General features: G+C 38.1%; 5 protein-coding genes across 7 annotated transcripts; 3 read left to right on the forward strand and 2 right to left on the reverse strand.

Moving 5' to 3' along the window:
• Positions 1–1,078: 1,078 nt before the first annotated feature.
• On the forward strand, positions 1,079–26,322 carry LOC122009749. Of its 2 annotated transcripts, none has more exons than XM_042566030.1 (15): positions 1,079–1,300; positions 13,992–14,057; positions 14,145–14,193; positions 14,880–15,019; positions 16,961–17,062; positions 17,146–17,187; positions 17,345–17,448; positions 17,544–17,625; positions 18,970–19,062; positions 24,090–24,154; positions 24,990–25,002; positions 25,103–25,183; positions 25,491–25,599; positions 25,690–25,771; positions 26,004–26,322. In XM_042566030.1, the coding sequence occupies exons 1-15, from the start codon at positions 1,181–1,183 to the stop codon at positions 26,032–26,034; spliced, it is 1,179 nt and encodes a 392-aa protein (XP_042421964.1). In that variant the 5' UTR covers positions 1,079–1,180; the 3' UTR covers positions 26,035–26,322. The 2 variants fall into 2 exon arrangements, with proteins under 2 accessions (XP_042421964.1, XP_042421965.1); XM_042566031.1 differs by having other exon boundaries at positions 1,118–1,300; positions 14,915–15,019.
• A 6,466-nt stretch (positions 26,323–32,788) lies between these two features.
• LOC122009750 (homeobox-leucine zipper protein HOX20-like) lies at positions 32,789–34,334 on the reverse strand. Of its 2 annotated transcripts, none has more exons than XM_042566033.1 (3): positions 33,948–34,334; positions 33,487–33,845; positions 32,789–33,366 (listed from the first exon to the last, which is right to left on the reverse strand). In XM_042566033.1, the coding sequence occupies exons 1-3, from the start codon at positions 33,988–33,990 to the stop codon at positions 32,929–32,931; spliced, it is 840 nt and encodes a 279-aa protein (XP_042421967.1). In that variant the 5' UTR covers positions 33,991–34,334; the 3' UTR covers positions 32,789–32,928. The 2 variants fall into 2 exon arrangements, with proteins under 2 accessions (XP_042421967.1, XP_042421966.1); XM_042566032.1 differs by having other exon boundaries at positions 33,487–33,848.
• A 13,643-nt stretch (positions 34,335–47,977) lies between these two features.
• On the reverse strand, positions 47,978–50,112 carry LOC122009752 (transcription factor bHLH96-like). Its single transcript, XM_042566035.1, has 3 exons — positions 49,019–50,112; positions 48,358–48,759; positions 47,978–48,285 (listed from the first exon to the last, which is right to left on the reverse strand). The coding sequence occupies exons 1-3, from the start codon at positions 49,448–49,450 to the stop codon at positions 48,181–48,183; spliced, it is 939 nt and encodes a 312-aa protein (XP_042421969.1). The 5' UTR covers positions 49,451–50,112; the 3' UTR covers positions 47,978–48,180.
• A 561-nt stretch (positions 50,113–50,673) lies between these two features.
• Positions 50,674–52,332, forward strand: LOC122009751 (E3 ubiquitin-protein ligase ATL31-like). Its single transcript, XM_042566034.1, has one exon. It carries the CDS (start codon positions 50,925–50,927, stop codon positions 52,158–52,160), a length of 1,236 nt encoding a protein of 411 aa, XP_042421968.1. The 5' UTR covers positions 50,674–50,924; the 3' UTR covers positions 52,161–52,332.
• Positions 52,333–68,182: 15,850 nt separating this feature from the next.
• Positions 68,183–69,799, forward strand: LOC122009753 (purine permease 3-like). The gene is made up of 2 exons (XM_042566036.1): positions 68,183–69,030; positions 69,359–69,799. The coding sequence occupies exons 1-2, from the start codon at positions 68,266–68,268 to the stop codon at positions 69,695–69,697; spliced, it is 1,104 nt and encodes a 367-aa protein (XP_042421970.1). The 5' UTR covers positions 68,183–68,265; the 3' UTR covers positions 69,698–69,799.
• The last annotated feature ends 2,290 nt before the right edge of the window (positions 69,800–72,089 follow it).

Here is a 72,089-nt window from a genome sequence, read left to right on the forward strand (position 1 = left end):
CAATTGGACTCAATTCAAGAGCAGATCTGAATGGGGTCCCATTGCCTGTTCTTAACAAACATATCAAGAAAGAATCATAGAGGCAAAGGTTATTATCTCTGCAATGTAAAGTTGATCTGCATCAATGATTCTCATTGTTTTCCATAAACTAACACCTAAATAGAGATCAAATGTCAAGGATCCATTGTCTGTATAGGAACTGTCTTTATCATAGTTGCCATGCAAGAAGGAAGCTCGAATGAGATATTTATAACCCTGAGAAACATTCTTTATGGTGTAGCAATTACGGATACCGTTACGGAAGTTTTGCAGGTTACGAGCCTGAGTTGGCTTAACTGTGATATCAGTTTCACCTAATTCATGATTTGATCCGGTATCTATGAACTCTTCATCAGGAATGAAGAGTTTTTGAAGTAAGCACGTACCCGGCTGACCATCAACCAGAACAGCTGCTGCCAATATACCTAGACAGAGGAAGTACCTCATCATCGCTCTTAAAAAAATCCAAACTTTCTCCAAGGAAATGCAACTCACAAGTCAAACAGCCCCTGAAGATCACTTTGGAGGAAAATATGACAAAGGCGATGCCTGTATCCATCTAAGAAGAAGTGGGAGGTCCATAAGAAGAAAGAGAAGAAACAATGACAGGCAAAAGAGCTATCCGTCACCACCACCGATTTTTCACACTGAACTAAATAGATCACTGTCTCTCTTTAACTTAGCTGTTTAGTAAGCATCGGTGTGGAAAAAAAAACAGAAGGAAATAATTGTTTGCATTGATCGAGCCAACAGCTGCATTGACGACTAAATGGTTTATTTTGGCAGTGGATAGTCGTTCTCTATTATTTTTGTTAAACGGAAAAAGCCTTTTTTTAATTTAAAATGATAATTAGGTACAATGTGGTTATATTGTATTTTTCAAACTGATATTTTTAAAAAAGAGAAAAATATCGGGGATAAAATAAAATATTAGTACATATTTCGGACTTTGAACGGACATTTGCATTCTGCCGGGACCCACGAAAAATAGCCCAAGCCCATTGGCCCTGGTCATCCGAAGATTTACTCGAGCATATATTTCGGGTCGAGCCATCGAAGGTAAGGGGACGAACTATAGATCGTTTCGAGGAGAGAAAGAGAGACCTCTCGATCGGGTGGAAGCGTCGGAGGGAAGAGGAAAATGGAAACCTTGCGAAAGCTGGAAAGGGTGCAGAGCCTTCTGTCTTTGATGGAGGGACGAGGCATCTCCTCCGGTCACGCAGATACTGATCGCTTCCTCGCCGATTTCATTTTCTTCTTGGTTGGTACCTCGACATTTGCCTTCTTCCCTTTTTTAGTTTCGTCCCCTTCGTTTTTTTGCGTGCTTATTTGAGTCTCTATGAGATGAAAAGCCCTACGGTGGTGTTTGCATTTTTTGAATCGCCTGGTTGATCTCTCGCTTTGTAACCAGGGAACGCATGATCCCTTATTAGACAGAAAGGGACTTGCCATTGTATGAATGTAAGCTGAGGCTGTTTAGTGTGCTGGGCTTCAAGCACTTGTGAACGTATTCGTATGATTCTTTTTCCCCCACTTGTACTTATAGAGTGAAGAAAAACTGACACCGGAAAGCTTAGGAGAAGTAGGAGGTAACACAAGGTGCACTCAAAACTCACTACTCTAGGAAATCCACCAAGAGTTTAGAGAGATAACAAGAAGATAAATCTTCTAACAAGCTTAAAAGCTCAAATATATTTTAATCTCAAAAACAATCTCTGCTCCCAACAATACAAAGTAGAACTTTTATTGGCGAGACTTGGAACAACCCTCCAAGATGAGTTAAAATGCAGTAAATGTGGTTTATATTTCCTAAGGCCTTATTAAACCTAACTAGGTTTATATTTCCTAAGTCTTGAGAATAAAAGTGAGTTTAATAATGAAAAAGCATGCAAAGGTATTAAAGGCTCATCAACCTCTTCAAGTTTTCAAGAAGATCATCAAGAATACCAAAAATGTAGATTGACTCTTTCCACTTCCTGAGCAATATGTGTTTTCTCGAGCAATGTATCCTTCTCAAGCAATCTTTTCCGAACAATGTTTGTCCCTAGCAATCTTTCCGAGCAATATTTTCACACTAACAGAGTTCAACAAATGGTCATAACTTCATGTAGAAAAGTTATTTTTGAACACCGTTTTTTTTTGGAAACTAAACATCCATAGCTTTCCAATGATATATGACTTCCCTATAATTTGTTCCCAATAAAAGCAGATTAATCTTTGAAGTTGACACCAATCCGATGGCTTCTGAACTTTTCTGTGTCATTCTCTCTCGATTGAAAAATATTTTCCCTCGAATCAAAATTAGATTCAATATAAGGAGAAAGGTCAGCAACATTAAAAATTGTGAAAACGCCATAACCATTGGGCAACTTAACTTTATAAGCATTATCACCGATCTTTTTGCGGTTGTGTGATAGTCACTTTGAAGATCAGCTTTGGAATTAATCTTGAACCTATGAAGTTGATTGAAAAGATCATCTAGTCGGGGGATAAGAAAGCAATACTTGATAGTGATTTTGTTCCCTGTTCTACTATGAGTGCACATATGCCATGTACCATCTTTCTTCTGCATCACAACTTGAAATTCTTGGAGAAGAGATTGCACTTGGAAAGGGACAACATGATCTTCAACATAAGTAGCATTGAGGCTACGCCGTACCACCAAAGATTCTCCATGATCTTCATAAATAATCTTTCTTTCTTCATCGTATTCATCTTAGATAGGTGCTACCTCATAAGGTTCCTCATCGTCTTCTTTATCAACAAAAGTTATAATACTGTGATTTGGACAATATGCAGCAACATGCCCATTATCACTTGAATCATCATTTCCATGACTATGAAATGGACTAAAACCCATTTCCTAATTTGCATAACCAGCCTTTGAACCATGACCCTCAACATCATGCTTCAAAGGTTCGCCACGTGCAAGACATTACTCGAATTGTTGCACTTGTCTTCTCAAGTCAACCAACTCAATATCATGAAGGTCTCTTTGACGAGTTGCAGGATCATCACCATTTGACCTTTGTCTTCTACGACTAGCCATTGGGAACCAAAGCTCTGATACCAACTTGACACCGGAAAGTGTAGGAGAAATAGGAGGTAACACAAGGTGCACTCAATACTCACCACTTTAGGGAATCCACCAAAGAGTTGAGAGAAATAACTAAGAAGATAAATCTTCTAACAAGCTTAAAAGCTCAAATATATTAATATATTTCAATCTCAAAAACAATCATCTGCTCAACAATACAAATGATGACCCTTTATAGGGGAGACTTGGAACAACCTTCCAAGAAGAGTCAAACTATTTTAAATGCAATTTATATTCCCTAGAGCCTCGAAAATAAAAAGTGTGTTTAATAATGAAACGAAAATGCAAGACAGTAAAAACTTTTTTATCTTGTAAGTACCAAGAAAATATTCAAGAATACCAAACACCGGTTGATCCTTTCCAATTCCCGAGTAGTATGTTAATCTTTGAATTCTTGAGTAGATTTCCAGCTTTTCCCGAGCAATCTGTCTTTCTCGAGAAATCTTTCCTAAGCAATATCTTTCTCAAGCAATATGTCTTTCCCGAGTAATCTTTTTCGAACAATATTTCCAACCTAACATACTTCAACCAAAATGGTCATAACTTCGGAATATTATTTTTCGGTAAATCTATACGGCCAGAATCTGGCCAGCTAGAAAATTAATTAAATATTATTAATAATATTTATATATAGTAAATTACTAATTAGCCCTTAATTAAAGTATTAATTATTCTTATCTTGAAAATTTTAAAATTAGTCGGAAAATTTATTAGGAACTTGAAATCAGTTAGAGAATTTATTGGAAACTGTTAATGACATTTTCCTATAAAAAATTAATAATTAGTTCTTAATTATACTACTTTTTTTCAATGGTTACTTTAATTAGTTTAGAGTTAAAATTGATATTAAAATTGAAAATCACAACATCAATTCTATTCTTCTTCTCTATCAAAAATTATTCTCTTCTTCTTCTCTATCAAAAATTATGGAGATCGAAAACTTCAGAAATAGGGATTCTTTGATGGCAGAATTTTTTGTTCTGATGATGAAAGTTTGTTCGAGAAAAATTCAGAGCATGGACACCAATCCAACTTAGACAAAGTCGACAGTACCCAGATTGTGAAAGGATTTTCGAATAATTTAAATGTTGAAGTCGGACCTTCTCCTGGTATGATATTTGATAGTATTGATAGTATGTTCACAGCTTATCAAGAACACGCCCGACTCAAAGGCTTTAGCATTGCGAAAAGAGCAGCTCACAAGGTTAGTGGAGAAGATAAGTATGTAGTGATTATTTGTGATCGGGGTAGAAAACGACGGTTTGAAATTTCTTCAAAGAGAATAGATTGCCCAGCTAGAATTAATGCAATCAAGCAAGTAAACGGGTGTTGGGTGGTTTCAAAAATATGCATAAACCACAGTCATGATCTTAATCTTGAAATGTCAATTTTAATGCTAAGACATAGGTCTTTGTCAGTGAACATGAAGAGACAATTAGAAGCTAATGACATTGCCGGTCTAAGGCCATGCAAGAATATCAAGCTATTAGAAGTTCAAGCTGGTGGACCTGAGAATTTAGGATGTCTTCCTAAAGATTGCAGAAATTTTATCAAGAAGAGAAGAAGGTTGAGACTTGGTGATGGAGATGCTGAGGCCATTCGCAAGCTCTTTATAACAATGCAATTGAGGGACAGGAACTTCTTTCATTTGATGGATGTTGATGATGAAGGCAGGCTATGCAATGTGTTGTGGGTTCATCCCCGAAGCAAAGCTGCATATGAAGAATATCATGATGTTATAAGCTTCGACACAACTTACCTGGTGAGTAAATATAAGATGCCTTTTGCCACCTTCGTCGGCATCAATCATCATGGTCAGTCCATTTTATTAGGGTGTGCCTTGGTTACACATGAAGATGCAAGATCATTCAAGTGGCTCTTCATGAATTGGCTCGAGGCAATGGGAAACATTCATCCTACTGCTATATTAACGGACCAGTGTGAGAGTATTAAAATAGCCCTAAGGGATGTGATGCCCAACACTATTCATCAATTTTGCTTGTGGCATATTCTGTCGAAAGTGCCCCAGAAGTTCAAGAATGTGGTTGATTTTGACAAGGTAGTTGTTGAGTTCAAAGCAATGGTGTATGACAGCATTACGATTGTACTTTTGAGAGTAAATGGGCTGAATTTGTAAGGAGTCATGGAATGGAAGGAAGTGAATGGCTGAAAGCTCTATACGACGACAGAGAAAGCTGGGTGCCTGATTACTTGAATCACACTTTTTGGGCAGGTATGATTTCTACACAAAGAAGTGAGGGAATGCATGCTTATTTTGATGGTTATGTTCACTCTATGAGTACACTTAAACAATTTGTTGAACAATATGAGATCGCAATAAGTAATACTATTCAGAAGGAGTTTCGTGCAGACCATGAATCAAAGAGCAAAGTAATGAAGTGCATATCACAGTTTGAGTGGGAGAATCAATTTCAAAGGTCATACACAAATTCGATATTCAATTTAGTTCAAAAAGAGATCATGAGGGTATTGTATTGTCATTTTATTCCACCAACTGAAGAGGAATTAATTGAAGCAGTCAATCATGTTGGCATTGAAAAATACAAAGTTCTGGAGAGAAGCATAGTCAACAACTGGTATCATAAGGAGTTTACATACGCTGTTGACTACAGACCGAATGGGAAGTATATAAGTTGCAACTGCAGGAAGTTTGAATTCAAGGGAATTCTTTGTTGTCATATTTTGAAGGTAATGTCTATGAAAGACATTCATACTGTTAATGAAAGATATCTGTTAAGGAGATGGAGGAAAGATGTCCCTAGATGACATTCAAGTATATTTTTCGCTGGAGGTTATCCACATATGACAGACGAGTATAAGAAATTCCAAGAACTTGAATGATGTTTCCAGGAGTGTAGTGATTTATCCATTGGCAGTGCAGAGAAGATGAAGTTCGTTAAACAAAAATTAATTGATTTGAAGGAGTTGTTAAATTGGAATCCAATTGTGGAAGTTGCTAGTTCAGCACACTCAATAGAACAACAGACCTAACTTAACCTGATTTGTCATTCATCAAAACCTGAGTTAGACCGTTAGTACTAACCGCACCAACACAAGCAGTTGGTGGTACACCTGTGTTGGATCCTCGAGTTACCCGCCCCCGTGGTAGACCGAGGACTAATCGATTCGTTTCTGCAAGTGAAACTAATGTAGGAGGAGGTAGGAGAAATATTAGGGGCACAAGAGGTGGGCGTTGTGGAGGCAATGGAGGGAGAGGTAGGAGAAATTTTGCACAAGAGATGTACGTGTTAGACTTGAATCAACCAGTCATTGATACACAAAGTAGCCAAGTCAATTAGTGTATCAATGGATAGAGGGCGTTAAACAAATTTTGATGTAGTATTTCCACAAATGTTAAAAGAAAAATAAATTGTAAAAAATGTTGGTGACCCAAAAATCAAGATGATTTGAATCGAGCAACTGAGCTGATCCATGTAAATTGATCTGAACGGTTATCGAAATAAGAATCATCTGGACCAATGTAGTACACATGATTGTCTAAATTGTGATTTGAAATATATCTTAATAGAACATATTTTTATGTACCAATAGCATTTATGTTAAAATAAAAAAAATCTATACTTAATTTTGTTGACAAAAAAATCCAGCTAATTTGAAACCCCAGCTTAGTACACATGAGAGACAAATTGTATATTAAATTTGGATTTAAAATATATCTTAATCGAATACTAATATCACTTACGTTAAAAATAAAAAATTTATACTTAATTTTGTTGACTAAAAAATCAAGTTGATCTAAATCGAGAAATTGAGCTGATCCCAATGTAGTACACATGCTGGCCAAAATTGTACATTAAATTTGGATTTGAAATATATCTTAATCGAATATATTTTTATGTACTAATATCACTTAAGTTAAAAATTAAAAATCTGTACTTAATTTTGCTGACAAGAAAAAACAAGCTGATCTGATTGCAGCGTAGCACATATAAAGTAAACCCAAAATAAAAACTTGCAGCTTAAATAAAACATGCAATAGATATGCAACTACCCAATTCATCTTGGACAAGAGAAAACATAGATATAGTTTATAAACGAAACATAACAAAATAACAGGCAAATCTTTGTTTTTCCAATGACCAAAACATCAATACAAGATCAGCCCCTTCACCAGTCAATCCTTCTATGGCTTGGTTCACCCAACCACGCCTCGTCCCCATGCATAGATAGAAACAGCCAACGATAATCAAGGGCTGCCATCCCCCCTTTTCCAAATAGAATTTCAAGTTGATGATAAGAGGGCAGTCCATGCATTCTAAAGTGGCGGAATGCTTCAGGCTCATTGGACTAGAGAAGATTCAATTAGTAGAATAATATATAATAAAGGAAACTAACAATAGAGGAAGAATGAAGTTAGTACCTCTTTGAACTTGAACTTCTTGTAATATGATGGTCCGACGAAAATTACATTTTCAGGTAACAAATGGGTGACTCCCTCGCATGCCAAGAACCACTTGAACCTGTCGAAAGTATCTTGATACTTTTCAAGCCTCAACGTAATATCCTCAGCCGTTATAGTCTTGTTGAAAAACTCCAAAATCGACTTCGATGCACCCAAGATGAGTTTCTTAACCACAGCATGGTCTCCTGTATCTTTTCGTTTGCCATTGCAAACCATGTAGAAGAGCAATTGAGACTCTTCATCTTCAGTCCATTGTCTTTGTACAACCATTTTTCTGAGAATGAAAAGTAGAGCATGTGAAAATACGGTTCTAATATTTGAGAGATCTTTACGATCCAAAATGAAGATATAAGGACGGTTCGTATACCCTAATAATGATATAATAAGTGGAAATTTCAAAATAATAATAATGGGTGGAGAAGTTTTTTAAAGCGATAACCATTGACTTAAAAATCATTATATTATATTATAATACATAAGTATATACATATTGTATATGAAAAGCTATAAATATATCATTTTGTTTTTTGATTAGTATTAAATTTATTTTAAAAATTATTCTAATATGATAGTTTTAAGATGAATAATAATAATAATGTGACACCATCTTATAAGACGAGATCTATTCAGCAACCATTGATCACACATCATACATCCTTAGGATCTACCCCTACAAGATCAATAATTTCATAAGCTTGGGCTTCTTTTTGTTGACATAAAAATATCTCTTTTCCATGTCTTGGGCTACAACGCAAAGAGGCATACCTGTTCTTTATACATAAACCTTTGTGAGGGTTTCGCGAAGTTTCACTATCTGTCTCATTTCCCTGAAAAAGTCCCATAATCTTCCGTCATAAAAAGAACTAGCAGGTTTATGAATCATAATCCTAACCTAATGTTATTGATATAACAGGTTCTTCTATCTCGCATGATTGAGCTAAATTAAAAGATAAAAAAATAAAAAGAAGAAAATAGAATTGAACAATCGTACGAGCATTTATATGTTGCATACGGCTACGCAACGGAATTTACTTTATTCTTCTCTTCTATTCTATCGAAGAAATCGAATTTATCTGATTCAAATCGTTGAACTATCCATTTACCACTCTTCCTTTCGTAGGAGTAAAAAAATACTATGATGGTTCTTTTGCTTTAAATAGATATTTTATCTATGATTTAGCAATTTCAAAGTTCCCTTCTGATATGATCAAATAAGGAAAAAAGTTTGTGACGCTAAAAGTACTCCCGACACATAAAATCAACAAATTGGAAATACTCTTTGTTTCATACTACTATCTCGATACAAAATCTTATGTTATGAAAAATAATAAAATAAAATAATGATTTATTTAGATCAAACTCGAAGTGCCATGCTATTATTACATATTATTCATATTCAATATGGCGAAGGCATAGTGTTTCTTTTTTTTCAAATCAAAACTCATTGGCGCTAAGCGTGAGGGAATGCTAGACGTTTAGTAATTTCTCCTCCGACCAAGATGAAAGATGCCATCGAAGTGGCTATTTCCATGCATATTGTATGCACGTCGGGCGTCACAAATTACACAGTATCAAAAATAGCTATTCCTGATATTACCCATCCGTCGGGAGAGTTTATAAATAAATAGAGATCCCTAGTCTGATCTTCTATACTGAGATATACCATGAGACCAATAATAGTATTCGAGATCTCCTCGTTGACCTCTTGTCCTAAAAAAAAATAATCTTTCTCGATAAAGTCGGTTGATTTGGACAAAAAAAAAAAATCCTATCCTTTAGTCCTTTAGGAGCTGTACATGCACCTTTGGATGCAAACGGTTCAAAATCAAAATGAAACTGAGAAAAAAGAATCAATGTGTCGATTCTTACGAACAGAATAGATCTGCTTCTCTTTGTTCTTACGAACAGAATTTTTACCTTATTTTCAATGAAACAAAATAAATATTAACCTTTTCTCATACAGAATCTACTGAAAAGTTAGGTACATAGTATAGTCTTTTCCAATTCCAATACATAAAATAAAGTGACATAGTGTCTAGTTTTTTTATAAAGGGGTATTTCCATGGGTTTGCCTTGGTATCGTGTTCATACTGTTGTATTGAATGATCTTGGTCGATTACTTTTGATCCATAGAACCCGTCGGTGGGATAGAGAATCCGTCGCTATCTCGGCTGTGTTATCGGGGACTCTGGGGAAGTCGGAATAAGAGAGCACTCATCTTGAGGTGGGCTTGCTACTTAGCTGTTTTCAGCAGTTATCCGCTCCGCACTTGGCTACCCAGTGTTTATTATGGGCATGGTAATTGGGACACCAGAGGTGCGTCCTTCCCGCACTTGGCTACCTAACGTTTACCATTGAGCGACGACCCTTCCACTCGGCACCGTCGGATCACTAAGGTCGACTTTCATCCCTGCTCGACGGGTGGGTCTTCCAGTCAAGCTCCCTTCTGCTAGGGGTGATCGCGGATCGGGTTGGTTCGGTTATTGGAGTAAAAAATTATCCGATCCTACTAGATCAGATAATGCAATATCAGGACTCTACATCCAACCCTATATCTTGCGGTTCTTATGTATCAAATATCTGGCGGTTTATCAGTTACTTGGACGTTACGCCGCTCTTTTTGACTTGCACTCGAATCATTAATACATTAATTTTTCTCTGTTGATCTTCAAATCTACACGACCTTCGTGAACATTTCATTAGTATAAGTGAGATATTATTTTGATTAGGAGTGATCACGGATAGGGTTAGTTCAGTTATTAAGGTAAAAAAATATTTGACTCTACTATATCAGATGATACAATATCAGGACCCTACTTCCGGCTCTATATCCGACGGGTTTATTTTTTCGGTTTGCTTTGGGTTGGTATGAGCAGGTTGGTCGGTTTGACGGGTTGACTGCTCACCCCTACCTTCTACCTTTGCACTCGAAGGCCAATCTCCGTCCATGACACCACATCAATATTTTTAGTTTTTAGATGAAAAAAATATTGATTAAAATTTTATATTTAAGATTCATAATATTTTTTTAATTGATAAAATTGTTGAATTATTTAATTTTTAATGAGATATTATTTTGTTTTATTGGATCGTGGTTGCGATCTGGCCGCAATTGGTTACGATCCCTTTCTGGGTTCACCGTCCCATCTAGGTTATATTTTGATGTCGCCCAAAAGCCACCGGTGGTGGGCAAGTAACTAGATTGCTGGGCGCCGAGCGAGGGGGCAGCTTTTGGGTGGCCTCCGGTCGCCCGCTCTGAACCAAATTATAACTTCGGAGGGACGGTGAACCCAGGGAAGGATCGCAACCAATTGCGACCGGATCGCGGCCATGATCCGACCACAATTGGAAGTGGTCCATCCTTTGGTCCACAAAAATGTGGACCAGGAGATCCCAGCGAGAGACCTACTTGGTAACTATTCATCATACATCAAAGAAATTACAATGTCTCTAGTAATAATCGATCTGTGATACTATCTCACCAGACGAAAGACCTACTCGATTGGTAATCATTCATCATACATCATAGAAATTATAATGTCCCTAGTAATAATCGATCCATGACATTATCACACGAGCGACCTACTTGATTCGATAACCATTTATCATAGAAATTACAATGCCCCTAGTAATAATCGATCCATGACACCATCTCACGAGACGAGAGACCTACTTGACTTGATAACCATTTATCATAGAAATTACAATGCCCTAGTAATAATCGATCCATGACACCATCTCACAAGACAAGAGATCTACTCGATTACTATTCATCATATATCATAGAAATTGCAATGACCCTAGTAATAATCGATCCGTGACACCATCTCACAAGATACGTTATATATATATATAAACATGTATTTAATTTTGTATGTTTGATATGCCGTGCGTTTTATTTTTTTTAAAATTAAATTAAAAAGTTATATATATATATATAAACATTTATTTAATTTTGTATGTTGATATGCCATGCATTATATTTTTTTAAAATTAAATTAAAAAGTTATTCCTTCAAATATATGGTATACATAATTAATATCAATAACTAGTCTTCAATTCTAATATATTCTTGGGAAGTATATATTAACTAGAGAATACAAAATGTCATCTTAATTTGGTATACAAAATTAATATGTGCTCTATTCCAATATATTCATGGGAAATATAAATTGACTTCATCTTAATTGTAAATTAATGGTCAAATATTAATCCTATTTAAACGCACTAAACCAAATCATCATCTACCATTATATATATATATAATTTTGTATGTTTGATATGCCGTGCGTTTTATTTTTTTAAAATTAAATTAAAAAGTTATATATATATATATTTATTTATTTAATTTTGTATGTTTGATATGTCGTGCGTTTTATTTTTTTAAAATTAAATTAAAAAGTTAATCCTTCAAATATATGGTATACATAATTAATATCAATAACTAGTCTTCAATTTCAATATATTCTTGGGAAGTATATATTGATTAGAGAATATAAAACGCCATCTTAATTTGGTATACAAAATTAATATGTGCTCTATTCCAATATATTCATGGGAAATATAAATTGACTAGATAATACAAAATGTCATCTTAATTGTAAATTAATGGTCAAATATTAATCCTATCTAAACAAACTAAACTAAATCATCATCTACCATTTGCCTATACGATAATGGCACAAAGAACACCAATCAAGAAAATTCGAAGCAACGAGTGGTTCGTTCCTCCATCGCCTAAGAGCATGGAGACGCTATATCTTAATCTCAAGGAGGAACAAAAGAAGCTAGTGGAGGAAATGAAAGATCTGAAGGACGAGATGAAGGAGTTTCTGATTAGGAGTTGCAAAGAAACCACAGAGGAATATGTCAGGGACATGTTGCTGGAGGATTTTCCTCTGCCGAAGACGTATGAGCTATTTTTAGAATGCGTGAAAGAAGAAGTTGATCGTAAACATGTCTCTGTGATTGTGGTTTCTGATAGCTCTTCTACGCAGTGATTTTATTTGGGTTTACATTATGGTGTTGCTCTGTTGTTTTGCGCTATGAATAAAAATATGTTTTATGCTATAATCCAACCCGTATTATTTATTTCGAAATTGAGTTTTAAGATATATATTAATCTGACTAAAAATCCAAAATTAATATTCGGCTCAAAGTAAACAATCAACCAATCTTATCCAACGATCTTATCCAATGAATTGTTATTTATGAGAAAAATATTGCAAGTACATATTTTTGATTTGCTCAGATAAAATAAGGATCGATTTTATTCAATAATCCGTATTATTAGATGTTATATATTATGGAAATTTGGATTGGCTCCATAAATTATGGAGGTGACCCTATCACACAGAGGAATATCTCATAATCCATATCAAATTTATATAAAATAATAACATTTCAAAAATAAGGATAAAAATAATATTTATTGGCAAGGGTAAGGAAACGATGGAACACGGCAGAATATTGAGGATTAGATTATTGAGAGAATGAACTTTTTAGAATTTGCACCCAAGATAAGTTTCTTAATGATAGCATGGTCTCCCGTGTATTTTGGTTTACCACAACTTCAGTTCATTAAGAATAGAGCATGTGCAATAAAAAAGAACATTTCATATTCTTAAAAATTTTTAAGATTCTTGAAAATTTTTAATGAAAATATGTATTCATAAAGGATTCCTTTAATCAATGCATGTATCTTAGAAATGCATGTCATCTTGGAAATGTAATTAATTATTAATATAGAGAGATAATTTGCATGTCTCTTAGAAATGCATGTCATTTGGAAATGTAATTAATCATTAATATATAGAGATAATTTTTAAAAATTAAATATTAAAATAAGTGGAAAGGGTATAATTGACTTATAAAATATGATATTACTTGCATACCCTTAATAATAACCCTAAAAATTACTAAAAAACTCATTCTAGCTGGCCAGATTCTGGTCATTTAGCACTGTCCATTATTTTTTAGTTCTTTTTTGTTGTTGGAAACTAGACATCAGTGGCTTTCCAGTGATATATGACTTGCCCTGGAATTTGTTCCCAATAAAAGCAGATTGACACAAAAATCTAAAGGCTTCTAGAACTTTTCCATGTCAAATTTTTTGAGAGATTTTATGTTTTCCAGCCACTTGTTTCCTTCTAAATTTTTTTTAAAAAAAATGTAATTAAATTTTCAGTTACTTTCGCCGTCTATAATTTCTAGCGTTGACGTTGTTTTTCTTATTTTGATAACTAGAATTGCAGAATATATTTACCGGAAGAAAACATCTTTCCTTTGATATGGTCAGTTTGGCATCCTAAAAAAAAAGTTGCATTGAATTCTGGTGGGAATAATATGACTGATACACGTTCATGCAAAATATAGTAGTATGTTATGGACATGCTAAAGAGTTGAATGCAGGTAAAGCCATGCGGAATTGTCACCATGGATGTGAAACTCAAAATAATTTCTGAGTTCTTACCAAAGGTTGCATTTGCTTCATTCAAAGATTCAAGTTTTTCATATATTCATTTTCCACTATCCTAAATGAGCTTCACCTTTTCCTTTCTGCAGATTTCACCGAAGATTTGTGATGAAGTTTTTCTCTTTGCTAATGAGGAAGGTATAAAAAGACAAACGCCCGATACATTCAGAAATTTAATGGCTCACCAAATCTGAATTTATTAAAGTTTCTCCTTTGCTTTGATTGGTTGCTTGTTTTTTTAGTGACTCCTGGTCAAAACACCAACTTTGATCAATATCCTTGGAATTATTTTGTTGTGTATGTGCTTAGGTTTTACCTCAATATACCAGATGTTAAGATGGCCTTTTGATAAACTGAAGCATACTAACGTGTCAGATTATTACTGAATTTTTGTGTGATTTTTACTTATTAAATAGAGTGGTTCTATTCAATAAGATTGAGATATGCCTTCTTTTTAGCCTTAAAATTGTTATTTCAATTTTTGATGTCCATAACAAAAGGTGATAAATGTATGTTTAATAGCCTTTTGATGGTGCTTGAAATCCATTTATGATTGAGATGACTTTGATTGAATATGTTGAGTCTTGAGGTTATTTGTTATATCATGCAAGCCTTGATGTTAAATCTTGTTATTTATATCAGTGTTTTTTGGGGATCAAATGGCTAAAATTAGAACATTGAATTTGAACTTTTACTTTTTGAGTTTATGAATACACTAAGAATGACCTTTTACCGGAGGACACATTTTAAATATTGTTGACGTAGCCTTTGGAATCATTTTTAGTTGCAAGAATTTCTCCATCATTTAATATTTGATTGTGCAGATTGCCAACAGATTGATACTGAACTTCCATTGCAGTCTTCTCTTCAAAAAAGTTTGGATACTCAAGAATCAAAATTTGAAGAAACTCCCATGATTGGGCTCGATGCAATGAAACGTGCCAATTCTACCCTAGAGGACTTTGTAAGGCATTTATTTGTAAATTCCTTGATCTTCATCCTACTTTTTATTGTTTATGCTGCTATAACATTTCAATATCTACTTTATAACAAAATTAATGTAGCCCACAAGGGATAACCTGTAAGCGTTGTGAGTGATGGGGGGAAACTATCAACATGAAGAAAAATATATTAGAAGATGAAGAAAAAACAATCATACAAAGATGATGACAAAGCCAAACAACTTTAGGGTTGGCATCTATATACTGAGTTATTTGGAAGGTAAGGGAAAGATTTTTGTTCCATTGTCTAGGAAATCCATTTTAGAGGAAAGGTCAGGAAACTTTATCTTGTTTTTTAGTTGAGGAAAATTTTTAGTTTTGCCAGTTTCTGTTCTCAGTTTCTAGAAAATAGTTAACAACAAAAATGTGAAAATTGATCAAATTATAAATAGAAATTTAAAAATTGCGAGAATTTTTTTTATTTTTGTACAAAAATCATGAGGGATAATTTGATATATATTTTCACATTTTTCTGTGATCTATTTTCTAGAAAATGAAAAAACTGAAAATTTCCCTAAACCATACACAACCATAATATTTGAATATAATTACCTTCTTGAATGCTCTTATTTTCCTCTAAGAAACACAAAAGAACAATAGATCTTGACACATGTCACTTTTATAAAAAAAATAAAAAATTTAAAGATTGTTGGAGATACTTACCTAATTGAAAGCACGCATCTTATCAACTAAACTCCGCCACTACATCTAAAAATTCTAATTAGGAAAAAAAGAGAGAGAATGAGTAGATAGTGCTAGAACTTACACAGCTTGATGATGGCTAGACACACTTGTGAAAATTTTCTGTTTTAATAAACTATAACTAGGCTCACTAGGTTTTTGCCAACTTGAACTCGATACCGATGCAACCAAATTAGTTTGCATTGTTATTTGACACTTCAATCTTGTCAATGGCAAACTTCATTCTCGTCTCAAATTTGATATAATTTCTTTGGGTAGAAGAGATGAACATAAAAGACAAACTGAAACCAATGAAATAAATTATATGTTTTCTATTTATAGAGGCTCCTGAAATTTGTTGACTAGATACATTAATTATTGTGTTTGTGAAACATATCCTCGCCATGCATATCTTTGATGAGTTTAATCCAGTTTGTTTAGTACATATTGTCTTGATTCATTGTGCTGGCTGTAAAATTTAAGTTATTGGTTTGCCTTTCAAACTATTATCATGAAAAGAGGCATTTGAAACATAATCACAAAAAAGGTTGCCTGGTTTGACATGCTATTGGCATTCTGTGAAGACCATGCATCGTCAAATGACAATACAATTTATATTCTTTACCTCTTTGTCTATATAAATAATTGATTTGTCCAATTCATTCCCTGATTGAGCTACATATTGGTGCATTTTTTTCTCTTTTTTTTTGTGTGTATATGTAGTGGGTGTTTTAAGATAAGGTTCACACAGCTTAGAAGTTGACCCAAGTCACTGAGATGTAGTTGAGACTCATGGCTTGCTGCTTACGTATCACCATTTTGAAATTCTTGAGCAACAATATAAATTATCTGGTTGAACTATTCTTTTGATGGCTCATTTGGAATCTCTAATATCAGAGAAGTTGTGTACAAATAGTTTTAAAGATAAACTTACTAATTGATTAGTCAATCCTTGTCCTGGTCTCTATTACAAATAGTTTTAACTTGCAATCTTACCTTAGTCACTAAGAACACTAATGTTATGGACAAATTATATTACAACCTATATAATAAACGCATATCAGTGTATCAATATCATCATCATAGAAATTGCACCTTGTTGGACTCACTGCTGGTATTGAATTAAACTAACACCAGTATCATTCCTATCCTGTTGAAAGTTGAAACATATATAGCCATCCCATGGTTCATGGCATTCTAAATATTTCCTTATAAAATTACAGTGCAGGTCTTATTTCATGTTTCATGGACTAGATGGTAACAATCCAAAGGAGATATTCAAGTACTTACCATTTCTTTCTTTCACGGAGAGCTACATATATCAGGTATACTGAATCCCATGAAAGAAATATGCATTAATTATTTGGAAGGATGAAGTAGATTGCTCTTTTTGTCTATCACTTTGCAGCTAGACACATTGAATGAGAAGGAATTGCAATTACCATCCAAGGTAATTTCACCAGGAACAGACTTCATAGCATCACCAATTTTTCTAAAGATTGTCAACAAGAACATCAAACTTGTTTTCATTGGAGGCGTTGTAGATTAGTTCATAACTCCAACTTCTCACTTCTGACATCAGATTTAACAAATGCTTCACTGTGAAGGTTAAAGGTTGTACACTGGGAAACAGTTTGAGCAACTTTTGCAGAGGCGATCCTTTTGACTCTCTTGTTAGTGTTTTGCAGTTTCATGGGCTTCTAACTGTGAGGTTCAGTACCTTCTATCATGCAGCTTTTGTTGCAGGAGTTTATATTACAAATTTTGATGCTCTTGTGACTAAATTCTCTTTCAATTTTCTTATAGGATAAGAAAAGAGCTTAATTCAGGTCTTGAGTACTGGTCACTTGAAAGAAAACTTTGTCATGCTTTGTCAAGAAACAAAAAGGTTCATCAGTGGCCCTTATTTTTGTCCTTATTTTTGTATGCTATGTTCTGTCCATTAATTGCAGCTCTGATGGTGATCACAAAAAGGAAATAGGATGAGTAGTACAAAAAAGGCAAATAAACTAAGAATGGAAGAGATAAATATCATTTAAATATTTTTATATATTTTTTGAATTTTGAATCGTTGTTTATTTGTTTGAGCAATGTTATTCATTGTTGTATCTACTCTCTTCTTTATCTGCTAGGATTAACAGAGCCTAGCCACAAAAGAAGACTGGAATCTATTACTCATTGAACATATTATGCTATGATTTGTCAGGATATTGTATGAATCCATTGTTTGCATGTTATACTTATGGAAAACTAGCATAATTTGTTAGGCAGAGATGACTATAATAGGAAGCATTTTGGATTCACCCACCAATGGCAGTTTTTCTGCTTGAGCATAATAGCTATACACCAAATCACAGTGAGGTAGAACTATTGCGGAAGTTATTAAAAAAATAATAATGCTATTTCTTCAAGATCTAGAATCCTTGAATTTATTACATAAATGTAAGCCTAAGTCCATAATAGACTAAAAAATATATATTCATAATACTTCTATCTCTGACAGTTTTCATTTTTCCATTTTCAGTATTGACCTTTGTATTTAGTCCTCTTTCTCCTCTTGCTTTCCGTACTTCATTGTCTTTTCTTGTGCCCTACTGCTCTACTATTTTTGTTGTTTTTTCCATTTTCAGTTTTTCCTTCTTATATTTAGTCCTCTTTCTCCTCTTGTTTTCGCTAATTCTCTTCTTTATTGCCTTTTCTTGTGCCCTCCTGACTATGTTAATAGGGTTGTAGTAGTCTTTCATTATCTCTTTTTCATACAGCCATCTCTGTTCATTTAGTTGATCCCTTTATAATCACCATAATAGACTAGTCTTACAAAATTTTACAGATCAAACATTCTAAATTGTCAATTTGATAAGTTTTTAGGCAGGAATACAAATCCTCGTAATTATCTCAAAGCATGAACACTTTAAAGATGAGTTTGTCATTCTTTGAATTAACAGCATAATACTATAAAGTTTGTTATGAGTATGACAAAGGAACTGGCATCGGTTTCAAAAATCAATTTACTTCCATGCTTGTACTTACAATGAGAAGGCTGGATTTATCTTGTTTTATTGCTAATAGACCATGCAATTATAACTTGTAAAAATTTAAGAAACTTGAATCATGCGTGAGATTATAGCTTCAATGACATTATAATTTGAATGACATCTGCCAGTCTCCTTTTTTGTTTGAGTATTCACCAACATCAACCTGACATGTCATGCTTAATATATTTTTCTGCCAGATAGTAGTTGAAGATGTTCTGAAAGCCATTCATCTAAAATCATTTGATTACAGAGTTCTCAATCTGTTACTGTACCAATTAAGGGGTGAACAGGTATACATTATCACAAGCCTACATCTGGTGACATAATTAATCTCGTTGTTTCAAATTTGCATTTTTGGTTTAAATGATTAACATTTTGAATTTTGAATTTGTGTCAATCATTTACTATCACACAAAAGGTTTACATTCATCATTTTTTTATTCTTCCTTTTCCAAATATTCTCACAAGGAGAGGTCGTGTTCTAAATGGCGTTGTAGGCGGCCGCCTAGGCAGCGCTCAGACAGGAGATGGAGGTCATTCGCCCCGCTTTTGTCGGAGGCGGCCTTAAAAGGCGGGGTAAAACAAGTAGGTAAAAAAAAACTTAATTGCCTTCCTCCTTTGCCTCTTTCCGCCTGCAGCCGCTTGGCAACTATTGTAGCCAGCCGTCCGTAGCTTTTGCCGCCAGCCACTTGCGCGGCTGCTCGCCATTGCTGCCTGTCGCAGCTGCCGCTGTTGCTATCAGATAAGGTTTTCAAAAACCTAGATTTCAAAGTTTCCTTCGGAGGCTCGTGCAAGAACTCTAGAACGCCTCGCCGGACCTGTCGCTAGGGCACAAACGCCTCACCAGACCCATGCGAGGGCACAGATGCATAGCCCGGGCCCGACGATAGGCTCGGACGTGTCGCCCGGGCCCGGCGAGGCTTCTGTGCACACGCGGCAGACTGTCCAGCTAGCGTTCGTTGCACGTGCTGTCCATCGCGCATGCTCTCATGGAGCAGAAACCGATTAGGCTTCTTTTTTTGTGTTGTTTTGTTTTTAAACTTAGGATTTAATCAAATATTTAATATTAATAATTTTAATCAACTCCTAGCTATAATTGAAATAATTTAAATAGACTTAATTAAAATTTAACTTACACCGCATACCTTGTCCCCACCTAAGATATTTTTTCAATTTAATTTTTTTTTGTGCTTAATATCATAATCCAACCTTTAAACCGTAAAGGTAAAATCCTAAATGACATACCCACAAGCTAAAAAAAATAATTGAAAAATAAAAAAAAAATCTCAAATGCACTGATCACATATACATAGCTATTAGTCTATTATATATTTAATTTTCTAATATTTAGATTAAATTGTTGCGCTAACTTTTAATTCTTATTTTTTCTGTTATTATTGAAGATTAATGGCGGAAAATGAGAAACAACCGGAGGTGAAATTGAAGAAGAAGAGTAATGATATTGTTTGGATATGGGGTACAGTATTGCAAAGAAAAAAGAGATTGGATCACATGCAAATTATGTAAGAGACTTATCAAGGAGGTGTTTATCGAATGAAGCATCATATTGCAGGTATTGTGAGACAAGTTGAAGCATGTCCTAAAGCATCTAATGAAGACAAAAAAAGAGTAAGAGTTTATTTTGAAAATAACAAGAATAAGAAGTGAGAAAGGGTGGAAGAACTAAAAGAAGAGAGGATGGAAGTAAATATAGGTGTTGATGTAGAGGATGAAGATGGTCTAGTGGAGGGAGATTCTTCTAAAAAACAAGTCAAAGCACCTCGGACCTATTGATAAGTGGACATTTGCAATCGATCCAATAAAGGCAAGATAACAAAACATAAATGATGCATTAAAGTTAAAGTTTACAAACGATGTGCATGAGCACCTTGCAAGATGGATTTATGAGGCGAGGATTCCTTTTCATACAATTGGCAATCAAGGCTTTAGACAATTTATAGAGGCGGTTGGTCAATTCGATCTGGGCTACAAACCTCCAAGTCAATATCTTTCAAGAGAGCCACCTTTGAAATAAGAAGTTGAGAGAACCAAATTATCTCTTAAAAAGCATGAAGAAGAGTGGATGAAAAATGGATCTTCAATTATGACTGATGCATGGACAGATCGCAAGAGGAGAAGCATTATGAATTTATGTGTTAATTGCAAACTAGGTATTTCATTCTTTGGTTCTATTGAAAAATCCTTGGAGGCACACACACTAGGACTTACATCTTTGAGTTTGTGGGAAAATATATCAATGTAATTGATCCTCAACATGTGGTTCAAGTAGCGATAGACAATGCAACAAATAATGACAATATGGCAGCAGCGGAGTTGTTGAAGGTTGCACAACCTCAATTTTTTTGGACTTCTTTGGCAATTCATACAATCAATCTCATGCTTGAAGCAATTAGAAAGTTACTCAAGTTTAACGGAATACTTGAAAGCAAAGGCTCTAACAATATTCATCTATGCACATCATAGAACTTTGGCTATTATGAGGAAATATACCAAGAAGAGGGATATTGTGAGATTTGAGGTGACTAGATTTGCTACTTCGTTTTGGGAAGTCTCAAAGACAAGAAAGATCAATTGAGACTTATGTTTACATCTTAGGAGTGGAGCAACGCAAAAGTAAGGAGTAGTGTGAAGGGGAAAGCGGCGGAGGCAACGGGAACAAGTATCTCTTTTTGGAATGCTGTTTCTTTGGCTTTGAATGTTCTGGCCCCTTTAGTGAAAGTTTTACGCCTTGTTGACGGTGACAAAAAGCCCTCAATAGCCTTTTTATTGGGTGCACTTAAACAAGCAAAGGAAGAGATTAGAAAGACTTTCAAAAATGAAGAAATTGTCATCCCTATTTTAAAGATTATTGATGAGAAGTCTAAAGGTAGACTTGATAGTCCTTTGCGTTATGTCGCTTACTTGTTGAATCCAATTTTTTACTTCAAAGATCCAAGCATACAAAATGACATCAATGTTATAAATGAGTTCTTAAATTGGGTTGAGAGAATTTTTCCCTCTGAATTGGATATACAATCTACCATTTCTAATGAAGAATTGTTAAAGTATACAAATAAATCTGGAAACTTTGGAAGAAAAATGACGGTCACGACATATGAGAAGGTGGATGTGTACCATAACTTTGATCCAGGTTGTATCTCTTTTCTTTATTTCTATTCACTAGCATATATGTCTCTTTTACTTATTTTTGGATTATTTATTTATTTATTTGCTTCTTTAATTTTTTAAGTTGGATTGTGGTCCAATAACGGTGGTGACACTCCAAACTTACAAAAAATGGCAATGCGATTTCTCTGTTTAACAAGTAGTTCATTGGGGTGAAAGAAATTGGAGCTAATTTAAAGGGATAAGTGTATTATTTATTCTTTATTTTTATTATTTTTAATAATTTTCTAATTATTTAGATACATACTAAGAAGAGGAATAGACTCGAGACATCAAGATTGAATGATCTTGTATATGTCAAATTCAACGTCAATCTTATGAAGGAAAAAGTAAAAGAGAAATGGGTGGAGATTTGTTTTTATCCTCTCAAGCTAGTGAAGCTCAAGGTTGGCTTGTTGATGGTCGTGATGAAGATGAGGTCGAGTCGGGTTTGGGACTTACTTGGAGAAAGGTGGCGGAGGTCTCGAGAGTGGATGAAATGCTACAACCAAGGAGGAGCGCAAGGAACATCTCCATTAGAGAACTTAATGAAGATCTAGATACATCGGAGGAGGAGAATGAAGGATATGTTGATTTTGAGTCCGATGATGAGAGGATTATGGATGTAGTTGATGGTGGATGTGTTGATAATTTAGAAGCTTAGTTATGTTTGGCCTAGTCCTTCTTGACTTGTTGTCATGTTGAATTGAAACTTTAAATTTTTTTAATTTAGACTTTTGGTATGAATAATGATATTACTTTTTTATTATTAATATAGTGATGAATTTTTATTAACTATATTGTTAGATTATCTTTATTATAGGAACCCTAAAAAAAACTCAATCGCCTAGGCACCCGCTTAAGCGGCTAAGGCAGTAGGCGGTCACTGACCGCCTCGCCACCGCCTACCACTATTTACAACACTGAGGAGAGGTCTGTTAAAGAGATTGCGTAGTGAGGAGAGCATAAAACTCTACCTCTTAATTAACATTTTTCAGATGAGGATTCTTAAAAATATTCTTTAATTTTAAGAGGTCTCCCATGTAAGCACCTAAGCATTTTGAATTGGATTGAGCTTTTTAACATCGTAATACTGCCTTACAATAATTTGAGATATTCCAAGATATTTAAGTTTGACTGGTGTTTGTCTTTTGCTACAAATTCTGATTAGTTTGGTTGCTTTAGTTGTGAAATAAGTAGATGGGTGTTGAACAGCTCATTACTATTATACTGTCTTCACAATGTTTCAAATTCATTTTATACCTGTCAGTATGTGCAAATCATTTTGTTCCGCTTACTGATCATGACACAAGAGGATCCAAAATCCTCAGTATGTGAGGGATTACTTCCTCCTGAGCTTATCCTTCATCTGCAAGTTTGTTTGCCAATTCGTCCATCGTTTGTGAGATCATCTGTTCTTTATGAGTTCCTTCGCCATCAACAAATTCGTCCACTAGTTTATCCATCATCTGCAAGTTCATTTGCCATTTGTGAGTTTAGACACCATTTACTAGTTTGCCCATGAGTTCATCTGCCATTTCGAGTTTGTTCACAATATGCAAGTTCATTCATCATCTACAAGTTCATCCACAAGCAAGTTATGAGCCCATCCTTCATCCATTCATTGCAAGTTCATTGTTCCAAGATGGGGATGTCCTAGCCCTAGCCCTAGCCCTAGCCCTTGTTACGTAGCCACAATCTCATTCTTTGCCTATTTTGTGCCCTCTTCATGACTCACCCAACACCAGTGACACCTCCTTTTCAGTAAGTGAACTTCCTCCCGCTCCTTTTCTTCTTTCCCCTCGTTCTTGTCTGTTTCTTTACTCTCCTACTTGTCAAAGTGACTAGAACCATTTGCTGACACAAGACGAAATGACAAAAAAATCTTTAATTTCGACTGGGGACTAAAACCCCAGCTCAGAATGGGATTTTAGTCCTTGGTCTTCAAACAATTTAGAGTGAATATTTATTTGACGTAATATGTGTTAATCTGATAATAATAGAATGGGCTATCAATCACCATGGAAAATTTCTCTGTGTTCAAATAGGTCAACTATTCATCAAGAACTCTGTTTTTCATTTATCCATATGAAGATTGATTTGTGATTTTCTTGTTCATTCTTAATTAATATAGTTGTCTATCATTTTTAAGGTCAATGAACTACATATGGAGTTTCTATCAGTTTCAGAGTATTTGGTTGAGTTAGCAGACGACCTGTGAGTATTTGCTGTCAATTGCCTCCACTATTAGCTTAAGCACATTGATTGATGAAATGCTTATAGCTTATATTTTGTCAGGCCATTTTACCCTCATGGCCACATATCAAATTGATTGTGAACACTTGAAAAATGTGCAAAACTGAACAGCAGTTTAATATGATTTTCCAACACCTATGAAGGTGCAAGGAGCTGTTTTCTCATTTTTCTCTCAATTTTGAATTGCCTGAGTATGGCTACAAAATCCTGACAGATTTAAAAGAAGAATAGTTTCTATCTGTTTTCTCATTTTTCTCTCAATTTTGAATTGCCTGAGTATGGCTACAAAATCCTGACAGATTTAAAAGAAGAATAATTTCTATCTGTTAACGGTCCATTAGTTCCTGCAATGGATGTGAAGAAAGTCCACCTTTGCCAAGTCATAGGAAAATTGTCTTTTTAGTTTAACTTACAGTCCATGTCTTTGCCATGTACCATACAGAACATGCCCTTGACTCATAAGCAGTTATGTAAACAACAAAGTGCACCTTTAGGAATATTGTAGGGTTAAGCGTATACTTGTATTTTCTAGACAGCTTTTAGCTGGTATTTGCAATATGCAACAGTCAATACGTATATAATATATCATGAGGTTTGCCCAACTATGGATACCATTGCTGAGATGACTGCAATAGTTTTCCCCAAGTCAGAATCACACTTCCACTAATCGGTTGTCATTCAGTTCACATACACATAATTCATTCTATTGTTATTTACAAACTACTGTTTGTTGATTCATTACTACTATTTTCCCTCTATTTGGCCCACTTTTACTAATGATTATCTGAAAATGTAGGTATGACTATGAGGTGTGTCTATATTTATCAAATTACATTTGGAGCATGTCAGGATCAGATAAATCTAACTCTTGTGAAGTTACCATTGGACAAACATTTCTTGTATATTTAGGATGATGTTATGGAGAACAGCTTCAATGTACTGCGTATGTTTGTCAGGATATATGGAGCTTCAGCAGCACCATGTATGTTGGTGAGTTAGTATTCCTTTTAAATTCACTTCAGTGTCATATGTATATGCAACATGTAATCTTGTAGACTGCGAAGTTACATGACATGGCATTTTGAACGTAGAAAAACTTGCCATCGTCAGAAAGTGCATAGGGGTATCTTACTTTAATTTAAGACTGAACAAAGCTTATGCTTGTTTCTTCGTTTGTTCTGAGGGTACATACCAGGACAATCTGGCATGCACAAGTTGACTGCATTTTAAAAAATCTGGAAGGAATACAAGGTCAAATATGATGTAGTGTCTGAACTGTTCTAATCCTTTTTACTAGGCACAACGTATTACCGATGCGGAAAAGAAATATGAGTGCCTGTCGAGGACTTTGGATCAGGAATTGTCAACAAATTATTGGAGAAGATGTGAAGAAGCTACAAGAGAAGGCAATTTTACTGAGCAAACCAGACTGCCAACAAATGTATTTAACATCGATACTAATTGGTGTAACTTTCACATTTCTTTTTTTCCTTCAGGAGGGTTAACTTCTGGTCATGCATTTGGCACCTGGAATATTCCTCCAGTTATTGTCGATGAGGAATCCTTCAGATTGGAAAGGTATGCAATGCATGGTTATCCCACTCTGATTTGCTTATCCTTGTGTGCATAGGCATGGCTCTTAGTACTCAATATTGAGGTTGCCCCTAAAGCCATTTCTGGAATACTACTATTCTAGTAGCATTTTCTCATCCTTACTTGACAGGGTGATTCTGTTCAAGTACTCGCACCATATTTTATTTCCTGGAAATTGGTTCCAAGTTATTTAGATCAAAATGTTCATTTTTTGCAGGATGAAAGTGGGAATGTGCCAGGATACTTAGGAAGACTCTGCCACCCACAGTACATCTCCAAATGAAATAATTGATCATATAGCTTGCTTGTCCAGAAGTTGCAACTAATATTGGAATCAACTGTATCTGCTCATTTGCACTTGGAATATTCCTGTATTCCCATAAGAAGCTTCTCATAGTTCTTAGCTTGTGGGATTTTAGTTTTGATTGCGTGGGATTTTTGGTAAAAGAAAATGAGTTCCCTAGTAAATTCTATTACCAGTGTAAGTGTTACATGAAAGATGAATTAAGATTCATATAAGATCAAGGATATTATTATTTAGGATCACCTGACCCCTCATGCAAAGGGGTATTGTGCTGGTAAAGTTTCTCGTAATTTAGGTCTAGAGATGACAATTTTTTTCGAACTCGAGTAAGGATTTATTTTTGACCTGAACAATGGAAGGATTACCTTCATACCTGAATACATAATTAAATTATATATAAAAATTATTACTTATTTTTGTTGGTATTTAATTTATTTTTGTTGAATATGATTAAATTAGGAGTAATATGTTTAATTATATATATATATAGAGAGAGAGAGGGGTTCGGAAAAGACTAGATTTAGTCTAAATATTGTGTCTAATGTCCGGTTTAGTCCCAAACATTTTGAAGGGGCTAAATTAGTTCTAATCGTTACTTTTTTATTTTGTCTTTTTTACCAAATCGATCCTTCCGTCATTATTAGGATTAAGTGAGATAGAAAATGTGCACATGACTTTCCCAAGCCACAGATTTCACCATTTGAAATCTAATTCTACTAAATCTTTATTTCCCTAATTTCACTCATGGAGTCATAAATCTTACTTTCTCCCCCCAAATCCTATCAGTGAACTCCAGATTTCTCCAGATTTCACACGTCGAAAAAAAAACCATGGTGGGTTTGAATTGCTGCGCCACATTTAGCCAATAGAGTTCATGCTCCTCCTATGTGGATGAACGTTTCAGTTTTAGGTTCGAATGAGTAAAGATAAATATTTTTTAGAGATATCATAGATTTTATGTTATCTTTTTTAGATCTAGTGATGGTTAAAAGAAATGCATCTGATTTTGTAATCATTTTGACATGGTGGATGCAGCATACTTTTATAAAAAAATTTGCCAACTGATGAATTGATTCATGGTAAAGAAATAATTGCATAAGATTTGTGATATAAAAATTTATTTGTGTCTGTATTTAGAAAGTATGATTACATTAACAATGGGAGAAAAAACTACAGTTTCAATTTGATTGAGAATAATTTAACTTTTTTTGAGTAACCTACATTCTTTACTTTACAAGTCATATTGATCTCATTTATGATATATTGTATGATTATTTTGATGTTGATTATTTTTTCATTTTTCTGTTGTAGAGAAATTGTTAAACATAATTTTGATCTATATCAATTTTCTTTAAATGGTGAGCTTTTTGTTTTAAGATTGTGCATGTTTTTTTTTTAGTGTTTTATTTGAAAAAATTAATGAATTGGTATTTTTTAGTCAGGGGAAAATATATGTTATGTTTGTTTGATGTAATCCTGATATTTATCATAGTTGGAACGAAGCAAATGCCTAGGTTTTAGCGATGCTTACCATATGTTATTTTTCAAGTAGGGAGGAGATCGTAAGAGCTTTTAACACTCATATGAAGGAAAAAATAACATCTGTTTTCTCTACGTCTAGTGTCACAAGAAGTTCAAGTGCATATGTTTTCTCTACATCTAGTGTGAAAGGAAGTTCAAGTGTATCTTGCAGTTCAAGTTCAAGGAGAAAGCTTGAGCAATCAGAAAGAACAGATAAATTAAAAGCTTTGCTGTTAGGTTTAGAAAACAAGAATCGTAATCATGCCTCTAGGGTTGCAAGGATAATTGAGGAGATAAAAAAATTACAATTGAGACATGCTTATCTTGTTTATAAAACTTTATTGGATATGATATAAGGCTAATGTATTGAATCTCTTTCAATTATATCCACTATTATGAACTTGGAATTATTTTAAACAATATGCATGTTCAAAATATTATTAGAATCATCATTGAAAAAACACATCGATCCCAAATATACATCCAATTGACTATGGAATTGACTATCTATACATATAATAGTATCATTAATTTGTATCCAATCCCACAATCCACTACATGATCAAACCATAGATATGTATAGCATTGAAAGTGATGACAAAACACCCAAAACATCATTACATGAAAACAAAATCATTTCTTGCTTGTAAATCCTTGAGAAGAGCTAGGCTTCAAGACAACATTACTGGTAAAGTCACTGATGGTCTCATTCTATGTTGAGCATCTGTGTAAGATCTCAGTCCTGAGACTGTTGTTAAGCTAGTTCTGCGTTTCACAAGAGCAAGTTTCTGAATATTAATTGACTGGTTAACCTATAATTGTCAAGACAGAATAATTAAAAACATGAAAAACTGTTTTGATAATTTATACAACTACTAAAACTAGTATCAAAGAATTAAAGTAACTTACATTTATAGAGAATATTGAGCATGAGCTCCCTTAAATATACACCCCATCTTGATGTGGTCTTCTCACCTATATATAATTACATAGAAGAATATATACAACTAAAACATAAAAAAAAAAAAAGTAATAGATTTGCTTTGATTTGAGATTGCCTATAGTTTTTCCTTTCTGTTTGTCTCTGAGATCCGTTGGAGCTTCATCCAATAAAGCACTGCTTTGTTGTGTGTCGTCTTCTTGAAGTGTTATTACCCATTAGTGGACATCATTATTCCCCTTGCAAACCCTTTGATTATGTCTTGATCCACCGCAAATCCTACATTTGTTGCATCTTTTTGCACCTTTCAATTTATTATCTTGAGCTGCTATATATATATATATATTTGAGAAGTTGCATTTTTTTAGAAGATGTAGGAGGAGATTCATCTGGTTCTCTTCTCTGTAGTTTCACCAGCCTTCCAATTTTTTCTTTGTAAAAGGGTAGTAAGGGTGGGGGCAAGTCACAAGCAGGCCACAAATTTGGTCCATTGACAAGCATTATTGGCAATGCATAACACCTTCAATACATCTCTATCAAGTAATAGTGATGGACATATGCCTCTAGATTGTCTTTTTTGCACCAAGTTGCACATACAGTGTGCTTGCAAGGAATTACTGTCAAATCCCATTTTCTACAACTGTAAGTCCTACTCAATAAGTCAACTGAATATTGATTAAGTTGATCATCTGACCTCGTTATCTGGTAATCCATCTCATCTGATTTCATGGGAGAATAAGCAACAACATCCATACATATCTTCGTCAACATATCTCTAATCTTGGGACAAATTTGGCTCTTCCATTTCTCAACCTTCTCTTTGTTCAACAAAAGATTTCGTATTGACTAAGACATCTCAATGATAGGATTATCCCTGGCAACTAGTATGTAATTATTGAAGCTTTCATACATATTATTCAACAATATATTAGATTTTGGAATGGTGCTAAAATATGACTTTGATCACTGATCTTCAGGCTTCTTTGCCAGCCATTCATATGCATTGTGGTCAATATTCTTGAGCTCTTCTATTCGCTGTCAAAAATCTTCAATCCTAGTTGCTTTTGCCACAACTCATAAAGCAATCTTAACTACTAGACTCTTAAATTCATCATGTTTCATATTGCTATGTAAGTGTCTAACACAAAATCTATGTTATGCATCAGGAAACAAAAGTTTAATTGCAAGAATCAACCCCTTATGCTTATCTGACATAAAGGTTCATGCATGCTGATTAACAAAACCAATGTCAGAATCTAAGAGCTGTAGAAACCATGTCCAACTATCCTTCATCTCATGCTCAACCAATGTATAACATATTGGAAATATATTATTGTTTGGGTCTATCCCTATAGCCAATAACAACTATCTGCCATGTTTTTCTTTTAAGAAGCATCCGTCAATACCAATGATAGGCTGACAAGCATCCTTAAATCCTTGCTTACACGCTTAAAAATAGACATACAATCTTTAGAACCTTGGACCTTGGTCATTCTCTGTCAACTTTAAAATAACCGCGACCCCTTCATCAGATCTTTTCAGCTAAGCACAATAATTCCTTATTCTACTAAATTGCTCCTCGACAGTCCTTGAACCAACTATAGTGTGTTTCTCTTGGCTAAGTAAGCCACTTTCCTCGAAATATTGGCCTTCAGCATCGTACAAACCTCCTTCCTAAACTCCTTGGTTCCCAATTTAGGATTTGTGGTGAATCTTTTCACAAACTTCTTCCCTAACCAAGTTGAGTTTATGGACTTGTTGGTATAATCCCAAAAGCAATTATCATGCATCCCAGATAAAGTTCTCACTTGCCAATAACTATCGTTACTCATCTTGGCAACGTGAATTATCCATGGGCAATCATCTTATTTGCAATTAGCCCACAACCGAATATTATCATTCTTTGTGAACTTGATTGCCCTTCCCTCTTTGATATTATAAGTTTTGCTTGCAAATTTAGCTTCTTTCTTTGAGCTGAAAATCAAACCAAGACTAAATTTTGGGTCTTCAGATTCCTTCTTCGAATCAAATTAGGGATAATTTTTAACTTCATCCTCCTCATCAGAATCATTATGACTCTTCAAACCATCACTATTCGTATAAATGTCGCCTTCCTGTAAACTATGTGACAAGTTTTCTACAATTTTCCTCTCGTCAAAAACATTTTTTCCCTTATGAGATTGTACGTCATGGTCCACAAACTTATCAAACATCCTGCCATCTTCTAAAAAATCATACTCACTATTGTAAAATCATTGTCATCTTCATCATTTGTTCCATCTATCTGACAATGACTAACATTTATGAATCCTCCAAGGTCGTTTCTCAAAGCATCAAAGTGTACTATATAAATTTCAATCTCGTAGTTTCTCTGAATACTACTTTTAATATTCAACACATCTAAATCACTTTCTAAATATCTCCCATTTATAAATCTTCCTCTAACTTTGTGCCAAAACTTAATAGAATCTTTGTCTTTAAACTCAAGATCCTTTGCAAATCCCCATAACTCAATCATTCCAAACTTATCAAGATCAACGAAGTCAAAGTATTCAACACTTCCACCAATGTATTCATCTTGTATACCACTTGATTTCAAACTTCCATTGTAATACAGTTTAATTGTAACACAATCGGATTCTTCAATTGACCCTATGAAAAAAAAATATTCAATAAAAAGTACATAATATAATAAGTATCAAAATAAGTGTGCATTAGTGCAAAAAATAAAAAAATAAATTACCATAATTTGGAGTGATTCCAGCAAGAATTTACTTCTTCTAGCCGTTAGATAGATAGATATAGTCAATTGCTTCCAACTTGGTAACAAACACAATCCAATCAAAAATTTGAAGTAAATTTTATTCCCAATACTCAGTACACAAGTTTTTTTTATCCCCTCTCCAAACACAGACGAAACACCCCAATAAAAATTTTTATTCCTAATTTTAGCCTTGTACAATAGAAAAGCGCATTAATGTTCACTTGAAGTCTCCAAATGATTTCTATTGTATGAAAGACCATCACCATCAAAAATAATACTAACCTTTTGATATTTCTACATCACTCTTTTATGGGAAGTTAGATGTATTTTTATCTGTTTATATATTATATATTTCTAGCTTTGTTGAATATATACTACCTAGAACAATATTAAGTAATGAATTATAGCTTAATAGCGTTACCTAAATTGTAGCTTTGTAATTAGATTAGACAACAAAAGCATGTAATGAAGTTCAATCAGGCAAGTATTCACTTCTCAAGATTCCCCCAATTTCCATCCTCCAAGACTGATCTACGAGAGATGCAATTCTCTGAAGACACCTAGAAATTTTTTTTATCATTGATAGATCACAAATCAAATGCCAAAAAGTAGTCTTATGCAATTATTTCTTTGCCAAGATGTGGACTAATTCATCAATCGGCAAATTTCTTTATAAAAATAAATTATTAAATTATATATCACAAAAGAATGTTGTAACCACCATGTCAAAATGATTATAAAATTAGACACATTTCTTCTAACCATTATTAGGTCCAGAAAAGATAACAAAAAATCTATGATATTTCTAAAAATATTTATCTTTACTTGTTCGAACCCAAGACGGAAAGGTTCATCCACATAGGAGCATGAACTTCATCGGTCGAAGGTGGAACAACGGTTCGAATCCACCATGACTTTCTTTTTGACGTGTGAAGTCTGGAGTTCACTGATAGGCTTTTGGGAGAAAAGAAAGTGAGATTTAGGGTTCCATGAGTGAAATTGGGGAAATGAAGATTTAGTTATGGAATTGGATTTTAGATGATGAAATCGGTGACTTGTGCGAGTCACGTGTACATTTTCTTTCTAACTTAACTCCAAAAATAACGGAAGGACCGATTTGATAAAAAGAAAAATAATAACATTTAGGACTAATTTGACCCTTCAAAATGTTTGAGAATGAACCGGGCATTAGACACAACGTTTAGAACTAAATCGGATCTTTTCTTGAGAGAGGTTTTTTATCTTGGACGATGTCGATGGACGACGCGCGTAGCCACCTCTCACATTCGGAGATGCCTCCTATCATTAGCAGCTCCCAGGCTAGATATCTCTCAGAAGATCTATTTTATCTTCCATGGATATTGAAATTGAAGATACGACATGTGATCCGAATCCAATTTAGTGTTCTGGTTTATTTCCCTTCTAAATGACATGAGACGGTTCTGGGGCGACGGAAACTAACAAGTACAAGTTGTACAACGAGATTAAAACTTTTATTCGAGCTCCAAAATGCTACTTTTAACAAGCAATTTAATTCCAAAATAAAATAGCATAATTACACACTTTTTTTTTTTCAAATCCTCCACTTAATTAACTCTAATTACGATTATTACTCAACTCCAATACAACCAATTGAGACCTGCCGTTTGCTCGTCGGCAAAGAAGCCGGTGCACTCCACCTCCCCATCGAGGAACTCTTCCATCTTCACTTGGTGATTCTGGTAATAGTGAATCCCTCCTACTCCCACCGATCTCGACGTCTTCCAATCCAGATTCAGCAAAGGTTGTTGCGGCGAATCGGGGAAAGAAGTCAAGATGCCGTCCACCCCCGTCGCCGTGTGGGTGGCAGAATCCGACGATGATATCCCGCGCGGGCTGTCTTCGTCGTTGAGCACGCCGTCGTAGAGGACAGCGCTGGAGTCGCTGTCCCATGACCCGTCCTTGCACGCCAACTCTGGAGGAAAAGGTTCCTCTGCTGCCAAAATCGGCTCTTTTTCGGCCACCGAAGCTACTGGATCCTCCGTCACTAACTTGGCTTTCAGATCCTTGATCTGCGTTTGAATCGATTAGACAACGAGTTAAAAAAAAAAAAAATCCCCTTTGGAAATTGGAGTTCAAAATTAAGGTTTTCGTGGAAAGCCCTAAGAAATGACGATCGGGATTTGGGTTACCTTGGCAAGCAAGGACTCTTTGTCGCGGAGGAGGACGTCGCAGTTGAGGCGGAGAGCGTCGTGGCTGGCCTTGAGGACGGCGTAGTCGTGCTCCAGCTGCTTGGTCTTCGACCGCGCCCGGCGGTTCTGGAACCAGACGGCCACCTGTCGTGGTTGAAGGCCGAGCTCCTGTGCCAGCCTCACCTTCCGCTCCGGCTCCAACTTGTTGTCCACCTCAAAGTTTTTCTCCAGCTCTTTCACTTGCTCCACGCTCAGACGCCGCTTCTTGGCCCCGCACTCTCCGCCGACGCCGTACATATCCTCCATACTCTCGTCCTCCTCTTGCTCGTCCATGAACGGCCGGAATCTGCTTCTCTCTTCTACTTCACCAAGCAAGTCCAGGTTAGAGAGCAATTACTTTAAAAAGTTCAACTTTTTCAAAATTTATTATCATGATTTAGCTATAGATCATTGAATTATACCAGTGGGTATCAAATGATCCAAGTAACTAAGCGACCTCTTCATGCCGTCGCAACGTAGTTGATGGTCTGAGAAGATGGTTAGGCAGTTCTCAAGAAGCAAAGAGGGTGATCACCTTAGCTTCAAGAATTCGGTTTGTGGCACTCTTAACGGAAGAAAGGGGAGTAGCTGTGTGGGGAACAGAGGAAGAGGAGAGGGCAGTGGTCTCTTCCATGTTCCCTCTGCTTTCTCTTTCTGATCCATACCCTCTCCTTCAGAGCCCATCAATGGAGAATGATCTCTCTGTGCCCTGAAGCATAAGTACTCATAGATCAGGGAGAGAAGAGGTTGGAGCTGAAAGGTATGGATAAGAGAGAATAGGTAGGAAAATGGCAGAACAGCAGGCTATCGGCTCTATGCCTTTATAAAGCAGAGAGATGTGAAGCCTTTGGTTTGGTTTGGGGTTGGGTTTAGGGTGACATGGGTTAGGAGACTTTGGAGTTGACCATGAAATGAGAAATGAGAAATGAGAAATGAGAAATGAGAAATGAGAAATGAGGAGAGATGAAATGAAGTTCAAAGATATGCATTTCCTATTCCTTTTCTTTTATTACGATACCTCTGATTGGTGCGCATTCCTTTGGTGATAAGAATGCATGCAACTAAACTGTTTATATAATTTTCTACATGTGTATGGACCACTAGATGGACCAAGTCTTTCCTGACTTAGAACTCTAGTTGTTTATAGATGCCAGAAATAAATTACACCATTAGTATTTGATTTTTTTTTCCAAACTATTGAAATTTTAATATTATATGGTATTATTACTCGATATTTGAAAAAAAACTAAATAGCATGTTGTTGACACTTTGTTCCCCGTGACTCGACTATTTTAATAATAATTTTTTAGTTGATATTATATATTCAACTTTTATTAATTAATCTTAACTGATTGGTTTGTTCCCATCGAAGTCCTATTGGATATTAGGATATATCGGGAAGCGTTTACAATAGGCGGTCTATCATATTAACTTTCTTAAGTTAACCGTCTATGAAAAAAATTTATCCGTTAATTTACTGAATTTGAGATATAATCATATGTATGAACACTGAGATGACTATTTTAATATTTTAATCATTAAAAAGCATTGTAATTGACTAATTGTGTATTGTTAACAAAATTTATAATTATATTGCTGCAACCTTGAATACAGGGTACGTAGGATATATTAATAATCCATAGTGATAATTTAATTTTGGGATCATCTTATTATCAAACTTCAGTTTATTATTATTTTAATATATGCTATAATTTTTAAAGTGGCAGCATAGTTTTATATCTAGGGAAATTTAATAAACCAGGTAGTTAAAGTTCCAAATATCCAAATCACATCTAGGTTAAAGGTGACAAATTTATTATAATGAGGCAGATCAGATCAATTTTCAGTGGTCGCATAGCCTCAGAAAAAAACTTCTCTCACTCCCTAGTTACTTAGTAGTCGACTATAAGTTGACCCCACGACTTACCTTCCTTCACACAACCTCAGGATGATTCGTGAGGGATGCTTTGGGTGGGCGCAATCACCTTTTACTACAATGGAATACCCAAATCACATACGTTAGTTTCAAAATTACTAATTCACATACTCGGTTCCCGTTTTACCCCTTGCCCCTTGCGTATTATCATTCCAAATCGATTGGCCGGTCGAGTTAACCAATCACAATAGTAACTCGATCGGCCAATCAAATCGGAATGGTAGCAGCGATCGTGAAGAAGTTCCACCACTCGATTGCTACACTATAGCAATTGATTAGTAACAATAGCTCGATCGACCAATCAATTCTGAATGATTTTGTGGCCGTGAACAAGTTTCACTAATCGATTTCTACCATCATGATACATTTGTGGGCAATCAGTTGGTTTCATTTGAAAGTGACTAATGTACCTAGAGAACTTCGAATCACTCCAAATCAAGACCTTTGTACTCGTCTAAGTCTTCTTAATACATACATCCCCTCAAAGTGATACAGTATATTGAGAATAGTAATTTTTTAACTCGTTCCTGACATTAAAAATTATGTCAAATGCTCATTATAAGTGTTACGATGATGATACTCATTAATTTACACCACAAATGAATTCCTATAACTCCCCTCTGTCAAACAATATTAAATTTTTAATTTTCTGAATGGTGTAGGTCATTAGCTATTTTCATTTGAAATGGCTAATGGACCTAGAGAACTCTGAATCACTCCAAATCAAGACCTTTGTACTCGTCTAAGTTTCCTTATTATATTCATACCCTCAAACATCAATATGATACACTATATTGACAGCATTGATTTTTTTCAACTCGCTCTCGACATGAAAAATTATATCAAATGCTCATTACAAGTTTTACGATGATGATACTCACTAACTGACATCACAAATGAGTTCCTAGGACTCTCCTCCGTTAGAAAATATCAAATTTTGATTTTCTAAATGACGTAGGTCTATCCGCTCGTTTTATCCAAAAGTAGCTAATGGATCTAGAGAACTCTGAATCACTTTAAACCAAGACTTTTGTACTTGTTTAAGGCTTCTGAATATATTCTTACCCTCAAATATCAATGTGACGTACTATATTAAAAACTGTAATTTTCCAAATCGTTATCCGCATGAAAAATTATATCAAATGTTTATTATAAGTGTTACGACGATGATACTCACTAACTGATACCACAAATGAGTTCCTACCATCTGTCAGACAATATCAAAATTTTGATTTACTGAATGACATAGGTTCATCATCCAATTTTGTCTAAAAGTGGTTGATCATGTTACCAATCAATTTCGTCTAACAGAAACTTGACTAACCAATCGATTTAGAACGGTAATGCGGAAAGCATTTGGAGTAAAATGAGAGCTCGGTATATGATTTGGTAATTTTAAAACTAACGTATGTGATTTTTTTTAGGTATTCTGGAACTTTGTTCAGTAAATTGGTACTATATCTATGAAAGGAAAATTTTCATAATGCCCTTCATAATTTTGTTGCCTTTTCAAAATTACCATTTAAAATTTTACTATTGTCAAAATACCCTCGGGGTTCCCTTTTGTATCCTTAACACAACCGCTTTCACAATCACCATTTAACCTAGAGAATGGAAGTCTATATTGAAAAGTCTAAAGTATTTCTAAAGGCAACCAACCAAACCTTGAGGACCGTTTTGAAACTTTTGCTTTACACAATTTGTTGTCATATCATATTAGTCCAGCGTTTAATTGGTTATCAACACCATCATATCACGTTTATTAAAATTCCTCAGTGTTTTTTTTTTCCAGGACCTATCTTCTCCCTATTATATGAGTTTTTAAGTTGACTTTAGATGCCGTCTTTCTAAGGGACGATTAAAGGCAGTCTTTGATCTTACGCATACCATAAACATTTCTGGGGCACAGCCCACCATGTGCGACTTTGACTAAGAGATTTGATGGCCATCTTATTACAAAAGCATGATGAGTTGTGCTTGATAGGATTTATTGCATTGTTTTTTCAAACACGAGGGAGCATGCATGCACACACAACTTCTCAACTCACACAATCTCTTCCCCGACAGCTTATTGAACGACAACCTCTTATTAGAAGATATCTCTGGTTTTTAAGTTACATGATTGTGTTGGTTTATGGTTCCACGTTTCCACTGTTAACTTCAAATAGATCACTGCCGAAAGGAGCATGTGCATGCATGAAGCGTTAAATCGAGGATTTATATTGTGTGCTGCCCCACCTCTCATTGTATTATGGTGGCAGGTTCCTATCATCCTATGCTTTCCCACTGCGAGCCCATGTCTTCATGCATGGCTCCAAGGAGGGATAATTAAGGATCAAAGTTGCGTGGAATAATGTACAGAATTAATTAATACATTGTGTTGCAGCTAGAATCCTAGTTTTGGATGCCATCAACCATACAATTAGTAGTGATGTTGGCATTAGCCATAGTGGTGGGTGTCTTCTTAACTTATTCCTGAGTGTATCTGCTTATATAGCTTATACTTCGAATATGCAAAAGGGAAAAGGCAATAAAAGAAAAGGAAGACAATTGTATAAAGTTTGGCATGCTACATGTAGGATGCATGACTGCTTTTATGTATGTGGAGCCAAAGTGGGACAGATTTATGATGTAGAATAGGACATTAATCTGATTTTGCTCCCAGGAAAGTAATAGTGGAACTCACTAAGTAGAGGTGGCATTACAAATTCCAGGGTCACAAAACTATTCTAGCACATTGCTATGTTTCAGGGTCAGCTTTGTTAGAGTGTATACTAAAAGCCTAGCTTTTGGTATAAATATTTATCAAGAAATAAGAATCACATTGGTCAAATGTCTACATTTATGATAAATGTAGTTGCTCAATTAATTTATATTGTAGATAACATGGTGTGTGGTGTCACACACAGAGGATCATGTTATCGGGAAGGTCAAAGTGTAATTAGGTGTTAGTTTATCTTGACTGTATAATTACACTAGTACACTCAGAGTGTATTGAGTAGGACCATTTGAGGTCGTTTCTTTTATACTGACTTTATAAAGAAACAAAGACCTCGGTTATTATGGAAGTGTGTGCTCTTAATCCTAATATAATAACAAGCACATATATTTGATATTTATTTCTTTAATTTATCAATGGGTGAGATTTAGTTCGATAAATCAATAAGCCCGATAAGTTGGGAAATGATATAACTTATAGTGTGTGTTGTTGATTATAAAAGGAAACTATGTCCTAGAGATACTAGGTTGATAATGTCCTCAAGAGGAGCTCATAAGGATTGTCATGTTAAACCCTGCAGGTGGACTTAGTCCGACATGATAATAAGGTTGAGTGGTACTACTCTTGGACTAAGATATTAATTAAATGAGTTATCAGTAACTCACTTAATTAGTGGGCATTCGATATCTTAAACACAGGGAGACTAACACACTCATAATAAGAAGGAGCCCAAAAATGTAATTTGGGATTGGTGCGGTAGTTCAATAATAGTTCTCTAGTGGAATGAATTATTATTGATAAAATTAAGTTGTGTGTTCGGGGCGAACACGGGATGCTTAATTTTATCGGGAGACCAAAACCAATTCCTCCTCTCGGTCCCTATCGTAGCCTCTTATTTATAGAGTACTATACCCACCTATACCCACCTTCATAGCCATGAGAAAGGGGTCGGCCAAGCCTTGGTTCATGGGTGGCCGGCCCTAGCTTGAACCCAAGCTTAGGTGGCCGGCCCCCATTAAATTAAAAAGAATTTTAATTTTAATTTTTATTATGTGGAAGATATAATTTATTACAGAGAATTAAAATTAAAATATCTCTCTTTAAAAAGATCTACAAAAAGATTAAAAGAAAGAGATTAGATCTCTTTCCTTATTTGTAGATTGGAAAGATATTTTATTTTTTCTCTCTGAAAAATTATTCACATGTTGAAAATTAAAATTATAGAAATTTCTTTTTATCAACCATGAAGGGATTTTAAAAGGAAATTTTATTTTTTAAAATTTTCAAAGACAAAAAAGGAAGTTTTAATTGTTGATTAAAATTATCCTATTTGCTCTACATGAGGTGGCCGGCCACATACAATTAATTAGGAAAATTTATTTAATTTTTTCTTAATTAATTGTTGTCAAGGAAAGTTAAGGAAATTTTATTATAAATAAATTTCCTTATTTGCCAAAGCCAAGGAATATAAAAGAAGGGGTAGGGGTGCCTTCATGGTAAACAACCTCTATTATTTTTCTCCCTCTTTTCTTTGGTGTGGTGGCCGGCCCTTCCCTTTCTCTCTTCTCCTCTTGTTGGCCGAAACCTATCTTCTTGGTGGAGCTTTTGTTTGTGGCCGGATCAAGGAAGGAGAAGAAGGAGAGAAAGCAAGTCTCATCTCTAGCATCCCTTGGAGCATTGGTGGTGGCCGAAATTATTCATCCTTGAAGAAAATTATTGTGGTCGGCCATCCTCTTCCTTTCTTCCTCTTTTGTGGTGGCCGAAACTTATCTCTTGCTTGGAGTTCTTGTGGTGGCCGGATACTACTTGGAGAAGAAGAAGAAGGAGAGAAAGCTTGTATCCCTTGGAGCTTGGTTGGTGTTTTGTTCTTCGTCCTTGGTGAAGCTTCTTTGTGTTGGCCGAACCTAGCTAGGAGAAGAAGAAGGTGCTTGGTGGTTTCTCATCTCGGAAGATCGTTGCCCACACAACGTCCGAGGTTAGAAGAGGAATACGGTAGAAGATCAAGAGGTTTTTCTACAAGGTATAACTAGTAATTTTTCTTTCCGCATCATACTAGTTATTTATGGAAATAATACCAAATACAAAAGGCTTACGATTCTAGAATTTCGAATATGTTTTTCGATGTTGTGTTCTTTTATTTTTTCTTTTCCTTGTGATTTGATTGTTCTTTTCGGTTAACCTAAAGTTATTTTAGAAAATTAAATATTAGCTTTCTATAAAAGGTTTTGTCTAGTCGGTGGTGGTTGCTCTCATATCCAAGAAGGCCGTGTGCCTCGCCACGTCAGTACTGGGAACCAATTATGGAAATTAATATTTAATGGAATTAATAACTTAAGGTGATTTGGGTCGAACGTGTTAAGTTCCGCAGGAGATCCAAGTCAAAACCTAAAAGAACAAATAGATTAAGTTTTGGATCAAACGTGTTAAGTTCCGCAGGCGATCCAAAATTTAATTTAAAAGAACACATGGTAGCTAGGAAAAAGGTTCAGATTACAAAATTTTTGTACAGTGGAACCTCTAGGTTTTCCGAGTAGCAACCAACAAACTTCTATATCAAATTTTAGGATTTTTAATGTTTTTGAAGTTACAAATCCATGTTACATCTTATACTAAATTTTCATCGCAAGTTGCAAGTTGATTTGTAAGTCAGCTAGCGTTATGTTTCAAGACACAAGGTGGTTTGCAAATCATTTTGTGCCTGTGAATTTAAGATTTCTAACATTTTTTTAGTTACAAACTCATATTATGACTTTTGTTAAAGTTAGAAATTAAAAAAAAAAAAAAACTCAGGCTCCTAAAATTGATCATAAGCTAGTCTGTATGGTGTATTATGTTTCAACACGATGACAAATTCGAGGGGATAGTTTTGAGAGACCATTAACTTTTTTGTTATCTAACTCAGACCAAGTCATAATATGAGTTTTTTACTCTTAATCTTAGAACTTGGCATTGTGCTAGTGCAAATGGTTGGAAGTTGATTTGCAACAGCTTGTCACCCAAATTTCAGACGCAATGAACTCTTAGATTTTTGCCGATAGACGCAAGTCATAATATGAGTTTTTACTCTAAAAATATTAAGCTTCTTGAAATTATTAAGCGAAAGTTGATCTGTAAATTAGTTTGCTAGGCAGAGGGATTTTGATAATAGATCAAAAATATAGGAGTAAAATGGTGATTTGATAAATTTTAGGGTATTTCAAAAAATCCAGCAAACTATTGGGGGAAGGCAAAAAAAAATTTTTTTCTAAAAGGAAATTAAAATGTGGCTTGTTCATGTAACCAAAGACGGTCTAAATCAATGGAGGAATAAAATCACACAAGGCCAATTGAAGGTTTCTAATTTCTTGAAGGTTCTTCTTATATTAGAGTGCACAACAAGTCTGTTTAAAAAATTGATCAAATGTTGTTAAGCAGAAGAGAAAACTAAATAGAACACTGTACTTGATAGATACCAGGACAGAGAGAGGATGCACCCAAAATATACATTGACAAGTAGAAGGGAAGAAATGAGAAGCGCAATTGACAACTCTCTCAAGAAACAAATGATTCAATGCTGAAAGGGATGTAATGTGGACAAATTGGTAGCTCCACCATCAATCACAGTCAAGGAATTAATAACAGAGCTTTGCCATTGGTCGATCACAGAGCAGCATATACCATCCACAGGATGCCAAATAAGCCGCTCTCAGAATTTTGTCTTTGTTAGGTGATTAAATCTCCACAACTAGACGCAAATAATTAAATAATAATGTGTATCTACAAATTACAGTGTGTGTATGTGTTTTAACTAAGTTGTGAATTATGAACTTGACTCAATAATGCTATTAATATTTGTTTGAAAGATTGTGATATGTAAGCATATCAAATAGATTGTGAAAGAGAAAGATGAAGAGGATTTTTTTATTCCTTATTTGGTCAGAATTCGATTTATTTCAACAGTAAAATTACTGTATGGCTACGTAATTCCTGAGTGAGGAGTTCACTTTTTTAGCAACAGTAAGTGTGGGCACCAATCAGCCAGTGGGAGTATATGGATTCTTTTCAAAGAAAAAGATATAGGGATTGAAAGGATTGTTGTGATGGCTGCATGTAGACTATATGGACATATATAGATGTTGAATTGTGCTTAAAAAGAATTATTTTGCCTTTTGAACATATGTTTTTTTTCCTTTTTCCCCATTGCACAAAATGAAAAGGAAGTGGAAGCCTTCTAGATGAAAAATAAGAGGAAGTATCAGTTTGCTCAGAGTTCATTATGTTTTTAGTTTGCCCGACGTTTTTCAGAAAAGATTGATTGCCCTTTACAATTTAATGAACTGGAATGGATTGCTCCCTAGGTGCAAATCCTTGTGGATTTTTATGGCTTTACTGCTTACATACAAGTTTCATCAGTTTTCTTCCACATCTATGGAATAATGATACTGTACATTGTGACTGACATCTAGTTATATATAATGAACTTTTTGTTGATTAAGTTAAGCACCAGGTCTTTGCTGAGGAACAAGAAATCTCCCTGAGGACTTGATAAAATTCATATACAGCAGGTCGTTCTGAGAGATTAGATGGAGTTTCAAATAAGTTCAATTAGGATTTTGTTCAATCCTTCATCTACGTTCCAATCATTTATTTGCAAGAACTGATACTTGAAAAGATTGGACACAAGTGATCTGTCCATCATTCAACAGTTCATTCATTGGATATGCAATAGTGCCCCCGAGGTTATGGTGCAGCGACTAGGCCCTCCAAGCGGTTAACAAGATATCTAAGGTTCAAGTTCCAGCTGTGGTGTATTGCAGGGATTTTCCTTTATTGGGGCGACAAACTTAAGAAATAAGATCACTGACCGTTTAATGGGCATCCGCGAGCTCTTCCCGATTTATCCGGTGGCTGGTGGGAAACTTTTGTGGGGCCGGATCTTTTTCTACTTATTTATTCTTTCACCTGACCAAATTCTAGATTGGGCAAAAATATCATATTACTAGGCATATCTAACTTAGAACAACTCTTTTCATCCCTCTGCTGCAAATTTAGTTTGTAGGCATATACAAAACCACAGCAACCACTGCTACAATTTCCATAAAAAGGGAACAATGCAACCACAAATTCTTGAATTCATGTACAAGATGCTTGCATCTGTACATCTATAATGATAAAAGTCTAGTCTCAGTGGAGCAAACTCTTAGCATGTAATGATGTCAAGGGATCGCTGCCAGTCTCCTGTTTCTTGTAAGGTTCTCAATTACTATGGCAAAATCTTAAGTCTGAGTAAATTTACTATTTGGTGTTTGATCCCACCTATGTGTAGTTATCAACAACGTCATCAAGATATCAAGAGTTGAGCTCCTATTCTAGCCAGTAGAAAGACTGGTGGTTGAAGAACCCTAGGCCACGAAGTGCTATTAACAAACCATATCCTATGTAAATTACTTTACCTTTCTATCGAATTGTACTCTGATTTGGTTCCCACTTCATGATAATGTATTTTGCATGTAGTATTATGTTAAAAAGGAGTTACAACTTCTTAATAATACTGTGTTGTGAGAGGATACAAATATCTCATTGTCCATAGTCTCCATCACCAGACAATAACACCAAAAGTCACAAACGTATTAATTGATGCAAACAATTTATAAGAAATTCACTAGGTAATTCTACATCCTGGTATGGTTTATCATTTTATCATCCTATGTTGCTCCAGAAACTTAATTTGAGAAGTTAAAAAAAAAAGAACATTAGTATTTATAATGTTCCAATCAATGAACCGACTGAAACAAAACCCAAGCAGGCAAGCTAGTAGTAATCAATTGCCCTAAAGCTTTTGAATTGCATAGGCCTACGAGATGGCCAAAGGCTTTCCCACTATCCAAAGGTGATCGATTGTGAAAGTGATGCCTCTTTTGAGAGCACCTTTTGGTAGAGCCTACGGCAGCACCTCACCTAGTGGGCTCCTGCACAAAAGGAAGAGCCACAGGAAGAAGACAGAAGGAAAAGTAGTGAGAAGTTGAGCTATTAGTTTTTGGATGTTGTTTACAGCCATGACAAGGATGTGGATATTTAGACTTATCTTTCCTTTCAGAATTTGTGGATATCATGATTCACATAAAATACATATCCTAAAGTCTATTGAGTGCTGAAAACTTTATAAAAGTTATGCAATTGCAAGGCCTGTCAGAAACTTTCATGGTTGTTCTAAATGCAGAATAGATCACCACTGGTTCCTAGATTCCTAGCCTATGAATGACCTTATCAGTTGAAACTCCTAGACTTATGTGGATAAGTACCCACCAGAGGTAGAAACTTTTCAATTGCATATAGTTCCTGACAATTCTGTAGCAGAACTGAAATAAGATCAACAGACAATTCTAAACACAAACAGAGGGAAATTTAGCATTGGATTCATGTCTCCTGAAGATTATTAGACTTGAAATCAAAAGGCTTCAGCAACATCTCCATGAGCACAACCAAATTAGCAAAACATTTGAGTGTCAAAGTGAATCTTCTTACAAATATGCAAATCATTTGAGAAATTCCAAGATGCAGTAACAACTAGATCAGGCTGCTGGTGTTAAGAATGGCACTGCAGAATATTCATCTTAGTTATTGCTTATTTCAGTAAGCAAGTAGGATTCAAGATATTAAAACTCTTGGGATATCTTGGGAAAATAAGAGATAAATCCAGAAGACTTGTTGAGAAAACAGGTAAATCTTAAGGGGGTAAAAATAAATTTTCCTTGGATTTTTTATTTTCAAATTCAATTAATCATTGTGCAAATGCTATCCAATTGGTTAAGATTTTATTGCAAAATAGGAAAATCCTTTGATATTATAAAAATTAAGGGTGACTTTTTAAAATAAATAAATACTTGCTAAATCTGGATTCTCACTTACTCACCGACACCCACTTTTGCACCCGTCCGCTTTCCTTGCTATGCCAACAAAGAAATTGGGTAGGGATGTGGGTTCTGAAAGAAATTGCCCCGGTCTATGAAAAAATCCGTATAGTCAACGGGTCAATGAATCGATAGGACCACCGGTCCAATAGTTATGGGCCGGCCTTGCATTGGGCTGTCTGGAGACGCATGCCCTCTCGTCCCGATGCCCACAGAATTCGTCCATGGACGTAGACAAGAAAGAACAGTGGCATTAGGTTTGAGTTCGTCTCCTACCTTTGGCAAAGTAGACAATCTTGAAGGTACAAGAACAGGCAGAACAGAACGCTATTTATAACCCAAATGTCTTTCCACAGAGAATATAGTCCTTTCCCTGCTCCTAGTTCTTTTTGCTTTTTAATGGGTGGGTGCATACATACGTCTGGAAACTTGATGCAATTGCCCAACTGCTTCGCTTGTTCTTGTCCAGTTGCTGCCTTTCTTATCTTACATTTACCACCTCTTTTGTCTCATTGGTTAACTTTTTTTTTCAACAAGGAACTGCTGATATGTAGACTTTAATTTGTTGTCTATAGTCATAAATTTTAAGAGAATGTTTCTTGGTCTGGATTACACCTCTATCTTACTGTTTTTATCTGGAGGCAAATTCCTTCAGATTTCTGTATACAACAGAATGATACTTGTACTGTATGTATTAAAGGAAAAAAAGAGGAATTTGATCTCGATCATGCCAATATAAAAACTTTAGTGAAAATAGCTTTGAAGCTAGATCCATATCCTTCATTTTTTTACTCTTCTGTAAGTATTGAGGTCCTAAACATTAAGTCCGGTCCTAATAGTTCAAATATCACTTTCACGTTCAGATACTATCCATTTGCTAAACAAGAGAGCGAGGGTGAATTGTGAACAGGATCTTAGCCAAGTTTGCATGCAAATACAGCTTGATAGATGTATTACCACATCCGCAATATAGAAAATAACACTCGACTAATTTGTGTCATATTTCTTTTTGACGTGCTCAATACTGTCAATATCTGTAATCAGTTTTCACTTTGTCACCACTTAATGTAGTTGGCTTCCTGCACCACTTTATCTCCTTGGAAGTAAAAGATGGAGACAGAAGACTCCACACATACTCGTCAGGCTTATTGTTTTGTACCATGTGAGGGGACCATGTCATGTGAATGTGTTGTTGGAGTGCCCGTATTATCTCTAATCTGGCATGTAACTGCACCACTGAGATGTTAACTAATGTAATGCCCACTTAGGAATTTAGAATTTTTGAGAAATCTTTTCCTTTTGATGATGAATAGGCTAGAAATGAACATGACTAAGATGCTGCGAGTATAGAATGACTGTTTTCAGCATCTTCAGAAGCAATTGTTGCAAATATATCTCTCTTTAGCGCTCAACCTCATCCTTCAAATGAGCAATGTCATGTATTTTTTTCTCTTGAGAAAGTGGTATACTTATTTGTATGTTTAACTGTATATAATATAGCAAATAACAACAAATAGAATATTAGCCCCAAATTCAGCTGCACAGCTATTTGTTTCTCAGTCATCAATTTAAAGGTAGGTACTTGCTTTTACAGAAGTAACATTGCATTTTTCAACTGCAAGCAAGACCATGTCCTTCCAAATACCATCTCAAAATATTCAGATTGTGATTCTCCCATATGTATATTCAATATTCTTTTGATCTGATCTTGGAGATTCAATTGCATAAATCAGATTTGGGGTTTTTACTGAACCACCCTGTGAGAGATTCCTTTTGAACTGCCAGCATACTGAGCTGAACACAATATTCTCTGATTCAAGACTTTCAATGTCCTGAAAGTTCAAAATTGATATCTTGAAATGCTAATTATAGCCAAGTCTTCTTCCTATATTATATTATTATCTATATCATACATGCCTTATTAAATCCTTCAAGAATGGCTCTCAGAATTATCTATACTTCCATAATGGTAGCTTATGGACAAAGTCCCTTAAATCTCTGCAGCAGTTTAGAAACATCAGTGGATGGAGAAGTTTTACATCTAGTATAATATTTAAATTGCAAGGAAAAGAGTAGTACTTTTCTGTTTCTACCGAAGGACAGTAATAATATGAAGTAGAAAGACCTTTATCGCATTTGTTATTTGGATTAAGTTGGAACTTGCTACAATTATCCAAAATTTCACACTCTTAGATGACTATAGCACTCAGCTTGTTTATATAGACTCAGTGCCATGAAAGATACCAATGTGTAGGACAAATGCATAGGCTCAAAGTACTTGGCTTACAGACAGGTTCACTGCTACTGAGGGAATCCTTTTCTCCACTCTGCAAGAAAGAATATCATCAAACATACAATATAATATATCAATTATTGGTCCATTAGCCGATAGAATGATGGATTAAAGCGTGGCACAACGATGTGAGGTTCTGAGTTAGGGGCCACTAATAATCTACTCATCTCCTCTGCCATGTCTGGGACAGTAGCGTGGGATCCTGTTAGCAAGACTTCCTGCTCGCTGCCAGACCATGGAGAGGGGCCGATCACAAAGCTTTTCACCTTTAAATCCTTGGATTTGAAGACCAGACAGAGACCCTCTTCCCGAGATGTGGACCAATGATATGCAGATAAGAAGTTCTAAAACACCTATAGCTCAGAATGTTATCCTTTCATGTCTACTTTTAAAGCTCATGGTATCCCAACACCACTGGCCACCCTGTCCATTCTTGTCAGCACCCTGCGATAATCCCAACAAGATACATGGTAGCTTTTTTGCAAAGTGATCAAATTGCTTCCTTCTTGGACTTGCATACTATTCATTTTTTGTCTTTTACCTCTTAGCGTTAGTGAGCTCTTACATCAGGTACAGCAGCAGTTGATGGAAAGCTAGCCAAGCTTCCCTTGGATCGAGCACATTCAGGTTCAGTTTTCATATTTATTCAAAAAAAAAAAACATTTTTGACAATTCGATAGATCTTCCTTGATGTTCTGGATAAACCATAGGCTAAATAGCTACAAATTTGCACAAAGACCAGTTCAGCGAAACAGGGACCCTGAACAAGAATTTGGAGCTAAACTACTAGAGTAAAGATGTTGCCTTCAAAACACAGTTACATGGTGCAGTCAAAGGCAGCCTCCTCTTGAATCTTTCCAATTAGTTGATGGACTGCTGTTGCAATCTTATCCACTGAAGCCAATTGGCATTCTTCTTCCACCTGTAGAATTCACAAGTCCATTAACTGCACGATAACAGTAGTGGTCAAAGAGGCCAGTAGGCCTAACTGTACCTTTAGGCTAAAGGAATAGAAGACTATGTCATCAATGGTGGTGACATTGAGGTGGAGGGTGCTCAGGTGGAGGTTCTGCAATCCTACCACCAACTTCAGCAGCAGCTTCGGTCGCCGCGGTGAGAGGACCTTGAGGTTGGCATGGCTGTCGACCATGGAGACCTCTATGTCAGTCGCAGGTGCCATATTCTCTGCCTTCTTAGTCTCACTGGTTATCTCATCGGCGGCCAACTTTGCCCTTTGAGAAGAGCTGGATGAGTATCGGGAGAAGGTGAAGAGCTCAGCAAAGGGAGCAGGATCAGCTCGTTGCTTGATTCTTTTGCGGGCTTCCAGAGTCTGAACTAGCTTTTCGAGCTCCTTGACGAAGTTTATTGCCCCTCCAATTATGGATGCTTGATCACTCTGTCCATTGAGAATTCAACACGCTAACTGTCAATTAATTCTGTTCAGAGACAGCATGAATGGGCAAGATCTTTAGCCTTGATGGCTAATAAATCAAGAGCAATATGTCACCATCTTGTTTTGTCTACTGATGGATGACAGTAAGAATCTTTCCCATGTTAGAGACCAAGGAACTCAAACTACTTGCAACATGGGAAGTGAAATCTTTAATCTGCATTTGCAGTGAAATTAAGCAGAAAGAGAAGAGGTGGAAGCAAACCTTCTGCACGTACGAGGCCGGCATGAGTGACCTGAGCACGGCAAGGTACTCATTCATCTGCTTCCTCCTATTGCGCTCCACCGCAATGTGAGTCATCCTTTGAATTTCCACCTCCTCCTGGTTCTTCTGACTCCTCCACCGCTGCCTCTTTCTCCGACTTTCTGCCGGCCTCGACCTGACGTCGAAGGCCTCATCGGCAGCCTCCGGCGACGAGGAATTATCGACATTTTGCACCGTTGTGGAGCAAGAGGTGCCCAAAGCCCCATTTTGTCCCCTGACGACTTCCCCAGCAGCATGGCCACTTGCATCGCCTTCTAGATCGTTATCATCTTCTTCTTCCCCATAGCCCCAGAACTCCCCTCCGGTGTCGAACAACTCCCTCATGGTGCAGCCACAGAGGTCTTGCGGGAAGACTACAGCTTCCAGTGCCATGGCTCTGCAGGTAGAGCACTAAGAAAGAGGACTCAAGCCTAACACACAGAAAAACCAAAAGAAACTTTCCTCCATGGAAGCAAGGGAAGTAGCAACTGGTGAAGTAGTAGGCTTTAAAGGCCTCAGTGACAGAAAACAAAACAAGGTCGTCACGTTAGGCGAGGTAGGGAAAAGGGTAGAAACAAATAACAAGGTGGTCGACTGGTCACTTGCGCAAGCTTGGGCGTGCTTGCTGTGTTAATGGCTTGGGACGTAGTGAAAGAGTTAAAAGAGGCAAGCCATGGAAGAGAGATGCTTCTCTTTGATTTGTCTATCACACTTGGAAGGCAGGGCAAAGTGCAGAGCATGGTTTTGAGTGTAGTCTAAAGAGTAGGCCATGTGGTCACGATCTCACTCATTTTGATGATGGCACTGACGGAACTCTCTCCCTCTGTCATATGCAGAATCATCAGTTTGAGCGATGGCATGAGAACATGGAAGATCTAACTAATAAAAGATGAAGTCTCCGCAGTTAATAAATGATACAGGCTTTCTTCCATGAAGGTGATCACGTATTAGTTCATCATGCACACGACCTATGAAGCTGGGCTTCGATCTACAGAGTTTCAGCATGCACACGACAAACCTATTTGAGTAGAAAATGGCTAGGTATTGAAACACTATGGGCCCATAGCTCAACTACTTCGTTTGAATATTATTTTATGACTCAGGCAATCTGCTTCATTCGCTGATCCAACTTGATTTCGACAGATAGCATTGAATTCAAACTTGTTTGTTATTAAAACGCAATTTAATTTGGTTTTCAAAGTCAATTCCCTCACCCCCTAACCATCGGTAGCCACACACGCACTGGCAGCCGTCACTCTTGAAATCTATGTTTAACCTGAGATCTTTTGGATTGGTTAGGAGGAAAGTCAACGAGTTTTGAATTTAGATACCAGGGATTTGTTTACTTGGAACGACGGAGATCATTTCAAACCAAGTCGTTTGATCGAAGAGTAAAGTCGAACGCGGTCGACCAGTACAGTTGGGTCTAAATAGGGAAGGCAACTTTGGGGATCCTCTCCCATTTAGATCCTGCGATTTCGCAATTAATTAAAATGTGAACGCGACGGACGGTTGTTCGTGAGGGAATCAGATTCGAGGGGACCTAGCACGTGCTCCTCACGGTAACCACGTGCCGTCGCATTCATTTTATTGCAACCTGTCGAATTCGTACACGAAAACGCTTCAAGGGTCCAGCCATTCTCGAAGTGCTTGGGAGGTAGATTTTGGGTGAGACACTTGTAGAAGTTGCTTTCGTTGGGGAGGAAAACGGCAGTGGCGGTCAAAGCTGTCCGCCGAGACTCGGCCGCCGCCTGCCTTTCCTTCTTTCCTTCCGCCTTCATGGCCTTCGTTCGCTGCACCGCTTCGTTATAATAACCTCCTCCTCCACTGACACAATCCTTGTCCAAATCGCCCAACGGCTTCCTCCATGGACGCAGAGCGCACCCGTCGTCCCATGGATCGGCAGCCCATCGCAGCCGTCCTTTTCCTCCTCCTCCTCACCCCCCGGTGCGCCTCCGCTCAGTCCCCACCGCAATCGGAAGACCGCCCTGGATACTACAACAATGGCAGGTTCAGTCCGACTATGGCCATCATCATCGTCGCCATGATCAGCGCCTTCTTCATGCTCGGTTTCTTCTCCATCTACCTCCGCTCGTGCGGCGGCGACGAAGAGAGCCTCAGCTTCCGCCGCCGCGGAGCGGCGGCGCGGTCACGGCGGCAGCAGCAGGGTCTGAGCCCGGACGTGATCGAGACGTTCCCCACCATGGTGTACTCGGAGGTGAAGGGGCTGAAGGTGGGGAAGGGCGCGCTGGAGTGCGCGGTTTGTCTTTGCGAGTTTGAGGACGACGAGGAGCTCCGCCTCCTCCCCCACTGCAACCACGTCTTCCACCCCGATTGCATCGGCGCCTGGCTCGCCGCCCACGTCACCTGCCCCGTCTGCCGCGCGAACCTCACCGAGCAAGCGACCGACGCCTCCGCGGATCCCGGCGCGCCGCCAGCGGTCGCCCAGGAAGCCCCTGCAGCCCCAGCGCCAGATCACGTAGCGATCGCCGTCGATCCGGCGGTGGAGGAGGAGGAGGAGGAAAGGAAGGAGGCGGCCATGGAACTGGCGCAGATCGGGAGCCAGCGGCGGGCCGCCCGGTCGCGATCCGGGCGGCGGCCGGCGAGTTTCCCACGGTCTCACTCAACCGGGCACTCGATGATTCGACCGGTGGAGAACGCTGACCGATACACCCTTCGGCTCCCCGAACATATAAGGAAAGAGATTCTCGCCTCCCGGAAGTTCTCCCGATCCGCCAGTTGCATCTCGTTCCCGACCCCCAACGAAGGCAGCTCCCGATCAGGTCGCCGCGGCCGCGGCAAACCGGAAAGGAGCATCCAGCTCGGTAGATCGGGGCGCTGGCCGTCGTTCCTTCTCCGGAATCTGTCGATCAAGATTCCGGCGTGGGCGACGGGTAAGAAAGGGGAGAGCGAGGGCTCCGGATCGGGCTCTGGCTCAGTGAGGAAGGGGGAAATTGACGTTTCTGGCAAGGGAACGGCAGCGTATCCGAGAGCGCTATCGGAAGGCCCGGGAGCCAGTGACGCCTTCGCCTCAACCGCCACCGCCGGGGACATACAGTCGCCCGTCGGCCGCCGCCGCCCAAAGTCGCCAAGGCCGACCTAATTGAGTAACCTTCTGCGTGTTATTCTTTACCATTTTTTTTTTCCATTTTCGTAATTTACTTGGTGAATTTCTTAGATGGATAATTAAACGGCGTGGACGCTGTGTCTCGTGACCATATCAGAAATATGTACATAAAAGTAATAAAAAAAAGCTTAAATTGTATTTTTTTTCCCTTCCTTTTTTAAGGTGAAGTGCGAGCGATTAAGAAAAGAAAAAGGAAAAAAGAAAAAGAAAAGGATTTGTAGACTCGACACGTTCGGAGCATTACTGCTTTTGTTAGTTCATCTAAATTTGGTTAATTGAAGACGCGTCTTCCTTTAAGAATAAAAAAACAGCTATTACATATACATAGTCATAAAAAAAATTTAAAGAAAAAAAACGAAAAAGAATTTAATTAAATTTATCATCATTAAACCTTTGCGTGCTTAGCGACAACCTTTAATAGCTGTCTGAAGGAATCATTAATTGCAAATGAATGGCATATGATAACTTGATGATTCTGGGAACATTCCAATTTGGTTCATTTAATTTTGTCCCTTCATTTTATTCCTTTTGAGTGGATTTTAAAGCCCACCCAATTGTGTGAATAAAATCTATGTAGAAGTCCCCAACCCCCATTCTAGAATGGATATAAAAGGTCCATTTTTTGTTGCCTTCTGTCTTTGTTTGTTCAGAAGGTGAAGTATATTGTTGGTGTGAGTCATGTGATGTGATACAAACAAGGTTTGTGAGGTTGCAATCAATGAAGAATAGGGTTGACCTTGCAAATTAAGTAGGGGGTGAGAGACAAATGGCATGGCTGAGGCTTCAAGGTAGGCAAGTTTTGTTGGATTTGATCATCCTTTTCTATTCCTTATTAAGAAAATGAATAGTCGCCATAATTAAACTAATGCACTTTGATACGGCAAATAAAGTGTGCCTCGGATTGGAGTCGAAGTTAAAAAAGTCGACTAACGTAACAGTCAGAGTCAAGAAGAGGTCAACAATTGAGGTTAGTAGGGTCACCTGTCTTGGTCGATTGGTTTAGTCGATCAGATCGATAGTTCGATCGGATCCTGAGTCTCTCAGAGTTGATGAAACCTCAAGCTATATTAGTCCCATGCAGAGCTGAGTCAGGTGTCTCCGCCAGTGGTTAGCCGATTGGACCGGAAGTTCGATCGGACATACTAGACACACACAAGTATAAAGGTCGAGCATAGGCCGAGTTCTTAAGAGTGAAATCCATCCTTTTTCCGACATGATCGTGCTTGCAAACAAGTGCCCATCAAACTACAAAGACGGCTCGTCGGCCGCTAGTAAAGCATATCAACGACCTATCAACCCAACGACTTAATATTCTCTTTTGCTATTTTGTATAACAGTTTCAGATAAACAAAGGAATATTTTCTATGCATTCATCATAAAGAAAGCTTCTACTCTTCAAATCACAAAAGTAGTGGGTCCATTTTAGAAAAGTGTGCAAAATGATCAGTCTATTTTTAAAAATACCTTGAGATTCGTGCATAGAAAAAAACTATAAAATGGGGTTTTCATCTACAGATGCATATACATTGCATCAGGCGAGGTTACACATTCAGAGTGTAAGATACGATAATTAAATAAAATAAGGATTTATCAAAAAAATAACCTTATAGATTTCTCTAAGAATTTTTAGAAATTTTTCTAGATTTAAAAAAAATCTTTTTATATTTTATGGGGATAAGCAGGATAGAAGGAAAACCTATTTTAGCTATATATGGAAATGTTTGGATTATAAAATAAAGGTTATAATTTCTTTTCCTAACCTAATTTCAGCCGGAACCCAATTCTTTCTCCGTAATCCCTCTCTTTTCCTCCTCGATCTATCACTACCTCCCATCTTTGTGTCTCCTTGTTGACACCAGCCGTCGCTTCTCCCTCTTCGCTCCCTAGCCGTTGGGTCCCTCTGCCTCGGGTTCTCACTTCTACGTCGACCACCAGACATTCTCCATCTAACGCCGTGCAATCGATGTAGAGTGCCCCTGCCCTCGACACAATCAGTGTCGCTGCATACCTCCAATCGTGAGCTATCAATGTCACGTCCACCCTCTTCCCGAGTGCGCAACGCCCGTGAGCCAACATCGGCATGCCCCGACCACCCTTGAGCTCTAACTTCCATCCATGTCGCCTCTCCTTTGCTCCGGCCACTGCAGCCCTATGGTCAGACGTCGGTGGCTATCCACGACCATCAAAGCTGGTTCATAGTCACTAGTTGTCGGACTCATCTGTAGACAACCCAATTCACTGCCAACCATCAGCCAGCTCCACTTCCGCGTCTGCTGGTCTTTCCTTTTTGACCAAAAGGCGGCAATTGGTGGATGATCAAACCTTTGGAGCCGAACCACTGGTTGTTACCACAGTGAATCATTGCTAGAGAAAAAGCCGTGGGTAACAAATCTTACTCCCTAAGATATGTTCATTAAGTTTCTTATGGGAATTTATCATAGAATGTAAAGATGGTTTTGATTAGTGATTGAATGGAAGGGATTAGTCATTCTATTAACACCGTTGATGGTTCGAATGCAATTGAGATTGATTCGGGTTAATTGAATCATTAGGTTGAGTTAAACAATGTTCCTAATCGATTTAAGATTTAGGTCTTTGCTATCCGTTCTACGGTAGATGTAGGTTTTGATTGCATTATTTGTTGTAGGCTTTTGATTCAAGGTAGGAGTTTTGATTGGAAGACATTCAACACGACTTACACATAAGGCGGATATTTCATCATTGACCTCTATAGTTGATTGACCTTAGTACATAACTTATTATTTTGATTAATAACTGTATTTACCTTAACTCTATTTGTATTTTTCCTGAGTTTGATACTTGTTTGTTTGATCTTTGAGTTGATCAGTTTGTATCCATGCAGTCTCATTTTATTTAAACATCTTGTAGTTGTAGACACATGTGGTGTGTATGGTAGGATGATTGACATGTAGCTATTCGTATCATGCAGTGTGCACACGTATATGGTGTGTATAATAAGAAGATACTATGTTATGTGATGTATATCATGTAGTGCATGCATATATATGGTGTGTACCATAGGAAGATGCATATGATTTGTTATGTATATATCACGTAGTGTACATGTGTGTGGTGTGTACAATAGGATGCTTGTCAATATTGCCATGCATATTTTGTTAGTAGTACACAGGCGAGCGGTGTGTGTTGATGATAGTTTATCATGCTAGATGTGATCGAATATCGTTGCATAGAGTTCATATACTCCATGTGGTTGGTTACTATCTATGTAACATTGCACTATTTATTTTCTGTCGACCATGCCTCCCATTTGTGGTAGAGAGTAGACAGTGACTGAGATATGTTTATTGATTGTGATTGTGAAATGTTTGCTACACTATCATTTTGGGTTGCTATACCCTATGCTTCCTATGGGTATCCGTTATAGAATTTCTCCCACAGCCTGTAGCTAGATAACTACATCTTGTTTGTTCACAGGTATCCGTAATAGAGCGTTCTCCCGTAGACAGAGACCTTGACATTTCAGACTATCCACGAGTATCCATAGTAGAGTGTTCTCTCCCACTTCATAACTATATAGCTAGGTGTTTTGGTCATTTATATTTTTTGGTGATGGAATATTGCTTTCACATATGATGATATATTGTTGTTATTTATACTGACACATGCTTAGGCTAACCAATACTCATGATGAACGTTTCTTGACACTATTTATGATATCATTTACAGTTGAGTAGGTTGATAAATATTAAATGCATTCATGTGATATCTTTACATGTCGAGTATTTTCCTTAGAGACTGTATATCTATTTTGAATCTCCTTACACTTAGTCCATGCACTATATTCTATTATCCGCTAGATTTTTTTTGGATTCACTACCCTATTGTATTCTTTTTTTTTCCTCAGGTAGTAGATAGATGATATATAGAGTTGCTTGGAGATCCTGCTCGCTAGTCCCACGTCACTCTGAGAGTTTTCCATGTTATTTTGTATTGAATTTGTTTACACTTTGTTTTTCGAACTTGGTTGTGTAATATGCGTTTTGTGTTTGAATTTTGACCGTGGTTGGCTCTTTATCTTGTTTATGGTACTTGTCAAGTTAAGCCGTGCTGGCATGCTATTTATTCATTTTATATTTGAATGGTTTTTTATATGTTTTTATATTTTTTGCTGTGTATTTATGTTTTTGTTGTGGACTCATATCATGTTATATCGTACATTATCACTAGGGGATACCATTCATTCTGTCGGACAAGTATACCTCTGGGGCATGATACAGAGTCCATTGTTCTTCACTACTATTCCTTGCATTCTTTTTCCCGATATCGCTTGTCTGACTTGAGCGTCAGAGTGTTTGCACGGGGGACCCCTTCCTAGCCTGGTTGTTAATATTTTTTCCCTCTACTTTTTGTTTTTGACACGTAGGAGCGCTTGACGTCACTTTATTTCAGCCCATAGTCTTCTAGCGGCTGACACCGAAGCCACCTATCTAGCGCACCATCTTCTTCGATTTCAGACATGATCAAATTTAGTGCCATTTGTGAGAATCTTACCCCGAATATGAAATGCGAAGATGGAGGAGACTGAACGACTTACTACAGTTACTTTGTCTCAAAAAATATTTGGAGCTCTTAATAACTACCCAAGCATAGAGGCTCGTGCAACAACAAAAAGCAGTAGCCAGAGGTCATTTGCCAAACAACCTGACTGTATCGATGATAGACCCTTATGGTTCTAACTGATTCCTCCTCCTCCAATCGGATTCATACAAGCGCTTGCACAATCGATCAACCTTCCGCTCATGTCCCCATCCCCAATTTCATATCACCAAGTGCTATTCTCCATGCCTTTTGATGATATGGGCTAAGTGGAGAGACCCCAAGGCTCAAATTTTGAAAACATGCCCGCTGGGGACATTCGAAAGGGGAAAGCTCTGATGGCCAGTAGCTCCCCTAAGTGAACCAGTATGTCGTTCTCCTAGGAAATATTAGAGAACAAATTATCAAGCCACTTCCGACCCTTAACGATTAGAGAGTACAAAGGAGTGATTGACCCAGAAGACTATCTACTCAAATTTTAAAATGCCACTATCCTCCATCAGTACATGGATGATGTTAAGTCCCGAGTGTTCTTTACCACTCTCTTTGGCTCGGCATAAAGATGGTTTAACTGGCTCCCAACCGAGTCCATTTGCTGTTTCAAGGATTTCCGCAAGACATTCCTTTATCACTTTGTCAGTAGCTACTGATACCACAAGCCCATGTTAAAGCCTATTTTCCCTCAAGTAAGAGCCCAGAGAGGCGCTGAGAGCATACATTAAAAGGTTTGATGTGTTGGATTGAGACGCACATGAGAGGGGGGAGGGGAGTGAATCACGTGATTTTAAAAATTTTTCTTTTACTTTTAAAAATAAAGTAAGTATGTGCCGCGAAAAAAGAAAAAATAGGAAAGTGTTTTTTAAGCTTCTGGGATTAAGACTGTATTTATTACCCTGATCGGGGCGCTTGGAAGGGTTCCAGGTGCCTGGAGGGGGGATACAATTTTATCCTCATCACATCGGATCGTGATAGTGCCTATTTCGATAAAGTTTCAGTTTCAAGTGCTTGGAAGGGTTCCTATAAATTATTTAATAAATTGAGCAGGAAAAAATTTGTATTGGATCCACAAATCATGCTTAGTATAATTTAAATTAATTTTATATATGCTTTAACATTTAATGTGTTTTATTTTCCACATTGTTTAAAAATTAATTATTTAGTATGCCTACTATTTGTATTTCGAGTTGAAAATTTTTACTATGCTATCTGATGATTTGATCTACAAATAAAAAACTTTTCAAATTTTTTTCCGTTAAGTTATTTTCTATGAATTTATTAATAAAAATAATATTTTAAAAATTTAACATATTTTGTAAACATATTTTTGAAATTTTTTATTTTTATGTAATCAAACATATGTTTTCTATCATAAGACATTTTTTGACATTTTTCAAATTTTATCTGAATTATTACGAATTATTTTTCAAAAAGTTAATTTTTAATATTAAAAATTTAAGAAAATAGAAATTCAGGAACTTTGATTTTTCTAGTATTAGACAATCTGTTTTCCATATCCAAGAAAAATTACAAAATTTTTAGAGTTTAAAAATATATTTTTTTAGTATTTATCTTCAAAAGTTTGGTTGTTCTGATAGGATATATCAATTTTGTTGATAAATTAATTTTTTCTTTATGAAAATTTTTTCTACTAATATAGATTATTCTGTTTATGTTTGACAAAAAGTGTTAGAATTTTTCAAAACTGAAATGTAATTTTTAGAATTATTTTTGTCAAAATAAAAAATTAATTAGTAAAAATAGAATATTTTTGACAATATTTCTGAAAAATATTAACTAACTAGTAATTCTTGTATGGACCCCTTGAAAGTTATTACAAAATTTTCTTACTATTTATTTTATTTTTTAATTTTTATTTATGTGATCAAAGGGGGAGAGATAGGTACAAGTTGACGGGGAGTTAGGGATAATATTTTGAAATTTTAAAATTTTTATCCTTGTACTTAACTTCATTGTATTGAAATTTTTTGTTATAATTACAATTTACTTTATATAATCATGTTATTACATTTTGTTTAATCCTAACTTTAACTTGAATTGATGCATATCAAAAAGGGGGAGATTGTAAGTACCCCGTGGTAGTTTTGATATAGTCAACCAAATTAATTTAGGTCCTATGTATTTGATCCTTGTGTCTAAGTGTACAGAAGCTTAGGAACACAAGAAGTCAATCAAAAGATGTAGCTAGTGAGAAGGGTGACACAGAAAGAGAGCCAACGGGCTTGGTGCATCCGATGGACGAGGTGTTGTAGAAGAGTACACCGATGGACGAGAAGAATGTGAGCGACGTTCGAGGGACGAGAAGCTGAGAAGGAAGCCTGCTTGAGGAGAAGGTCAGAGTTGGGTTTGGGTGAGCTCAACTCTGGTTAGCCGAAGCATCACCCATAAGGAGAGATCAGCTAAAGAACTTATCAGCCTCATGGAAGGCTCCCTCCATAGCTTGGAAGGCGCATTTGATAAACAATATGGAAGGCGTCTTCCAGCCTATAGAAAGCGCCTTCTAGCGACCGTTAGCTGAAGATAAAGTTTTATCTTCGACGATAAAATTTCTTTGATTGAAGGCGCCTTGAACACTATTGAAGACATGTTTTCAGTTTCGGATAGAGTTTTCCGAGGGCTATAAAAGACCATTGAAGGTAAGAAATATTCAACAACTCTTGTATCCATTTCCTAGCATATTTCTAAGTATTCAACGAGTGTAAGAGGCTTCTCCGTCTTCAATGAAGGAGACTTTATAATGCTTTCATTTATCTTAGATTAACAACGACCTAGGTTGTAACTAATTAATTTTTTTACCTCTTTTATTTTATTGGTTGTTCAATTGCTTTAATTTAATTGTGTTATCTAACGAAGTCGAAAGATTGGGAAATTGTTATTTTTTATTTTACAGGCAATTCACCCCCTCTTACTGGTTGCACCGGAACCAACAGCTCTCACTCGTCTTATACCCACTTGGTTTAGGACATGACTATATGTCTTCCCCACTAAGCTGACTACGTCACATTTAGCCTAAATAATACTTCCTTGTTCTGCGGATTCTAATTACTCATACATGTGTACATGAGTCACATATTCTTAACATATGATGCTTTGACCAAAGACTTTGAATAATAATCTTAATGAGTAATCATAGAGTATACGTCTCCTTGTAAGGAGTAGTGAATCCTCTGTGGGCTATCCAAATACCTTCTGGTACTTCAACTTATACCCAATCATCTCGTGTCCATACCTCTAAGAGATGTTTGCTTAAGATGTTAAAGTATAAGTCTCCATGACCAAGATGACTTATATATCTCAAGTCGAAGGAAACTTGCACTCAAGCTATAGTAAGAACTCCACAGACATATCAATATATGTAGAGAACCATATAAAGTCATACAACAAGTCACTCCAATGAACTAATTACTATAACTAGTATCCACGTTTAACTCTCGACATCTCAATATCTCCAGCTAGTGAGAAACAATTGCTTGGCCGAACTAAGGAGTATAACTCGTGTTAGTCTTACAGAATTGATGATGTCTGAATGCACCATTTCGACGACTAGGGAAATTTCAATACATTTATAATTGCACATGCAGAGATAATCTTAAGTTGTGATCCAATCACAAATTCTCTCATGCTATGAATTGTATTGCAGACATTTAGTAAATGTGTTTAAGAATATTCAAACATATAATATGCACTCAAATAGTAAATATATATTTATCAAATAAATAGTAAAACTATAAGGTGATTGCTTTAGGACATTTCTCAAAATCTAATAATGATAAGATAATTAAATCTACTAAAGATATGTTGAACTCAAGATTTGACATGAGCTTAGTTAATGTGATTCTAGGAATCAAAATTCTTAAAACAACAAGACTTGTTCTTAGTCAGTCCCATTACGTGGACAAGATATTGCGTTGGCATGAACACTACTAGATACAAGTCAACATCTATCGAAAAATTGAGGAAAAAATATCTCTAAGCTAGAGTACTCTCGAATGATTGAAAGTCTAATATACCTGATGAGTTGTACACGACCAGATTTTCCCTACACAATAAGTAAACTAAATAGATATATGAATAATCCCGGTATTAATCATTGGAAAGGGATAACAAGAGTACTGAGATACTTGAGGTATACTCGTGAATATGTACTGCACTATATGATATCCTGCTGTGATCGAAGGATACATCAATACGAGTTGAATATCTGATATAAAAGACTCTAACTCTACGAGTGGATATGTGTTCACTCTTGGAGGTGTAGTAATTTTCTAAAAATCTTCTAAACAAACTGTAATAACTAGATCCACGATGGAATCAAAGTTTGTAGCTTTTGACAAATATGGTAAAGAGGCTGAATAACTACAACAATTCTTAGAAGATATTCCGAGATGACCGAAACTTGTACTGGTAATTTGCATACATTATGATAGTCAATCAGCAATCGATTAGACGCAAAGCCATCTATATAATGGTAAGTCTAAACATATACGTCATATACATAATCCCATTAGACAACTGCTCTCAACGGGAGACTGATGACTATATGAAGTCAAAGGTTAACCTAGCAGATCCGTTAACTAAGGGGTTAAACAGAGAGTTAGTTGCAAGCTCATCGCGAGGGATGAGTTTGATGTCGATGAGAAATATTGATGCAAAGGAAACCCAATCTATGCAGACTGGAGATCCCAAGAACTAGGTTTAAATGGACAACCTAATTGTACTGACAAAATTGCTCACTATGGGGAATGACCCAATGGATTAGTGAAGGATGGAGGTTGAACACACAACTTTTAATGATCCAAGTAGAGTAATGAGGAATACTCTTAAAAGATCACTTATGTGAGAAAGAAGTGAGGTTGCTTCGAAGAGACTTGGAGGTATAATTCTTAGAACTTCTCACAGAACCAGGTGTATTCATGGCTAAGAACAAATACACTCATGAGAACTGAGTTGTATCAGGGAGAGCCTTAGGTGAGATATGTCAATATTTACACAGACGGTGGACTTAACTGTTGAATGTTATCACATATCCTATTTCCCTTTATGTGAGGGATTGTTGGATATATGTGAATGGAGAAGAGGTGGAAGAGGGAAGAAGCTCCATTATGAATGAGACTTTAGTTCCACAATGAGAGTTTCAAGGTATATTGGTTTGTTTATATTAATTGACATGTATTGATGTTGTGAATAAATGTATGGAGAGAGGCTCTCTCTCACTCATGGGTGTGCAAATCCAGGATTCAAATTGTATTAAACTAAGTTGACTCGTGTGTGAGCACGACCTACACACACCGGATGCCAGACCGATCGGGGCAAAATTTGCCCAAGTGGAACACCTAATATTTTATCACATGGATTCTTTTTATTTGCTGCTTAAGAAGTAACGAAAGCATTAACTATTGTTATCGGCGATCTTCTTGGCCAATGAGCGTCCGCCCGGATGACCCCCGCATGATCCTTGATGTACTTCCTGGAGGATGTAAGCTGAGTCCTCCGAGCTTACACATTTCAGCAAAGGGCACGAGAAAGCTTTCTTGTAAAGCTGATCTCCGATTAGTGTAAACCGACCGGCTCTTCTTCTGAGGAGTCGGGCTGCATATTCATTGGATGGTGTGGTGCCCGAACGGAGGAATTCTATAATAGGTGTCCTCCAGTCACTTGGAAACGCGAGGCCGTGCATCCGGTCGACATGCGCCACTAGCAGCGTTTTTTCAATTGGTTGTTGAATGGCGACCGGCGTTATTGAGCTCGCGAGTTTGGCTAACTCATCGGCAGCCTGGTTCTCCGTTCGGGGGATCTTCTGAATAAGCACCTCTCGGAAAGTAGCTTTGAGTTTTTCAAATGCCTCAGCGTAGAGTTTGAGCCGAACACAGTTGATTTCAAAAGTGCCGGAAAGTTGCTGAGCGGCCAACTGTGAATCAGAATAGAGTGTCACCCGAGCTGCTCCCACATGCCGTGCTGCCTGCAATCCGGCTATGAGGGCCTCATACTCTGCTTCATTGTTAGTAGTTTTGTAATCTAGCCGGACGGATAGGTGCATCTTTTCTTCATGAGGTGAGAGTAGTAATATTCCGATCCCACTTCCAAGCCGAGCGGAGGATCCATCCACATATATTCTCCACATAGCTTCCGGCTCTGGCCTTTGCACTTCGGTCACAAAATCAGCCAAGGATTGGGCTTTAATCGCCGAGCGGGGCTGATATTGGATGTCAAATTCACTTAATTCTGTCGTCCACTTGATAAGCCGTCCGGACGCTTCTGGATTCAACAACACTCTTCCAAGTGGACTGTTCGTCCGGACAATAATGGTATGAGCCAAGAAATACGGTCGCAGGCGCCGAGCGGCTAGAACTAAAGCAAAGGCCAACTTCTCGAGCCCAGTGTAACGAGATTCAGCATCTTTTAAAATGTGACTTAGAAAATACACCGGCTGTTCTTCACCGTTCGCCCTCACAAGTGCTGAGCCTACAGCATGCTCAGTTGACGACAGATACATATAAAGTGACTCACCCCCGACCGGCTTGGCTAACACTGGTAGAGAATTAAGATATGTCTTCAACTCTTCAAATGCTCGGTCACATTCTTCATCCCACTGGAATTTAGTAGCCTTGCGCAGGATCTTGAAGAATGGCAGGCTCCGTCGGCGGTTCTGGAGATGAATCTCGATAGAGCGGTTATCCGACCGGTCAACCTTTGCACTTCTCTTGTATTTCTTGGGGGCGGCATGTCTTGCAGTGCTTTAATCTTGCTGGGATTTGCTTCAATTCCCCGCTCGGTCACTATATACCCCAGAAAACGCCCTCCTTTGGCTCCGAACAGGCACTTTTGGGGGTTTAGTTTGACTCCATATTTGCGCAGCGTTCGGAAGGTTTCTTCCATATCCTTGAAAAGATCGGCCGCTCGGACGGATTTGATAAGAATGTCGTCCACATAAACTTCCAGATTCCGCCCGATCTGCTCCTTGAAAACCTTGTTCATCAAGCGTTGATAGGTGGCTCCGGCATTCTTCAATCCGAACGGCATCACATTGTAACAATATGTGCCGTCAGCCGTTACGAAGCTTACTTTTTCTTGGTCTTCTCGGGCGAGCGGTACTTGATGATATCCTTGGTAAGCATCAAGCATGCAAATTAGTTCGCAGCCGGCCGTGGAGTCCACCAGCTGATCTATCCGGGGCAGAGGATAAAAATCCTTGGGGCATGCCTTGTTTAAATCTCGAAAGTCGATGCAGACCCTCCACTTGCCGCCCGACTTGGAGACCAAGACTACGTTGGCCAGCCGCACCTCGCGTATGTGGCCGGCCTTCAGAAGTTTTTCCACCTCCGCCCGGATAATGGCATTCTGCTCGGCGCTGAAGTCCCTTTTTCTCTGCTTCACTGGTCGAGCGTCCGGTCGGACATGCAATTCATGCTGCGCTAGGCTCGGCGAAATTCCAGGTAACTCATGTGTCGACCAAACGAAGACATCATGATTTCGTTGGAGGCATTGAATCAGCTTCTCCTTCTGTTCTTTCCCCAGATCAGAGGCGATAAAAGTCGTGGCCTCCGATCGGGTCGGATGGATCTGGACTTCCTCCTTTTCATCATAAATTAAAGCAGGAGGTTTCTCGGTTATGGCGTGTACCTCAATTCGGGGCGCCTTCCGAGCGGAACAAGCTTCTGCTCGGATCATCTCTATATAGCACCGCCGAGCTGCTAGCTGATCTCCCCGCACTTCTCCTACTTTGTCCTCCACGGGAACTTTATCTTCTGGTGGAAGGTTGAGACAACCGCTCGGAATTCGCCGGCCGTCCCAAAATGACGTTGTAGGATGAAGGAGAGTCGACCACAACGAAGTTTATTGTCTGGTCCTCTGGCTCTTCTCCCGGTGAGGTGGCGGATTGTCCGATGGTGAACCGTTGCCGTAAACCCGTAGGCGGGGTCATCATGGCGACTCGGCTCGATCAATTTGCAGCTGATCGACGCCTTCTTGAATATGATGTTGACCGAGCTCCTGTGTCAACAAATATGCGGTGAATGGTGTAATTTGCTATTACCGCTTTAATGAGCAGCGCGTCGTCGTGGGGCACTTCAACTCCTTCTAAGTCCCCGGGTCCGAAAGTGATTTCCGGCCCACTTGCCCGCTCTTGGCTGCAGCCGACTGCGTGGATCTGCAGCTGACGGACGCCCGCCTTTCTGGCTCGGTTGGAATCTCCTCCGGTCGGCCCACCAGCAATAACGTTGATCTCGCCCCGGGAAGTATTGCTCCTATTTTCCTCCTCCCGAGCGGACGGTCGTGACCGTTCTCTGGACGCCCGGCGATTCTCCTGCCTCGGGGATCGGTGCCGATCGGGTGTCTGCTGGTGTCGTCCCTCGGTGCGGGTCCGGTCAGCTTCATGAGTCCTACGTCTCCTGTCGATGGGAGGCGACCGTCGTTCGGCTTTCCTGGGAACAGGATTGGACACAAAGGGAAGGCTTCGGCAATCCCTCGTGTTGTGCGTATCCGTCTGGTGGAAGGTGCAGAACATAGGGGTCCACCTCTTCTTGTACGTGCGATCTGACGTGAGGGGATCGAATTGCTTCGACCCTCGGTCCTCTGGGTGGCTGCTGAGCGGTGTGCTGTTTCCGCTCGGCATGAACAGGTGCGCGCTCGGCAGGAGTTTCCTTTTTCCGAGCGGCTTGCGCTTCTTCCACATTTATATATTCGTTGGCCCGATGTAGCATGTGATCATAATCTCGGGGCGGCTTTCGGATGAGCGACCGGAAGAAGTCCCCATCCACAAGGCCTTGCGTGAAGGCATTCATCATCGTCTCCGATGTGGCCGTTGGGATATCCATCGCCACTTGGTTGAATCGCTGAATATAGCCTCGAAGCGATTCTCTCGGCTCTTGCTTGATGGCGAATAAGCTGACACTTGTCTTTTGATAACGCCGACTACTGGCGAAGTGGTGGAGGAAGGCCGTTCGGAATTCCTTGAAGCTCGTGATGGATCCGTCCGGCAACCTCCGAAACCACCGTTGAGCCGATCCCGAGAGGGTGGTAAGGAAGACTCTACACTTTACTCCATCTGTGTACTGATGGAGCGTGGCTGTATTATCGAACTTACCCAGATGATCATCCGGGTCTGTTGTTCCATTGTATTCGCCGATCGTCGGAGGCACGTAGTGCTTGGGCAGAGGGTCTCGTAGGATAACCTCCGAAAATTGGCGATTGATCCGCTCGGGGGAGGAGTCCGCTCAGGGAGCTTTCCCCTTCCTGTCATCCCGCCTTGGCATTTCATCTGAGGAAGATCCTCTATCTCTTCGGGCTGGTATGGCTTCAGGGGTGCGAAATAAGGCCCGATGGAATGCGACGGTGGTTGGAGGTGCTTCCGCTCGGCCACCAGACGCAGATGTTGCTTGTTGCTCCGCCCGCTCGGCGGATGCTTTTTGTTTTTGCTCCATGAGTTTGGTGGCCCTCATCTCGACCAGAGCCTCGAGTTCTTCTGTTGAAAGCGTCACCGTGTGTTGTCGTCCAGCCTTGTCCATTGTCTCCGATCGGATGCAGGAGCGTTCCCACAGACGACGCCAATTTGATCCTGTCCGAATCAAGAGTCAGTGGACGCTGGGCACGCGGTGCTCTCTGCTGGATCCTCAAGTGCTCCGGCGAACCTGCAACAAAACCGAGCCGGGAGGGGTGTCCCGGCGACGGTCCTCCGACGCTCAAGTCAGGTAAGTGGTGGAGAAAGTGGCTGCCAAATTCGTATTCTACGTACCTTCGGCGAAGTAATAGCCTCTTTATATAAGATGGAGAAGGAACTGATGCACGCCCACCGAGGTGCGCACGTGTCGTATGCACTTGTCAGAGAGCTTACCTGACACCATGCTGCCACAGTCCGAGCATGTTCTTTGATGGGACGGCAGGACCACCCGTTGTCAGACTAGAAGTATGGCACAGCCATACGACTTGACGGCTGTCAGAAGATGTCCCCGTCTTTTACCCACCGTCTGACTGGGGTACCTGGCCCGCCGAGCGGGCGATGGACGTCGTCCGGACGGCCTTGATTCTTTGCGCCATCCGGACGGCACCTCCTTCCGCTCGGTTATTACGCACTGCTTTATTTGAGCGTCGGACCCCTGGTCCCTACCAGGGTGCCTTTTACTATCAGATTTCCCTTTCTTCTGAGTCCGGTCGGCTCGCCCTTTTCCGGCGAGCCACTGGACCCTTTGACCTCCCCTCAGCGTTGACTTCTTATGGGGTTCCGGATTTTTACCGCCGGATCAGTCGCCGACTATCATTAATCCTTAGGTATTAAATGGTCATTACTAGACATTCAATGCAAGTAAGGGATGATGCTCCTATATAAAGAGAGACCGTGATCTTGAGCAAAACACACAAAAAAGCTGAAGCTCTCCATCTACGTTCCCCTTTCTCCTCTGTCGTGCATCTCTTGCTCGGCGGAGTACCCGTGATAGCAATCGAATACCTCTAATCAACTTGCCGTAACCACTAGTGCTTCATGTGTATCACGGTTAATCGTTGTATCATGAGAAACAGACAATCTGAGAAAATCTTGAAACACAGCCGGAGCTAGGTAGGGGGAATCCGTTTCAAGGAAATTACGTCCATCGCAGGTCTTGATCCACTCACTTGCTCGACCGCTTCGCCCACTCTATCGCTTGGGCAGCTCTGCTCGGCCAGCCACTTGGCCTGATCTGCTGCTTTGCTTGCTCGATCATACTACCAAATCGGTCATACTACCCGATCAGTCACACTATCTAGTCGACTACTCTGGCCGACCGACCACTCTATCTTCATTTAAGTTGTGTAAGTCTTGTATGCAAGATAAAGTCTATATATGTTATTTTTGAAGGCCTTTTTCTTATATATTTTGTCTACTGAAGTTTTTTTTTCTATCACGTTATCTTTTGATATATTATAGTTTTAAATATATATTAGTTGCAAGATAGTCTCCCTTCCATGATTGAAGAAAAGAACATAAGAAAATTAATCATCTTTAAATCCGATATGAAGATAAGAAGATGATGTTCGACAAACTTGATCAGCATACAAATCAACAGCAACCATTTACTTTGTGTGGAAATTTAAGCTGAAAGCAACCTAAAAGAATATCCCATTCGTATTGAATTTGATTTGCAGAATAGCCATTTATCTAACATTCAAAGGCAACTATTACATCTTTGACATTTCAGAAACTGATAATAGAGCACTGACGATCTCCTTGGGGTTTTCTATAGATTCTTCGTAAAAAATCTTACAGATTCACCAATATTGTCTTTCTTTTGTTACTGAAGACTGTCAGTCGTGAAGAACTCAACTTAAGAATTAGAAAACTGTCTGCATCACTAGACAAAGACTGCATGATTTCCAAGAATAAGTTAAAGGATCTTTTTAGAAAAAGGAACCTGTCCATTCTTGAGCCCGCTTGAATGGCTTTTCTTAAATTGACACTGTGACCTCGCTGAATGTATAGAACGAGCTACTGCGCTTGATAGTGACAATCAGCGCCATGGACGTCGAGAGCTCCGACCCAAACCACGAGATCAACAAGGATGACGGCGCCGCCACCATGAGCAAAGGCCTCCGGAGGGCCCTCATCTTCCTCAACTGCGTCTTCATGGCGCTGGGCAACACCGGCAGCCCCCTCCTCCTACGCCTCTACTACCGCAGCGGCGGCAAGCGCCAGTGGCTATCCAGCTGGCTCCAGACCAGTGGCTCACCGCTCATCCTCCTCCCCTTACTATGCTTTTACATCCACCGCCGCCAGCGGCGCTCCTCCTCTGTTCCTCTCTTCTTCATAACCCCGCGACTCGGCCTCGCCTGCGCAGCCCTCGGCGTCCTCACCGGCCTCGACGACTTCCTCTACGCCTACGGACTCGCCTTCCTCCCGGTCTCCACCTCGTCGCTGCTCATCTCCACCCAGCTCGCCTTCACGGCCCTGTTCGCGTTCCTGTTAGTGAGGCAGAGGTTCACGGCGTACTCGATCAACGCGGTGGCGCTGCTGACGGTGGGGGCCGTCATGCTGGGTCTCCACGTCAGCGGGGACAGGCCGGAGGGGGAGAGCAGGGGGAAGTACTTCATGGGATTCGCCCTCACGCTGGGGGCGGCGGCGCTCTACGGCCTCGTACTCCCTCTGGTGGAGCTGATGTACACCGTGGCGAGGCGGCGGGGCCTGGCCGTCACCTACACGCTGGTTCTGGAGATGCAGCTGGTGATGGGGATGTTCGCCACCGCTTTCTGCACCGTCGGCATGATCGTCAACCACGACTTCCAGGTCATTCAAATCGACTTCTCATCGATTAAATTCAGAAAACATATACAATTAGCAAACAAGTAATGATTTCAATTGAATTGGTAGAAATTTAGTCAAAGAGCAGTCGTACCTCATAAATAAACAAGTTGCTAGCAATATAAAATATATTAACCTCTAAACACAAAACAAAGTGAACATAATATATATATAAAACATGTTTATATGATTGCAAAAGAAGATCTTTAGTTCTTTACATTGATGGACAGAGCGAACACATCCAAATATCCAATCAGTATGAAGTTTGTCGGTATGATTTTCACTACGAATTGAGAGAATTTGGGAATTGCAGGCGATTCCAAGGGAGGCCAGGAATTTTGAGCTGGGCGAGGTTAAATACTACGTCGTCCTCGTTTGGAACGCAATCTTCTGGCAGTTCTTCTTCATCGGCACCGTCGGCACCATCTTCTGCGTCAACACTCTGCTCGCCGGAATCCTCATCGCCGTTTTCCTCCCCGTCACTGAGGTGCTGGCCGTCATCTTCTTCCACGAGAAATTTAGCAGCGAGAAGGCCATCGCCCTCGTCCTTTCCTTCTGGGGCCTCGCCTCCTACTCCTACGGCGAGTACCGGCAAGTGAAGGACAACAAAAAGAAAGCCAATGCTGCCATCACCATTGAGCAGCCCACTTGATCAAGCGCTCATCTGCTTTCCTTTTTCCTATAAATTCATATGCTGATCAAATATATCTATATAAATCGTATTCAAATTCAGAATCTACTCTCCAATTCGTTATATTTTCTTAGCACTTGAAATGATTATCTTCCTACTGAAAACTTTAAGACGACTCCTTTAGGTCAGCGTTTGTAGCTGAAAGTTCAGGACGAACAGTGCATCATATGTAATATAAACAGTCTGCAATATCTGAAAACTAAAAACATGTTTTTTGTTTGTCTAAAAATTACAAATTACAGATAATTACATATTTGTTCTGAATCTTGTTCTTTTGCGATTAGTTAGTTGAGAAAAAAAACCATGGTCAGCAAGTATCTCGTCTGATACGGTGGGTAGCGAGCGGGCTCCAAAAGTAACGTGGGATCAATCGGTTAAGATAATGTGATAATCAAAATTAAAATCAAGATGTGCATAGCTAGGCGAACAATCTTCACCAAGGCTCAGTCATCCACTTTTCAGTTGACAAAGCTATTAGTATAAATTCGATTGACCTCAAAGTTGGTCAGACATATACAATTCCTCACTTCTCCAAGACAAGGTGCTCAATATGATGGTGCAATTTTTCCGGAGTGAAAGTTGACCAGATTGACTAAACTTGAGCTGAGTCAGTTTGAGTCTTGATATTTGAGTTTTGATATTTGACAATAAATGGAGATTGCTAATGCAATTGTCCATATGTGAGATTGATGGTCAAAGTTTGACTAGAAGGTAAGTAGGTCTGTAAAATACCAGAAAATAGAGAATAATAATAAGAGAATTTTTTGAAATTTTTGGAAATTTTTCGAAACTAGTATGGATGAGTTAACGGGGATAAAATGGGACCCCGGAAAAGTCTGTATAGGCTACCCCATTTAAGCGAGGAAAAGTTTTATTTCTTTTCCTTTTTCTTTTTCTTTTTATTTCCTTTCTCCTCCCGATTTTTTCGCGTGACGCAGAATCCCTAACTTCCTTCTCCGTCGTTCCTTTTCTCCTTCTTCCTCGCGCCGGTTTCCTCTCCTGAACCCGATCTTCTCTTCTTCTTCCCTATCCTCTGCCGTCGAGGAACCCCCTGTTCCTCTCTGTCTTAGTGCCGGCGGTAGCTCTCTTCGCCTCTGCCAAGTGCCGCCGGACACAGGGAACTTAGCATCGAGCACCCGAGCCGGCGACGGGGACACACTGGTGGTTTCCCTAAGGTATTTCCCGATCTAGGGTTTCCGGCGACACCCATCTCCTCGGTGCCACCAGTCCGATTTGTCGAGTTCTGTTCGGCAGTTGCCCCTTTCACTGATCTTTCCGGCACCGTGTGTCCAAGCCTGCCCTAGCCTCTGTTTCCTACGCTGGTAAGGGCTTTGCCACACTGATCTCTGATAGAGCAGTCCGAGAACTGCACTCGGTGACCACAGATCCACCACTCGACGCCACTGCTTTTTCCCCCACAGCGAGGTTCTTCCATCTCCGGCAAAGGCAAGTTGTCCGACAGTGGAACACTGCTGAGGCTTCGGATTTATGTAAGGTTGTAGTGTTTTGGGGTTTAATTATAGTAAGAATTGATTGTGCTAATTGGGGTTGTTTATAGTAATTTCACAGCAGCCATTGGTTCCTTGACATTGGTCCTAGATCTTCCGCAAGAGCTACCTCCGGATAGCCATTAGTTCCTCGACAACAATACCCTGATCGAAGTTGGGTTGAATTTGGTATGAGTTGGATTATGGATTATGTTTATGTTATTGTTGATTAGGGTAAACCTTAACTAAATTTGATTGTTGTGATTGATCTAGGATTTGCTGCTAACTTAGGGATATTTGGTTTGGTGGACAACATTTTTGATAAGAGCCGAGAAGTAGATTCCGGCAACGTCTCCTTTCCGGCAGCAATTTTTTTTGGGCCATGGATTAAGGTAAGAAGTAAGGTAGTTGGTTTGTATTATTGATGAATTAGATATGTGTTGAATTGGAGATAATATGGATTTCTAGATGGTTAGTATATCACTAGTTGATACATGATTAGTGTGATTGATTTGTTTAATGCAGGTTTTGATCTTGGATGTAGATCATGACTAGATTTGATTATTTTAGATGATTATGCATGCTGTAGTAGATTGATAAATGAGAGGTTAATCAATAGTCGTATTTGATTAAGATTATCCTAAATAGGTTTGAGGATTTGATTTAGCTAATTAATTTATAAGTAATTAGTTAAATCTGGATACCATGTACTACAGGACTTTGACACGAGACGGGCATCTCGACGTTAGATTTGACTGGATTGGACCTTTCTATTGGAGGCGGGTACCTCTTGACTTATCTTTTATGATATTGTCATTTGGATATGCATAGTATTTTATAGCTACAAGCAATGATCATGTTTACCT

This window comes from Zingiber officinale, chromosome 8A (genome assembly GCF_018446385.1).
Source record: "Zingiber officinale cultivar Zhangliang chromosome 8A, Zo_v1.1, whole genome shotgun sequence".
In the NCBI taxonomy this organism is placed as follows: domain Eukaryota; kingdom Viridiplantae; phylum Streptophyta; class Magnoliopsida; order Zingiberales; family Zingiberaceae; genus Zingiber; species Zingiber officinale.

Bases quoted from the DNA above. Each gene is read 5' to 3' on its own strand.
- LOC122009749 (XM_042566030.1), top strand. From the start codon at position 1,181: ATGGAAACCTTGCGAAAGCTGGAAAGGGTGCAGAGCCTTCTGTCTTTG. The intron at 17,063-17,145 runs GTATACTGAATC...ATCACTTTGCAG, and splicing joins CGGAGAGCTACATATATCAG to CTAGACACATTGAATGAGAA. The intron at 17,626-18,969 runs GTTCATCAGTGG...TTTTTCTGCCAG, and splicing joins CTTTGTCAAGAAACAAAAAG to ATAGTAGTTGAAGATGTTCT.
- LOC122009750 (XM_042566032.1), bottom strand. From the start codon at position 33,990: ATGAAGAGGTCGCTTAGTTACTTGGATCATTTGATACCCACTG. The intron at 33,849-33,947 runs GTATAATTCAAT...TGCTTGGTGAAG, and splicing joins GGATCATTTGATACCCACTG to TAGAAGAGAGAAGCAGATTC. The intron at 33,367-33,486 runs GTAACCCAAATC...ATTCAAACGCAG, and splicing joins AAGAGTCCTTGCTTGCCAAG to ATCAAGGATCTGAAAGCCAA.
- LOC122009751 (XM_042566034.1), top strand. From the start codon at position 50,925: ATGGACGCAGAGCGCACCCGTCGTCCCATGGATCGGCAGCCCATCGCA.
- LOC122009753 (XM_042566036.1), top strand. From the start codon at position 68,266: ATGGACGTCGAGAGCTCCGACCCAAACCACGAGATCAACAAGGATGAC. The intron at 69,031-69,358 runs GTCATTCAAATC...TGGGAATTGCAG, and splicing joins TCGTCAACCACGACTTCCAG to GCGATTCCAAGGGAGGCCAG.
- LOC122009752 (XM_042566035.1), bottom strand. From the start codon at position 49,450: ATGGCACTGGAAGCTGTAGTCTTCCCGCAAGACCTCTGTGGCTGCACC. The intron at 48,760-49,018 runs GTTTGCTTCCAC...CTCAATGGACAG, and splicing joins CGGCCTCGTACGTGCAGAAG to AGTGATCAAGCATCCATAAT. The intron at 48,286-48,357 runs GTACAGTTAGGC...TGAATTCTACAG, and splicing joins TCTATTCCTTTAGCCTAAAG to GTGGAAGAAGAATGCCAATT.